This window comes from Peromyscus maniculatus, chromosome 9, assembly GCF_049852395.1.
Source record: "Peromyscus maniculatus bairdii isolate BWxNUB_F1_BW_parent chromosome 9, HU_Pman_BW_mat_3.1, whole genome shotgun sequence".
Lineage (NCBI taxonomy): Eukaryota > Metazoa > Chordata > Mammalia > Rodentia > Cricetidae > Peromyscus > Peromyscus maniculatus.
The window spans coordinates 49718199-49779146 of record NC_134860.1 but is presented as its reverse complement, the minus strand read 5'-3'; the positions used below and the strand labels follow the sequence as shown (position 1 = coordinate 49779146).

The window sequence follows — 60948 nt, the reverse complement described above, 5'->3', positions numbered from 1 at the left end:
GAGAAAAACCCAGTGCTAGGGAAGTTGCCAGGAATCCCCAAGCATGACCCCAGCCTAGACTACTAACAATAGTGGAGAGGGTACCTGAACTGAACTGACTTGCCCCAGAGATCAGACCAGTGAATACCCTAAGTGTCATCACAGAGCTTTTCTTCAATGACTGATGATGGAAGCAGATGCAGAGTTCAGGGCCAGCCTAATCTACAAAGTGAGTTCTGTGAAAGCCAGGGCTATTACACAAAGAAATCCTGTTTCAAAAACACAAAAAGAAAAAGTTTAAAAAAAAATTGTAATGATTTTATTTCCAAATCCGTTAACAAGCTCTATTTGGAGATGAAAATGATGAGGGAAAGGAGGAAGATAAGATTAAAATCCTATTATAATTTGTTTCACTGACCATGGTTATGACAGAAAAGCCTTCACAAATGTTATTAAAAAAATACTGGTGTGAATTAAAAGACATACTGTTTATTATATAGTATTACATTCAAGTGTACATATAATTTTCAGAGGGCACATTCCCTCTGGTAACATTTGTGATCTCCAATGATCAGGAAATTAGTGGACTAAGACCAGGATCAGTACATTAAGAACAAATGCCATTGAATCACTGTTAAATTCACAATTTTATTTTACTTTTATAAATTTTCCACTTTAAGTACATTTCTTCATCCAAGGCTATCTCTCTAAATAGAGTAACCATACATGACCAACAAAGTCAGTCAGAGTAAACAACTGTGGACTCCAACAACCCCATGAGTGCATCCACGGGTTAGGCTCTCACTCTGTCTCATTCTGGAGGAAGGCAAACTCCTTCACAGGAAAGCAACTGGAGACAATTCCACACAGCCAAAAATCCCAATGAATAGATTGGAAAATGATATCTTCCCAGTCCTTCACTGTTATAACTCAGAGACCAGAATGTCAGGGCAGCAGGTTCCAGAAAAGAGCTGACACAAGTTTTCCCCATTAGGAGATAGTCTTGTGACCATAGTGGGAAGGGGACATGATCAGACCTTGAAGTGGGAGTGCATTCAAAGGACCTCACACCAGAGGAAGCATGGTGGGGCTGTGAAGGTAGAGAGCTTGATGTGGGAGAGGAGGAAAGTTACCTGCCTTGTACAGCATGATGTGAGTTCTAAAAGGGAAAGATAGGCCCCTCAGTGGCCCTCAGAAACATCCTACAGAACAAATGTTTATTACTTGTATAGTTTGTCTGGGGGTAGGAAGTCCCTCACCATTTCATTGGTCAGACACAGTGTCCATGTGTCCTAGTGCTTTCTACTGCTGTGATAAATGCCATGACCAAAAGCAACTTGGGTAGGAAACAGTTTATTTGATGTATACATCCCAATCACAGTCCACCATTGAGGGAAGCTGGTGTCAGAACTCAAACAGAAGTGGAGGCCATAGAGGAAAGCTACTTACTGGCTTTTTTCTAAGCTCTTTTTCAAGTACCTTTCTTATACCTCCAAGAACCACCTGCCCAAGGGTAGTGGTGCCTGAAGTGGGCTGTGCCCTCCCACATCAATCATCACTCAAGAAAATGTCACACAGACAAGATTATAGACAATTCTAATGGGAGCTTTTCCTCAATGGATATTCCTTCTTCAAACTGATTCTATTTGGGAAAAACTAACCAGCATGCCAAGGGAAATGGAAGATTCAGGTACTGAGTAGGATCATGAATTTATCTTGCTATTGTTAGAGAGGGAACTGGATTGCTCTCGCCTCATCCACCTACCCACCCACCCCAGCCTGAGTACTCAAAGCAGGGTTGTCTTTATAGAGGACAGACTACAGGAGAGGGTAGCTTGATTTCTGGGAGATAGAGGGGCATGTAGATGGTCTCATATCTAACATCCACCATTGATCATTGTCTCAAGCTATCCTCAGGATCAATGGGAGAGAAAATCCAAGTGAAACCTTCAGGTCTAGGATGTCTAAGGATGAGGCATACGGAGCTTTCCCCTTCCACATAATCATGTCTATTCATTTCTTCCTTATTCATGGCCTGTTCAAGTCAGCCTGCTTGACAAGACTGGTTATCTGTCATTTCTAAAACACAATCTCAGCAGTCTAGCCACTTTAAATTGGCTTATGAGCAACATTTAGGTGTTGCACTCATTCATACTGTAAGATGTTGTTCAATAATGTGCACCATTCATCTCTAGAAAAGTTTCATCTCTCCAGCTTCAATTATTGTGCATTTCTAAAACTACCCATCCACCATAATACAACCTCAATGACCACCACTTTATCATGCAATATTGTGAAGTATCATTTAGTAATAATGCATGAGTCAATAACTGGGATTTACATGTACAGTTTGTGCATGTATGTGCCTGTGTGTGTGTGTGTGTGTGTGTGTGTGTGTGTGTGTGTGTGTGTAAATTTATAAAGAATGTCAGTGATTATAATGCTCTGCTAAGAATCTTCCTTAAGGCAGTTTTAATGTCCTTGTTCCCCAGGCTGTAGATGAAGGGATTCAACATAGGTGTGACCACAGTGTACATCACTGAGGCCACTGCATTGCTTCTTGGATTATGTGACCAAGAGGAGCTCAAGTACACTCCTAGTCCTGTTCCATAAAACAGGCAAACAATGGACAAATGAGACCCACAGGTGGAGAAGGTTTTGTGCTTCCCACTTGATGATGGTGATCTTATGATGGAGGAAACTATTTTAAAGTAAGAGAAAACAATTCCTGAAATAGGAATTAATGCAAAGAGAGTGCCTATACTGAATTTCACTATGGTATTGGTGACAGTATCAAAATGGGCAAGTTTAAGGACTTCAGAAGGGTCACAGAAGAAGTTGTAAATTTCAATAAAATCCTCACATTTGGAAAAATTGAAGATTGCTACATAGTGCCATTGCAAATCTGCAAAGCTAAGGAGAAAAGACCCTAGAAGTAACACCCCACAGCGAGTTGGATTCATAATGACCTGGTAGTACAGAGGATGGCAGATGGCCACAAACCGGTCATATGCCATCACAGCCAGAAGCATGTCATCCATACATCCAAATATTATAAACAGTGACATCTGTGTCAGGCAGCCCACATAGGAGATGACTTGGCAGTGATTTTGGAAGTCCACAATCACCCTTGGAACAGTGGTGGAGATGAAACAAATATCAACTATGGACAGGTTGGAGAGGAAGAAGTACATGGGTGTGTGGAGATGGGAGTCAGAGCTTACTGTCAGGATGATGAGCAGGTTTCCAAACAGGGCCAAGATATACATAGACAACAAAAGGCCTAAGAGGACAGTCTGGACGTCTGGATCCTCCGCGAGTTGAATGAAATGGAATTCTGGTACACATGTTGAGTTTCTCATGTTTTTATTTCTTGAACATCTTCTGGAGGAAACCAAAAATGTTGTTAACAATGGTACCAGCATGCATATAGACATTTTTCATAATTTGAGTAGAGTAAGTTCAAATAGTATTTTCTCAAGCCTATTGTGACTTCATTCATAATTCCTCAGTTGTGGTAAATGCGATTTAGCAAATAGTGTTGTGTTCTTGGCTCATGTGTTGTTACCTATTATGAGAACCTTATTGAATACAGTAATCTTGATGTGAAGCTAGAATCACTGTAAACAGCTGGCCTATAGCACAGTAAAATGAAGCAAATACCTTTAAGACAAAATGGATATTTTGCAGAAGCTTCACTTTAAGAAAACTGTCAATTAAATCAAATAAAAACTTGAAGCACTTAAACATACTGCTTTTTATTGCAATAACATGGAGCAGGTTTATTTTTCTTAGTATATATCTGACAGTGTAAAGTCCTAGTCTATAAGTAAAAATTAACAATTCCTACCCAGAAAATTATTTTCAGGTTCCAGTGTCTTCTATAGGTTTCTTTTTTGTTTTTTTTTTTTGTTTTGTTTTGTTTTTTTTGCTTTACTTAAAAAGAATATTCTTCATTTTTTTGTTTTGAGATTTAAGTCTTCCTTTCAAAATTAGATCTTTAAAACCTATTAGTACTTGAGTCCCTTATTTCTCTTAGTATATTTCAAATTTTTGTAAATATATCTTAGTTAAATCCACATTATCACAGAACATCTCTGTCCACAACTGCTAAGATATCCAGTGATATGAAAAAATGTCAGTAAATATAGTTAAAATTTTATCATGCAAAACTAATTTGTGGGGAACATCCACAATCTCAGTAAAATGTCTGGTAGAAAAACATGGTTTTCCTGTGTTTAAGCAATGCCATTGATTTTCTGAAGTGCAATCAGAGTGAAGTGATTTACACTTTACTTTAGAGTAAAGTGATTTGCATGTGAGTCAGGCCTGGTGAATAGGTGTCAATGTTCTTACATCAGCTACAGAGGAAATTTCAGGTTCACTCTTTGGTCAGAGCACATGCTTAAAACATAAAAGGTTTTAAATACAGAAAGTATTAGTGATGTAAACACATGTGCAATGCCCTAATGGCTAAAGTAGATACCACTTGCTTCTCTACTAGGTCTGTTAGAGGAGATAATGTTATTAAAGATCATTTCAGTTGTGTAGACTAGTGGGTCTCTGAAACAGTTAACAGTGTATTTTTTCCATGGCTACTTAAAGTTTCACAAGATCTTGGACTTCACAGGCTAATTTTATCAGAATATGTACATGGGAAATACTAGATCATACGTACTTAAACCTGGATAAGAGACCTGTGCCTTAGATTATTTCCTGGCATTTACAAAGTATTCAATTAATACTTTATAAGCAACAATACTTTTAACAAGAAACCCGCCATTACTAAATTATAAGCATTTTTTATATTATGTATGTTAGATGTGATATTTTACAGAAATTGGAATTATGATAAAAGAACTTTGAGTTCAGTGGCTTTGCATGATTTCATTGTCTAGTTCATCTATGTCAATGGCTGATAGAAACTCAGGGGAAGATTTTTTACAGCACTATTACTATATAAATATCTATTCAAGTATATATAAAAGACATTTTAAACTAACCTAATACATATGTGATACTCATTCAGTAGTATGCAACACAGCACATGCTGTTCCTAAAACGTATTTGCTAACATTGAAATGCGGTTCTAAGTCTGTCTGTGAGTTTCCCGTATCTATTGCACTGGTATTAGCTGAATCATTCTCTCACGGACAGACATGCATTAGTGTTTAAGTGCCTTATTATTATAGGAAAAACGGGAAACTCAGAATAATAAATTGACATTTAATAGGACCTATGGATGGCTTAGGAAATATTAAACCACAGAAAGTAGCTGAAGGAGTGCTCCCAGTTGTCTTTTCAGGAGAGCACATTCTGCCAGGCAGACAGGAGAACTTTGATCAACAGCCGCCCAGTCAAGCAGTCCTGGTCTGTCCCCAGAGAACTATGACAACAGTATACATGAAAATCTCCCCATTTGTCCAAACAATCACATTAGAATTTCTGTCTCTATAAAACATAGTTAAATACTCAAATCGTAACTTGGGGATATGAAACTAGACAAGCAAACAGGGATTTCTGACCCTGACTTGCTCCCTTTTGTCCATTCACCCAGGCATGCACACTGACTAAAAGAATTTTCCCTTGTTAATCTCTAAGTAGTCAAGTGGTTTCTGACTGACCAGGCTTGTGAATTATGTCACAAAATTACTTCAATCATCCAAAACGCATCTATCTTCCTCTGTTCATGCCAGTAGCTATTTAGTTACCTTTTATAAAATAAGGTAACTGAAAAAAATGTGGTAACTGTCAGACTTGCAACAAGAGATGTCTGTGTCTATTAATATTCACCAGTTAATTTTTCCTATCAAAACAGTCAATAGCACCTGAATCCTATTACCCCTTTTTGTATCACTGTTTAAACTATTGACTTTTTGATACTATAACATATAAATATCACCTGCTTTGCATGTTTATTTTTGCCTTTTTCCCATGAATGACATCCTCCTAATATGTGCCATCAAAAATGACAAAATATACTTAATTATACTTCTTCTAAGATAATGCAATAGGAGATGCACTCACATGTAGAATATACTTCTATTTGTTTCCAATAAGGAAAACAGTGACCTGTGATTTGGAAACACTGAAATGAGAGAAAATTTATGATTTGTTCCATAGCCACATGCTCATATAAACCACAGGATAACAACCCATCTCCATTCAGAAACTAATAAAATTGGCATTGGATTTATTTGTCCAAATTTAAAATCCTATGAATATAGAAAATATGAATTTACTGGTGAATATTTCCAAAGGCCATTGGAGCATAGAATTATGTGAAACTCTAAAATGTGTCTTCACACAATACACAAAATTGACCTTCCATTTCTTTTTATGCCTGTACATTCTTTTATGTTCTGGTGAGAATATGCACCATTTTTGGATAACCCAGTAGTGGGGCTATCAAAAACCATGAGATGACCCAACATGATACAGAACCAAACACCAGAAAAATTTATCTTGGCTCAATTTCTAGGTTACATCCTTGAATTGAATAAAATGTAAAGGAAACCAAATATGTGGAAGTCAGTGTTTTGAGAGGAGAAAGGGTCTACTTTATGGTTAAAATGTGTATTGTTTATTTCACATCTGTGCCAATGACTCTTTAGGCCCTATAAAACCAAAAAATGAAAGTTAAAAATGTTAAGTTATATTAATGTATAAAACATACTTATATAAGAAGGATAGCACATAGAAAAAATACTAAAATTTGGTCACATGATACTTAAGGTATCTCAGAATTATTAATGACATGTCCTAACTCACATAAATATATAGCAGAGACAAAATGATTCAAAACAAATGTCTCATTCTTTTAATCAGGAGTGTTTTGGTCTGGTGTTACTTTTTTATTTGATTATTTTTATATTTCAAATTATAGTAAAATGATAATATAACATATATATACTTCCTCCCATTTCACTCTCAAAACCCTCTATATAACTCACCCCACTCTATTTCACATTCATAGCTGTTGTGCACATTCATTGTTATTCCATTAACGTATATATTTTTTTCATTTTACTAATCATATGGTTTTAACAAGAATTTCAGAGGTCTTAATAGCACATATCTTTTTTAAGCATTCATGTTTTCAAACTACAAATGATACAGGTATCTGACCGCATTTCCTCATGAAAAATTACTTCAGAGCTTCAGAATGATGGAGGATGCTGACAGCAATAAAAATATCCAGGAAAATAGAACACAGTCTTTGTAGGCCTTTAAACCCAGCACTTCAGAGTGTGAAGCCAAATATGGACCAAGGGAACTAGAAAAGCCAGAGTTAAATTATTGTTTCAATGTTTTCAGACTGTTCCAAATGCACCTCAAATATATTGCCCGCAATTCACACAGCAGAACTAAACATTCCATTATAAAACATCTAGAAACCACAAGGTAAAGAAGACATGTGTCTTTTTTTTTTCTGGAATAAGGCATCATGAAATGACTGTTCACAGAAAAGATCATTTTGTGTTTTACTCAGGCAAAGTAAAAGACAGACTTCACCGATTTCTACCTGACCACCTACTACATGTTACACAAAAACAATGTATTTGTCTTTCACTTTCTATAAAATAATAATTAGGCAAAAGCTTATAATTTTGGAACTTTGAAAAACTATTCAGTTGAAGTAAGATACATAAAATATAGAGCTAAGATCTCTACCACGGAAGACCTTAATAGTCACACACTCATAGTAGCTTTCTTCTAATCTATAGTTACAAAATCACCCTCAACATCATGTCACAGTACTTTAGATTGCTTATGAAACAACTTAGTTGGACATATTTGCTGCTCTCTTTGGTCAGAGGAATATGCAGAAGAGACACTGGGTATAGTCTGATGAGAATTTGAGGACTACCATCTCAATTAAGAACACGAGGTCCCAGTACAGAGACTAAATATTTATTACAGTTATTATACCATCAGGCTACCCAAATTATCACAGTTCATATGATTAGAAAGAAATAATAATTCTTGTCATCTCTTCTTCATCCTCAATTCCCTCAGAACTTACATGACTAAACTGTGGGTCTGTGTGGCCATGATGAAAGGCGCTAGATATGGCAAACCTTCCTTGCTTGTTGGCTGGTGAAGGCTCACTCTTGAATCCTGAAGTGAATATAATAGCAAGAGCTTCCTGATGCAGAAAGAACACTGTAGGAAGAGCAAACAGGGATATATAGTCCCAATTACACAGACCAAGCTCATGACCTGGAGGGACAGGCTAACTAATTATTCTTTCATAACCTTAGAAACTCAATGCACAGAGCTGGTGATTATTCATAGTGGTTCAAAATATTGCAGTCTCTAAGGAATTCCTGCTGTTAATGGAGGAAGCAGAAAAGATGTTATCAATACATTAAATATGAGGTCCTAAATTTTTCATTTTCCATTTTATTTCAGTTTGAGCTCTCTTTAGTAGTTCCTTTGTTGATGATAATGTTGTTGTTGTTTTGTGTTGATAAATTCTACTGAATGTGCCATTCTGTGTCTGCAGAAATCTATTTCTTTCTTGTGTAGCAATCTGAAGACCAAGATTCAATCTCAAGATATATGCCAGAGAGATCTTTACTCTCAGGAAATCCCACTGTTGAGATTGACCTCTCTTCCTCAAAAGGTCTCTTATTGGCTTCTCTGCCCAGCAGTGCCTCCACTAACACCTAAAAGGCCCTAACAGAGGCAGGAGATCTCTATGAGTGCAAGGCCAGCCTCATCTACAAAGTGAGTTTTGTGACAGCCAGGTCTGTTACACAGACAAATCCTATTTCAAAAACACAAAAAGAAAAAGTTAAAAAAAAATGTAATGATTTTATTTCTAAATCAGTTAACAAGCTCTATTTAGAGATGAAAATGATGAGGGAAAGGAGGAAGAGAAGATTAAAATCCTATTTTAATTTGTTTCACTGACCATGGTTATGACAGAAAAGCCTTCACAAATGTTATTCAAAATACTGGTGTGAATTAAAAGACATAGTGTTTATTATATAGTATTCAAGTGTACATATAATTTTCAGAGGGGACATTTCCTCTGGTAATATTTGTGATCTCCCATGATCAGGAAATTAGTGGACTAAGACCAGGATCCATACATTAAGAACAAATGCCATTGAATCATCTGTTGAATTTACCATTTTATTTTACTTTTATAAATTTTCCATTTTAAGTACATTTCTTCATCCAAGGTTGTCTCTCTAAATAGAGTAACCATACATTAACAACAAAGTCAGTCAGAGTAAACAGCTGTGGACCCCAAAAAACACCATCAGTGCTTCCCCAGGTTAGGCTCTCACTCTGTCTCATTTTAGAGGGAGGCAAACTCCTTCATAGAAAATCAGCTTGAGACAATTCCACACAGCCAAAAATCCCAATGCATAGATTAGAAAATGTTATCCTCCCATTCCTTCACTGTTATAAATCAGAGACCAGAAGGTCAGGGCAGCAGATTCAAGAAAGGAGCTGAAACAAGTTTGCCCCATTAGGAGATAGGCTTGTGACCATAGTGGGAAGGGGACATGATCAGACCTTGAAGTGGGAGTGCATTCAAAGGACCTCACAACAGAGGAAGCATGGTGGGGCTGTGAAGGGTGAGATGCTTGATGTGAGAGAGGAGGAAAGTTACCTGCCTTGTACAGCATGATGTGGCTTCTAAAAGGGAAAGATAGGCCCCTCAGTGGCCCTCAGAAACATCCTACAGAACAAATGTTTATTACTTGTATAGTGTGTCTGGGGGTAGGAAGTCCCTCACCATTTCATTGGTCAGACACAGTGTCCATGTGTCCTAGCGCTTTCTACTGCTGTGATAAATGCCATGACCAAAAGCAACTTGGGTAGGAAACAGTTTATTTGATGTATACATCCCAATCACAGTCCATCATTGAGGGAAGCTGGTGTCAGAACTCAAACAGAACTGGAAATCATGGAAGAAAGCTACTTACTGCCTTGTTTCTAAGCTCTTTTTCAAGTGCCTTTCTTATACCTCCAAGAACCACCTGCCCAAGGGTAGTGGTGCCTGAAGTGGGCTGTGCCCTCCCACATCAATCATCACTCAAGAAAATGTCACATAGACATGCTTACAGACAATTCTAATGGGAGCTTGTCCTCAATGGATGCTCCTTCTTCATGTTGACTCTATTTGGAAAAAGTAACCAGCATGCCAAGGGAAATGGAAGAGTCGGGTACTGAGTAGGGTCATGAATTTATCTTACCATTGTAAAGAGTTGGAATTAGATTGTTTTCCCCCTATCCATTCACTCACTCCAGCCTAAGTGCTCAAACCAGGGTTGTCTTTAGAGAGGACAGAAGACAGGAGAGTATGGCTTGATTTCTGGAAGATAGAGGGGCAGGTAGAGGGTCTCATATCTAACATCCACCATTGATCATTGTCTCAAGCTATCCTCAGGATCAATGGGAGAGAAAATCCAAGTGAAACCTTCAGGTCTAGGATGTCTAGGATGAAGCACACTGAGCTTTCCCCTTCCACATTAGCATGTCTATTCATAAATTCCTTGTTCATGGCCGGTTCAAGGCAGCCTGGTTAACAAGACTGGTTATCTGTCATTTCTAAAACACAATCTCAGCAGACTAGCCACTTTAAATTGGTTTAGGTGCAGCTTTTAGGTGTTGCTTACACTCCTACTGTAAGGGATTGTTCATTGTGCACCTTTTATCCCTAGAAAAGTTTCATCTCTCCTACTTCAATTTTGTGCATTTCTAAAACTACCCATTCACCATATGTGCAACCTCAATGACCATCATTTTATCATGCAATATTGTGCAGCATCAGTTAGTAATAATGGGTGAGTCATTAACTAGGATTTACATGTACAATTTGTGTGTGGTGTGTATGTGTGTGTGTTTGTGTGTGTAAATTTATAAAGAATGTCAGTGATTAAAATGCTCTGCTAAGTATCTTCCTTAAAGCAGTTTTAATGTCCTTGTTCCGCAGGCTGTAGATGAAGGGATTCAACATAGGTGTGACCACAGTGTACATCACTGAGGCCACCGCATTGCTTCCTGGAGTATGTGATGGAGAGGAACTGAAGTACACTCCTAGTCCTGTTCCATAAAACAGGCAAACAATGGACAAATGAGACCCACAGGTGGAGAAGGTTTTGTGCTTCCCACTTGATGATGGTGATCTTATGATGGAGGAAACTATTTTAAAGTAAGAAAAAATTATTCCTGAAATAGGAATTAACCCAAAGAGAGTGCCTATACTGAATCTCACTATGGTATTGGTGACAGTATCAAAATGGGCAAGTTTAAGGACTTCAGAAGGACCACAGAAAAAGTTGGAAATTTCAGTAAAATCCTCACATTTGGAAAAATTTAATATTGCTACATAGTGCAACTGTAATTCCACAAGGCTAAAGAGAAAAGACCCTAGAAGTAAGACTCCACAGCGACTGGGATTCATAATGACCTGGTAATATAGGGGGTGGCAGATGGCCACAAACCGGTCATACGCCATCACAGCCAGAAGCATGCTATCCATACATGCAAATATTATGAACAGTGACATCTGAGTCAGGCAACCCACATAGGAGATGACTTGGCAGTGACTATGGATGTCCACAATCACCCTTGGAACAGTGGTGGAGATAAAACAAATATCAACTATGGACAGGTTGGAGAGGAAGAAGTACATGGGTGTGTGGAGATGGGAGTCAGAGCTTACTGTCAGGATGATGAGCAGGTTTCCAAACAGGGCCAAGATATACATGAACAAAAATAGTCCAAAGAGGACAGTCTGTAGGTCTGGATCCTCAGAGAGTTGAATGAAGTGGAATTCTGGTACACATGTTGAGTTTTGCATGTTTTTATTTCTTGAACATCTTCTGGAGGAAACCAAAAATGTTTTTAACAATGCTACCAGCATGCATATAGGCATTTTTTACAATTTGAGTAAAGTAATTTCAAATATTGATTGTTTTCTCAAGCTAATTTTGACTTTATTAATAATTCCTCAGTTGTGGCAAATACCATACTCTAAAATACTGTTTTCTTCTTAGTTCAATGGTTACTTCTTATGAAAGCCATATTGAATTCAGTAATCTAGATGTTTTGAGGCCAGAATTACTGTATACAGCTGGCCTGTAGACACAGTAAAATAAAGGAAATACCTTTAAGACAAAATGGATATTTTGCAGAAGCTTCACTTTAGGAAAATTGTCAATGAAATTAAATGAAACCTCGAAGCACTGAAGCATACTTCTTTTTATTGCAATAGCATGGAGCAGGTTTATCTTACTTGGAATATATTTAACAGTGTGAAGTCATAGTCTCTAAATAAAAATTAATGATTCCTACCCAGTAAAATATTTTCAGGTTCCAGTGTCTTCTATAGGTTTCTTTATTCATTGACTTTTAAAAAAATTCTCCATTTTTTTTGTTTTGGTATTTTAGTCTTTGTTGAACACTTCTTAGGTTTTTAAAATCTATTAGTATATATATCCCTTATTTATATTACCATTTTTCAAATTTTTGTAAATATATCTTAGTTAAATCCACATTATCACAGAACATCTCCGTTCACAACTGGTAAGATGTCCAGTGATGGAAAAAAGAAAATGAAATGTCAATAAATACAGTTGAAAATTTATGCTGCAAAGCTAATTTGGGGGGAACATCTCCATAAAATCTCAGTAAAATATGTGGTTAAAAACATGATTTTCCTATGTTTAAGCAATGCCATTTATTTTCTGAAGTGCAGCCAGGCTGACCCAGAGCCCTAATTTAAGTCCCTCCTCCTCAGACAGTAAAGTGATTTGCATGTGAGTCAGGCCTGGTGCATAGATGTCAATGTTCTTACTTCAGCTACAGAGGAAATTTCAAGTTCACTCTTTGGTCAGAGCACACAGAATTCCTTAAAACATAAAAGGTTTAAAACACAGATAATATTAGTGATGTAAACACATGGGCATGCCCTAATAGCTAAAGTAGATACCACTTGCTTCTCTACTAGGTCTGTTAGAGGAGATCATGTTATTAAAGATCATTTCAGTTGTGTAGACAAGTGGGTCTCTGAAACAGTTAACAGTATATTTACCCATGGCTACTTAAAGTACCACAAGATGTTGGACTTCACAGGCCAATTTAATGAGAATATGTACATGGAAAATACTAGATTATACTTACTTAAATCTCGGTTAGAAACTACTGCCTTAGAATATTTTTGGTGTTTACAAAATATTCACTTAATATTGTCTAATAATACTTTTCACCAGAAAGTCATCTTACTAAATTATAAGCATTTTTATATTATGTATGTCAGGAGTGATATTTTACAGAAATTTGAATTATGATAAAAGAACTTTGAGTTCAGTGACTCTGCATGATTTCATTGTCTAGTTCATCTATCTCAATGGCTGAGAGGAACTCAGGGTACAGATTTTTCCAGTGATATTTCTATATAAATATCTATTGAAATATGTATAAAGAGACATTTTAAACTAACCTAATACATACTTGATTCTCATTCAGTAGTATGTAACACACCACATGCTGTCCCCAAAATATATTTGTTTACACTGAAATGTGGTTCTAAGTCTGTCTGTGAATTTCCAATATTTGTTGCACAGGTATTAGCTGAATCATTCGCTCATGGACAGACATGCATTAGTGTTTAAGTGCCATATTTATATAGCCAAATCCGAAAACTCAGAATAATAAATTGACATTTAAAAGGACCTATGGATGGCTTAGGAAATATTAAACCACAGAAAGTAGCTGAAGGAGTGCTCCCAGTTGTCTTTTCAGGAGAGCACAGTTCTGCAAGGCAGACAGGAGAACCTTGATCAACAGCCGCCCCGTCAAAGCAGTCCTGGTCTGTCCCCAGAGAACTATGACAACAGTATACATGAAAATCTCCCCATTTGTCCAAACAATCACATTTGGAATTTCTGTCTCTGTAAAACATGGTTAATTACTCAAATCGTAACTTGGGGATATGAAAGTATAAAAGCTAACAGATATTTCCGACCCTGACTGTCTCACTTTTGTCCATTCATCCAGGCATGCACACTGACTAAAAGAACTTTCCCTTGTTAACCTCTAAGTAGTCAAGTGGTTTCTAACTGACCAGGCTTGTTAATTCTGTCACAAAATTACTTCAATCATCCAAAAGTGCGCCTATCTTCCTCTGTTCATGCCAGTAGCTATTTAGATACCTTTTAAAAATATGGTTAACTGGACAAAAAATGTGGTAAGTGTAGACTTGCAACAAGAGATGTCTGTGTCTATTAATATTCATCATTTAATTGCTCCTATAAAGACAGTCAATATCACCTGGATCCTATTACCCCATTTGCTGTCCCTGTATAAACTGTTGACTTTATGATATTATAACATATAAATATCACCTTCTTTGCATGATGATATCTGCACTTTTCCCATGAATGACTTCCTCCTAATATGTGCCATCAAAAATGGCAAAAATCTACATAATTATAGCTCTTCTAAAATAATACAATATAAAATGCACTCACATGTAGAATACAATTCCATTTGTTTCCAATAAGGAAGACAGTGGCTTTGGTTGGGAATCAGTGAATTGTGAGAACTTTTATGATTTATTTCATAGCCCATGCTCATACAAACCACAGCATAACAACCCATCTCCATTCAGAAAATGATAAAATTGGCATTGTGTTCATTTGTCCAAATTTAAAGTCCTATGAATATAGAAAATATGAATTTACTAGGGAGTATTTGCACAAGGTATTGGACCAGAGAATTATGTGAAACTCTAATATGGGTCTTTACACAAAAAATAAAATTGACCTTCTATTTCTTTTTATGCCTGTACATCCTTTTATCTTCTGGTGAGAATATGTGTATTTTTTTTAATAACCCAGTAGTGCAGCTATCAAATACCATTAGATGACCCAACAAGTCCATGACACAGAACCAAACACCAGAAAAATTTTCTTGAATCTAATTCTAGGTCGCATTCTTTAATTGAATGAAAATGTAAATGAAACCAAATGTGTGGAAATCAGTGTTTTGAGTGGAGAAAGGGTCTACTTTATGTTTAAAATATGTATTGTTCATTTAACATCTGTGCCAATTACTCTTTAGGCCCTATGAAACCAAAAAATGAAAGTTAAAAGTGTTAACTTATATCAATGTACAAAATATAAGTAGGAGGACACATAGAAAAAATACTTACTAAAACTTGGTCATATGATAGTTAAGGTGTCTCAGAATTACTAATAACATGTCCTAACTCACATAAATATATAGCAGAGACAAAATAATTCAGAACAAATGTTTCATTTTTTGAATCCAGAGTGTTTTGGATTGGTGTTACTTTTTTATTTGATTATTCTTATATTTCAAATTATAGTAAAATTTCTTCCTTCCATTTCACTCTTCAAACTCCCTATATAACTCACCCCACTCTACTCCATATTCATAGCTTCTGTGCCCGTTCATTGTTATTTCGTGCACGTATATATAATTTTTCATTTTACTAATCATATGGTTTTACCAGAAATTCAGAGGTCTTAACAGCACATATCTTTTTAGGCTCTCATGTTTTCAAACCACAAATGATGTAGGGATCTGACCGCATTTCCTAATTGAAAACTTACTGGTGAGCCTCAGAATGATGAAGGATGCTGACAGCCTCAAAAGTATCCTGAAAAATAGAGTGCAGTCTTTGTAGACCTGTAAACCCAGCACTTCAGAAAGTGAAGCCAAATATGGACCAAGGGAACTACAAAAGCCTGAGTTGAATTGTTTCAATGTTTGAGACTGTTCCAAATGCACCTCAAATATACTACCCTCAATTCAGACAGCAGAACTAAACATTCCATTATAAAACATCTAGAAACCACAAGGGAAAGAAGACATGGGCCTTTTTTTTTTTTTTCTGGAATACAGCATCGTGAAATAACTGTTCACAGAAAAGATCATTTTGTGTTTTACTCAGGCAAAGTAACTCACACAAGACTTCACCCATTTCTACCTCACCACCTAGTACATGTTACACAGAAACACTGTCTTTGTCTTTCACTTTCTATAAAATAATAATTAGGCAGAAGCTTATAATTTTGGAACTTTGAAAAACTATTCAGATGAAGTAAGATACATAAAATATAGAGCTCAGATCTCCACCAGGGAAGACCTTAAATGTCACACACTCATAATAGCTTTCTTCAAATCTATAGTTACTGAATCACCCTCACCATCATGTCACAGTACTTTAGATTGCATATAAAACAATTTAGTTGGACATATTTGCTGCTCTCTTTGGTCATAGGAGTATGCAGAAGAGACACTGGGGATAGTCCGATGAGAATTTGAGGACTACCATCTCAACTAAGAACACGAGGTTCCAGTAGAGTGGCTCAAATTTTATTACCGTTATTATACCATCAGGCTACCCAAATTATCGCAGTTCATATGATTAGAAAGAAATAATAATTCTTGTCATCTCTTCTTCATCCTCAATTCCCTCAGAACTTACATGACTAAACTGTGGGTCTGTGTGGCCATGATAAAAGGCTGTGGATATGACAATCATCCCTTTCTTGTTGGCTGGTGAAGGTTCACTCTTGAATCCTGAAGTAAATACAATAGCAAGAGCTTCCTGATGCAGAAAGAACACTGTAGGAAGAGCAAACAGGGATATATAGTTTCAGATTACACAGATCAAGCTGATGACCTGGAGGAACAGGCTAACTAATTATTCTTACATAACCTTAGAAACTCAATGCACAGAGCTGGTAATTACTCATACTGGTCCATAATATTGCAATCTCTAAGGAATTCCTGTTGTTAAAGGAGGAAGCAGAAGACATGTTGACTGTTCTCAAGAGGTTAGGTATGAGGCTTTTTGTCTGACGTCCTAAAATTTTTCAATTCCATTTTTATTTCAGTTTGGGCTCTCTAGTAATTCCTTTTCGTTATTATTAAACTCTACTGAATGCTCTCTTCCATGTCTGCAGAAACTTGTGTCTTTTCTGTGTGGCAATCCAAAGGTTAGAAATTCACCTGTCTATTTTTAAGATTCATGCCAGAGATCTTTGACTCTCTGGGAATCCCACTGTTGAGGTTAATCTGTGCACCTCAAAAGGTCTCTTCCAAGCTTCTGTGCCCAACAGTGCCTCCACTGACATCTGTAAGGCCCTAGAACTCCATGACAATTATAAGAAGTGCTACTGGGTAAGGGAGTCTCAAAGGCTGCTGAGCACATCAATTAAACTATTGCATCTGCTCTGGGTAGCAAGAAACTGAATGCTGTAGAACAAGAGAAGATAGACAAACTGATGGTCAAAATGGATGGTACTGAAAAGAAATCTAAATTTGGTACAAATGTCTGAAAAGCTGCTGCCATGGAAAAGGGGGTGTCCCATTGCTGACTTGGATGGCAATCCTAAAGTCATCCTGATGGTCCCAGCTTTCAATGTGATCAACTGTGGTTCTCATGCCAGCAACAAGCTGGCCATGCAAGAGTTCATGATCCTGCCTTGGGGGCATCCAGTTTCCAGGAAGCCAGGCACCTTGGAGCAGAGGTTTATCACAACCTGAAGAATGTCATCAAGAAGAAATGCAGGAGGCAGAGGCGGGCGGATCTCTGTGAGTTCGAGGCCAGCCTGGACTACCAAGTTAGTCCCAGGAAAGGCGCAAAGCTACACAGAGAAACCCTGTCTCAAAAAACCAAAAAAAAAAAAAAAAAAAAAAAAAAAAAAAAAAAAAAAAAAAGAAGAAATGCAGGATGGATGCCACCAATGTGAGTAATGAGGACAGGTTTGTGCCTAACATCCTGGAGTACAAGAACCCTTGGAGCTGCTGATGGCTGCAATTGAGGAGGCCACAATTAAGAAGTCCGGCTACACTGACCAGGGTGTCATCGGCTTGGACCTGGCTGCCTCTGAGTTCTTCAGAAGTGGCAAACGGCTGACCTGTATGAGTCTTTCATCCGGGAGTATCCAATGGTGTCCATTGAAGATCCCTTTGACTAGAACTACTGGGAAGCTCGGCAGAGGCTCAGCAGAAGCTCGACTAATGCAGGCATTCCGGTGGTTGGGAATGATCTCATGGTAACCTACCCTAAATGGATTGCCAAGTCTGAGGCAGAGGAGTCCTGCAACTGCCTCCTGCTCAAAGTGAACCAGCTCGGTCTCTGGGACCAAGTCTCTGCAAGAGTGTTAGCTGGAATGTCATGGAGTCCCAGCGCTCTGGGGACACTGAGGATACTGTCATCACTGACCAGGGGTGGTGTTCTGCATGAAACAGATCAAGACTAGTGCCCCTTACCGATCTGAGCACACAGACAAGTACAATCAGTTCCTTAAAATCAAGGAAGAGATCGGCAGTGAATCTGAGTTTGCTGGCAGGTCCTTCAGGAGTCCCGTGGCCAAGTTAAGCGTGGACTGGAGATCCCTGGAGCCACCAGTTGCTTAGATCCTGTCCCTGGTATCATGGAGACGGCTCAAGGCCGGCCAGTGCTTGGCCCTCCCCACATAACTTCCTTAGATGTTCCAAACAAGATCAGACCACCTGGAGCCCTGCTGGAAAACCCAGCTCTGTTAATAAAGTGATTGCTCCAAATCATTGTTTCTGTCACCTCACTTCCCAGCTAGTGTCTGGAGCCATCATAACTCTAGGGTGACCACAATCAAGACACCCCAGTGGTTCTACATGCAAAATAAAACAGTGACCCCAAAACTACATTAATAAATTAATGGATAAAATTTACTTTCATACCTTGATTTTTTTATTATTTCGTTCTACTGTTAATGTTTTCACAGACTTCAATATTCATTCTTTTTTTAAAGGTGTATTTATTTATTATGTATACAGTGCTCTGTCTGCACATATGCCTATACTCCAGAAGAGGACACCAGATCTCATTATAGATGGTTGTGAGCCACCTTGTGGTTGCTGGGAATTGAACTCAGGACCTCTGGAAGTGCAGCCAGTGCTCTTAACCGCTGAACCACCTCTCCAGCCCCCAATATTCATTCTTTATTCATATCCTCTGTAAGATCCTTGAACATATTCACATTTGCTACGTTTGAAGAACTTGTATTGTGCTTCAGCTATATTGTATTCCTCAAAGTGGTGGAAGCTTGTCTGGGATGTTCACATTTGTGTCTTTGCACTGGGGTCTAAGCATCTGGAGCTATGATGTGGGAAGTGTTTCTTGGTGTTGGTATCTGCTTGTCTTTGGTAGATGGGTGTTCCTTTCTTTTGGTTGCTGTTCCCCTCTCTGGATCCTAGGCAAGTGTGGTGTCTCTGAGGTCTCTGGTAAAGAATACTTATGTGGGTAGGTCACTGGCAGAAATGAATGGAGATGGACTAAGAGGAAAGGCTCAGAAGACTGTGGGAAAGAGCTAGGGGGATGTGTCTGCACCAGGAGGGAGAGTCCCCAGGGAATGTAGATGTGGCAGTGGGAGGGGTTCCTGCAAAGAGGCTGTGGTAGGGTAGATAATAAGTCTGGAGAGACAGAGGGGGGAGAAAGGGCAAGGCAAACCCTGGTTCTGCACCAAACTGTGAAGTCACCAGTGAATGGAGTTTGATTTGGAGGAGGGGCTTCTGCCAAGAGCCTGCTGCAGGACTAGGAGTCAAGTGTGGAGAAGGAATAATGAAGGCCGGGAAGAACAGGGAGGACTGCCTAGCTGAGTCCCAGACCAGTTTGGCCACAGGAGTCCCTGGTAGAAAGTGTTTGTGGGACTTGATGGCCCTCCAGAAGGAATGAAGGTGGGGTGGGAGAGAACGCCTGAGAGGGTCAGCAGGGAAGACCTAGCTGACTCTGCAGCAAGTAGCAGAGTCCCCAGGAGGTAGGGTGAGAGGAAGAGCTCCTGTAAGCAGGCTGCAACAGGACTGTGAGACTGGGAACATGGAAATGGTGGACAGGAAGGACAGGGAAAATTGCCCACCTGAGTCCCAGCCCTGTGTAATCACTGGAGACCACTGGCAGAAAGTGTTTGTGGGGATCAGAGCTGGCACAAAAAAATGGAGATGGGCTAGAAGGAAGGCTGGGGAAGTTGGTAGGAAAGAGCTAAGCTGGTTGGTTCCACACCAAGAGCCAGGGTCCCCGGGACTGTGCATCTTCATAGAAACACTTATTTGGTCTTTTGTTCTTAAGAATGTTGAGGAGGTGGCACCAGAGGATTAATCCTAGGGTCTTACAGATGCTAAGCAAGCACTAACACAAAACTACATCCCCAGTCTTTTCTACTTTTACCACTTATTTTGAGACAGTCTCACTAAGTTGCCCTGCCTGAAGGACACAGTAAATAAGACAAAATGACAGCCTACAGAATGGGAAAAGATTTTCACCAAACCCACATCTGATAGAGGGCTGATCTCCAAAATGTATAAAGAACCCAAGAAACTAGACCTCAAAATAACAAACAATTCAATTTAAAAATGGGCTATAGAGCTAAACAGAGAATTCTCAAAAAATTTCAAATGACCAATAGACATTTAAGGAATTGCTCGGCATCCTTAATTATCAGAGAGACGTAGATCAAAACAACTCTGAGATACCATCATACATCTATCAGAATGGCTAAGATCAAAAACACTAATAACAGCTTATGTTGGAGAGGATGTGGAGCAAAGGGAACACTCTTCCACTGCTGGTGTGAGTGCAAACTTGTACAGCCACTTTGGAAATCAGTATGGTGATTTCTCAGAAAATTGGGAATCAATCTACCTCAAGACCCAGCTATAACACTCTTGGGTACATACCCAAGAAAATCTCAGTCGTACCACAAGGACACATGTTCAACTATGTTCATAGCAGCATTATTTGTAATAGCCAGGAACTGAAAACAACCTAGATGCCCCTCAAATGAAGAATGGATGAAGAAAATGTGGTACATATACACAATGGAGTACTACTCAGAAGAGAAAAATGATGACATCATGAAATTTGCAGTCAAATGGATGGAACTAGAAAATATCCTGAGTGAGGTAATGCAGACTCAGAGGACAAACATGGTATGTACCCACTCATAAGTGGATAATAGATTTAAAGCCAAGGGTAATCTGCTGTGGGATGGTCTGTATGTCAAATTACTCTGATTGGTCAATAAATAAAACGCTGATTGGCCAGTGGCTACGCAGGAAGGATAGGCGGGACTAACAGAAAAGAAAGAACAGGAAGGCAGAAGGTCATTGCCAGCCACCTCCATGACAAGCAGCATGTGAAGACCCCAGTAAGCCACGAGCTACGTGGCAAGGTATAGATTTATGGAAACGGATTAATTTAAGATATAAGAACAGTTAGCAAGAAGCCTGCCACGGCCATACAGTTTCTAAGCAATAAAAGTCTCTGTGTTTACATGGTTGGGTCTGAGTGTCTGTGGGACTGGCAGGGATTTGTCCTGACTGTGGGCAAGGCAGGAAAACTCTAGCTACAGTAATCAGGCAATAACCCACAACTCCAGAGAAGCTAACTAACAGGGAAGAACCAAAGAGGGATGCATGGACTGCTCTGAGAAGGGGAAATAGATGAGATCTCCATGAGTAAACTGGCAATGGAGGGTGAGGGATAGGGGATGAGAACATAAGGGAATGGGGTGGTCAAGCTGGAACAGGGATGGAGTGGGAAATCAATGAAAGAGATACCATGATAGAGAGATATCATGGGGATAGAGAAAAACCCAGTGCTAGGGAAGTTGCCAGGAATCCCCAAGGATGACCCCAGCCTAGACTACTAGCAATAGTGGAGAGGGTACCTGAACTGAACTAACTTGCCCCAGATTTCAGAGCAGTGACTAATACCCTGTCATCACAGAGCTTTTCTTCAATGACTGATGATGGAAGCAGATGCAGAGTTCAGGGCCAGCCTCATCTACAAAGTGAGTTCTGTGACAGCCAGGGCTGTTACACAAAGAAATCCTATTTCAAAAACACAAAAAGAAAAAGTTTAAAAAAATTGTAATGATTTTATTTCTAAATCAGTTAACAAGCTCTACTTGAAGATGAAAATGATGAGAGAAAGGAGGAAGAGAAGATTAAAATCCTATTTTAATTTGTTTCACTGACCATGGTTATGACAGAAAAGCCTTCACAAATGTTATTCAAAATACTGGTGTGAATTAAAAGACATACTGTTTATTATATAGTATTACATTCAAGTGTACATATAATTTTCAGAGGGCACATTCCCTCTGGTAACATTTGTGATATCCAATGATCAGGAAATTAGTTGACTAAGACCAGGATCAATACATTAAGAACAAATGCCATTGAATCATCTGTTAAATTCACAATTTTATTTTACTTTTATAAATTTTCCATTTTAAGTACATTTATTCATCCAAGGCTATCTCTCTAAATAGAGTAACCATACATTAACAACAAATTCAGTCAGAGTTAACATCTGTGGACTCCAAACAACCCCATCAGTGCATCCCCAGGTTAGGCTCTCACTTGTCTCATTGTGGAGGAAGGCAAACTCCTTCACAGGAAATCAGCTGGAGACAATTCCACACAGCCACAAATCCCAGTTCATAAATTGGAAAATGGTATCTTCCCAGTCCTTCACTGTTATAAATCAGAGACCAGGATGTCAGGGCAGCAGGTTCAACAAAGGAGCTGAAACAAGTTTGCCCCATTAGGAGATAGTCATGTGACCATAGTGTGAAGGAGACATGATCAGACCTTGAAGTGGGAGTGCATTCAAAGGACCTCACACCAGAGGAAGCATGGTGGGGCTGTGAAGGTAGAGAGCTTGATGTGGGAGAGCAGGAAAGTTACCTGCCTTGTACAGCATGATGTGAGTTCTAAAAGGGAAAGATAGGCCCCTCAGTGGCCCTCAGAAACATCCTACAGAACAAATGTTTATTACTTGAATAGTTTGTCTGGGGGTAGGAAGTCCCTCACCATTTCATTGGTCAGACACACTGTACATGTGTCCTAGTGCTTTCTACAGCTGTGATAAATGCCATGACCAAAAGCAACTTGGGTAGGAAACAGTTTATTTGATGTATACATCCCAATCACAGTCCACCATTGAGGGAAGCTGGTGTCAGAACTCAAACAGAAGTGGAGGCCATGGAAGAAAGCTACTTACTGCCTTGTTTCTAAGCTCTTTTTCAAGTACCTTTCTTATACCTCCAAGAACCACCTGCCCAAGGGTAGCAGTGCCCGAAGTGGGCTGTGTCCTCCAACATCAATCATCACTCAAGAAAATGTCACATAGACATGCTTACAGACAATTCTAATGGAAGTTCTTCCTCAATGGATGCTCCTTCTTCATGTTGACTCTATTTGGGAAAAACTAACCAGCATGCAAAGGGAAATGGAAGATTCAGGTACTGAGTAGGATCATGAATTTATCTTGCTATTGTTAGAGGGGGAAGTGGATTGCTCTCACCTCATCCACCTACCCACCCATCCCAGTCTGAGTACTCAAAGCTGGGTTGTCTTTATAGAGGACAGACTACAGGAGAGTGTATCTTGATTTCTGGGAGATAGAGGGCCAGGGAGAGGGGCTCATATCTAACATCCACCATTGATCATTGTCTGAAGCAATCCTCAGGATCAATGGGAGAGGAAATCCACGAGAAACCTGCAAGTCTAGGATATCTAATGATGAGGCATACTGAGCTTTCCCTTTGCACATTAGCAAGTCTATTTATATCTTCCTCGTGCATGGCCTGTTCAAGGCAGCTTGGTTGACAAGACTGGTTATCTGTCATTTCTAAAACACAATCTCAGTAGACTAGCCACTTTAAATTGACTTATGAGCAGCATTTAGGTGTTGCTCTCATTCATACTGTAAGGTGTTGTTCAATAATGTGCACCATTCGTCGATAGAAAAGTTTCATCTCTCCAACTTCAATTTTGTGCATTTCTAAAACTACCCATCCACCATAATACAACCTCAATGACCACCATTTTATCATGCAATATTGTGAAGTATCATTTAGTAATAATGCGTGAGTCAATAACTGGGATTTACATGTACTGTTTGTGCATGTATGTGTGTGCGCGTGTGTGTGTGTGTGTGTGTGTGTGTGTGTGTGTGTGTGTGTGTAAATTTATAAAGAATGTCAGTGATTATAATGCTCTGCTAAGAATCTTCCTTAAGGCAGTTTTAATATCCTTGTTCCGCAGGCTGTAGATGGAGGGATTCAACATAGGTGTGACCACAGTGTACATCACTGAGGCCACTGCATTGCTTCTTGGATTATGTGACCATGAGGAGCTGAAGTACACTCCTAGTCCTGTTCCATAAAACAGGCAAACAACAGACAAATGAGACCCACAGGTGGAGAAGGTTTTGTGCTTCCCACTTGATGATGGTGATCTTATGATGGAGGAAACTATTTTAAAGTAAGAGAAAACAATTCCTGAAATAGGAATTAATCCAAAGAGAGTGCCTATACTGAATCTGACTATGGTATTGGTGACAGTATCAAAATGGGCAAGTTTAAGGACTTCAGAAGGGTCACAGAAGAAGTTGTAAATTTCAATAAAATCCTCACAGTTGGAAGAATTGAATATTGCCACATAGTGACACTGCAAATCTGCAAAGCTAAGGAGAAAAGAACCTAGAAGCAACACCCAACAGCGAGTGGGATTCATAATGACCTGGTAGTACAGGGGATGGCAGATGGCCACAAACCGGTCATATGCCATCACAGACAGAAGCATGCTATCCATACATGCAAATATTATGAACATTGACATCTGAGTCAGGCAGCCCACATAGGAGATGACTTGGCAGTGACTTTGGATGTCCACAATCACCCTTGGAACTGTGGTGGAGATGAAACAAATATCAACTATGGACAGGTTGGAGAGGAAGAAGTACATGGGTGTGTGGAGATGGGAGTCAGAGCTTACTGTCAGGATGATGAGCAGGTTTCCAAACAGGGCCAAGATATACATAGACAACAAAAGGCCTAAGAGGACAGTCTGGATGTCTGGATCCTCAGAGAGTTGAATGAAATGGAATTCTGGTACACATGTTGAGTTTCTCATGTTTTTATTTCTTGAACATCTTCTGGAGGAAACCAAAAATATTTTTAACAATGGTACTAGCATGCATATAGACATTTTTCATAATTTGAGTAAAGTAAGTTCAAATGGTATTTTCTCAACCCTATTGTGACTTCGTTCATAATTCCTCAGTTGTGGTAAATGCCATTTACTAAATAGTGTTGTGTTCTTGGCTGATGTGTTGTTACCTCTTATGAGAACCTTATTGAATACAGTAATCTATGTAATGTGAAGCTAGAATTACTGTAAATAACTGGCCTGTAGCACAGTAAAATGAAGCAAATACCTTTAAGACAAAATGGATATTTTGCAGAAGCTTCACTTTAAGAAAACTGTCAATTAAATCAAATAAAAACTTGAAGCACTTAAACATACTGCTTTTTATTGCAATAACATGGAGCAGGTTTATTTTTCTTAGTACATATCTGACAGTGTAAAGTCCTAGTCTATAACTAAAAATTAACAATTCCTACCAAGATAATTATTTTCAGGTTCCAGTGTCTTCTATAGAATTTTTTTTTGTTTTACTTGAAAAGAATATTCTTCATTTTTTTGTTTTGAGATTTAAGTCTTCCTTTCAAAATTAGATCTTTAAAACCTATTAGTACATGTATCACTTATTTCTCTTAGTATATTTCAAATTTTTGTAAATAGATCTTAGTTAAATCCATATTATCACAGAACATCTCTGTTCACAACTACTAAGATATCCAGTGATGTGAAAAAATGTCAGTAAATATAGTTGAAATTTTATCCTGCATAACTAGTTTGCGGGGAACATCCACATAATCACAGTAAAATATCTGGTAGAAAAACATGGTTTTCCTATGTTTAAGCAATGCCATTGATTTTCTGAAGTGCAATCAGAGTAAAGTGATTTACACTTTACTTTAGAGTAAAGTGATTTGCGTGTGAGTCAGGCCTGGTACATGGATGTCAATGTTCTTACTTCAGCTACAGAGAAAATTTCAGGTTCACTCTTTGGTCAGAGCACATGCTTAAAACATAAAAGGTTTTAAATACAGAAAGTATTAGTGATGTAAACACATGCGCAATGCCCCAATGGCTAAAGTAGATACCACTTGCTTCTCTACTAGGTCTGTTAGAGGAGATAATGTTATTAAAGATCATTTCAGTTGTGTAGACTAGTGGGTCTCTGAAACAGTTAACAGTCTATTTTTTCCATGGCTACTTAAAGTATCACAAGATCTTGGACTTCACAGGCTAATTTAATCAGAATATGTACATGGGTAATACTAGATCATACTTACTTAAACCTGGATAAGAGACTGCCTTAGATTATTTCCTGGCATTTATGAAGTATTCAATTAATACTTTCTAAGCAATAATACTTTTAACAAGAAACCCGCCATTACTAAATTATAAGCATTTTTTATATTATGTATGTTAGATGTGATATTTTACAGAAATTTGATTTACGATCAATGAACTTTGAGTTTAGTACCCTGCATGATTTCATTGTCTAGTTCATCTATGTCAATGGCTGATAGAAACTCAGGGGACAGATTTTTTTTACAGCGATATTACTATATAAATGTCTATTGAAGTATATATAAAAAGATATTTTAAACTAACCTAATACATATGTGATACTCATTCAGTAGTATTCAACACAGCACATGCTGTTCCTAAAATGTATTTTCTAAAATTGCAATGTGGTTCTAAGTCTGTCTGTGAGTTTCCAGTATCTATTGCACAGGTATTAGCTGAATCATTCTCTCATGGACAGACATGCATTAGTGTTTAAGTGCCATATTATTGTAGGAAAAACTGGAAACTAAGGATAATAAACTGACATTTAATAGGACCTATAGATTGCTTAGGAAATATTAAACCACAGAAAGTAGCTGAAGAAGTGCTCCCAGGTGTCTTTTCAGGAGAGCACAGTTCTGCCAGGCAGACAGAAGAACTTTGATCAACAGCCGCCCCGTCAAAGCAGTCCTGGTCTGTCTCCAGAGAACTAAGACAACAGTATACATTGAAAATCTGCCCATTTGTCCAAACAATCACATTGGAATTTCTGTCTCTGTAAAACATAGTTAATTACTCAAATCGTAACTTGGGGATATGAAAGTATAAAAGCTAACAGAGATTTCTGACCCTGACTTGCTCCCTTTTGTCCATTCACCCAGGCATGCAAACTGACTACAAGAATTTTCCCTTGTTAATCTCTAAGTAGTCAAGTGGTTTCTAACTGACCAGGCTTGTTAATTCAGTCACAAAATTACTTCAATCATCCAAAAGCACATCTATCTTCCTCTGTTCATGCCAGTAGCTATTTAGTGACCTTTTAAAAAATATGGTAACTGAAAAAAATGTGGTAACTGTCAGACTTGCAACAAGACATGTCTGTGTCTATTAATATTCACCAGTTAATTCTTCCTATCAAAACAGTCAATAGCACCTGAATCCAATTACCCCTTTTTGTATCACTGTTTAAACTATTGAATTTTTGATACTATAACATATAAATATCATCTGCTTTGCATGATTATTTTCACCTTTTTCCCATGAATGACATCCTCCTAATATGTGCCATCAAAAAATGGCAAAATATACTTAATTATAATTCTTCTAAGATAATGCAATAGGAGATGCACTCACATGTAGAATATACTTCTATTTGCTTCCAATAAGGAAAACAGTAACCCCTGATTTGGAAACACTGAATTGAGAGAAAATTTATGATTTGTTCCATAGCCACATGCTCATATAAACCACAGGATAAAAACCCATCACCACTAAGAAACTGATAAAATTGGCATTGGATTTATTTGTCCAAATTTAAAATCCTATGAATATAGAAAATATGAATTCCTGGGGAGTATTTCCAAAGGCCATTGGACCATAGAATAATGTGAAACTCTAAAGTGTGTCTTCCCACAATACACAAAATTGACCCTCCGTTTCTTTTTATGCCTGTACATCCTTCTATCTTCTGGTGAGTTATGCACCATTTTTGGATAACCCAGTAGTGCAGCTATCAAATACCATGAGATGACCCAACATGATACAGAACCAAACACCAGACAAATTTATCTTGGATCAATTTCTAGGTTACATCCTTGAATTGAATAAATTGTAAAGGAAACCAAATATGTGGAAGTCAGTGTTTTGAGAGGAGAAACGGTCTACTTTATGTTTAAAATATGTATTTTTCTTTTCACATCTGTGCCAAAGACTCTTTAGGCCCTATAAAACCAAAAAATGAAAGTTAAAAGTGTTAAGTTATATCAATGTATAAAATATACTTATATAAGAAAGATAGCACATAGAAAAAATACTAAAATTTGGTCACATGATAATTAAGGTATCTCAGAATTATTAATGACATGTCTAACTCACATAAATATATAGCAGAGACAAAATAATTCAAAACAAATGTGTCATTCTTTTAATCAGGAGTGTTCTGCTCTGGTTTTACTTTTTTATTTGATTATTTTTATATTTCAAATTATAGTAAAATGATAATATATCATATATATACTTCCTCCCATTTCACTCTCAAAACCCTCTATATAACTCACCCCACTCTACTTCACATTCATAGCTGTTGTGCACATTCATTGTTATTTCATTAATGTATATTTTTTTTCATTTTACTAATCATATGGTTTTAACAAGAAATTCAGAGGTCTTAATAGCACGTATCTTTTTTAAGCTTTCCTGTTTTCAAACTACAAATGATACAGATATCTGACCGCATTTCCTCATGAAAAATTACTGGCTGAGATTCAGAATGATGGAGGATGCTGACCGGAATAAAAATATACAGGAATATAGAACACAGTCTTTGTAGGCCTTTAAACCCAGCACTTCAGAGGGTGAAGGCAAATATGGACCAAGGGAACTAGAAAAGCCTGAGTTAAATTATTGTTTCAATGTTTTCAGACTGTTCCAAATGCATCTCAAATATACTACCCTCAGTTCACAGAGCAGAACGGAACATTCCATTATCAAGCATCTGGAAACCACACGGGAAAGAAGACCTGGGCCATTTTTTCTGGAATAAAGCATCATGAAATGACTGTTCACAGAAAAGATCATTTTGTGTTTTACTCAGGCAAAGTAACTCACACAAACTTCACCCATTTCGACCTGACCACCTACGACATGTTACACAGAAACACTGTCTTTGTCTTTCACTTTCTATAAAATAATAATTAGGGAGAAGCTTATAATTTTGGAACTTTGAAAAACTATTCAGATGAAGTAAGATACATAAAATATAGAGCTCAGATCTCCACCAGGGAAGACCTTAAGTGTCACACACTCATAGTAGCTTTCTTCAAATCTATAGTTATTGAATCACCCCCACCATCATATCACAGTACTTTAGATGGCTTATGAAACAACTTAGTTGGACATATTTGCTGCTCTCTTTGGTCATAGGAGTATGCAGAAGAGACACTTGGGACAGTCCGATGAGAATTTGAGGACTACCATCTCAACTAAGAACACGAAGTCCCAGTACAGAGACTCAAATTTTTATTACAGTTATTATACCATCAGGCTACCCAAATTATCACAGTTCATATGATTAGAAAGAATTAATAATTCTTGTCATCTCTTCTTCATCCTCAATTCCCTCAGAACTTACATGACTAAACTGTGGGTCTGTGTGATCATGATGAATTGCTGTAGATATGGCAAACCTTCCTTGATTATTGGCTGGTGAAGGCTCACTCTTGAATCCTGAAGTGAATATAATAGCAAAAACTTCCTGATGCAGAAACAACACTGTAGGAAGAGCAAAGAGGGATATATAGTCCCAATTACACAGACCAAGCTGAAGACCTGGAGGGACAGGCAAACTAATTATTCTTAAACAAAAAACCTTAGAAACTCAATGCACAGAGCTGGTGATTACTCATAGTGGTTCAAAATATTGCAGTCTCTAAGGAATTCCTGCTGTTAATGGAGGAAGCAGAAGAGATGTTATCAATCCATTAAGTATGAGGTCCCAAATTTTTCATTTTCCATTTTATCTCAGTTTGGGCTCACTTTAGTAGTTCCTTTGTTGATGATAATGTTGTTTTTGTTTTGTGTTGTTAAATTCTACTGAATGTGCCATTCTGTGTCTGCAAAAATCTATTTCTTTCATGTGTAGCAATCTGGAGACCAAGATTCAATCTCAAGATATATGCCAGAGATATCTTTACTCTCAGGAAATCCCACTGTTGAGATTGACCTCTCTTCCTCAAAAGGTCTCTTATTGGCTTCTCTGCCCAGCAGTGCCTCCACTAACACCTAAAAGGCCCTCACAGAGGCAGGAAATCTCTATGAGTGCAAGGCCAGCCTCATCTACAAAGTGAGTTCTGTGACAGCCAGGGCTGTTACACGGATAAATTCTATTTCAAAAACACAAAAAGAAAAAGTTAAAAAAATTGTAATGATTTTCTTTCTAAATCAGTTAACAAGCTCTATTTAGAGATGGAAATGATGAGGGAAAGGAGGAAGAAAAGATTAAAATCCTATTTTAATTTGTTTCACTGACCATGGTTACGACAGAAAAGCCTTCACAAATGTTATTCAAAATACTGGTGTGAATTAAAAGACATACTGTTTATTATATAGTATTACATTCAAGTGTACATATAATTTTCAGAGGGGACATTTCCTCTGGTAATATTTGTGATCTCCAATGATCAGGAAATTAGTGGACTAAGACCAGGATCAATACATTAAGAACAAATGCCATTGAATCATCTGTTAAATTCACCATTTTATTTTACTTTTATAAATTTTCCATTTTAAGTACATTTCTTCATCCAAGGTTATTTCTCTAAAAAGAGTAACCATACATTAACAACAAAGTCAGTCAGAGTAAACAGCTGTGGACCCCAAAAAACACCATCAGTGCTTCCCCAGGTTAGGCTCTCATTCTGTCTCATTTTAGAGGGAGGCAAACTCCTTCACAGGAAATCAGCTGGAGACAATTCCACACAGCCACAAATCCCAATGCATAGATTGGAAAATGATATCTTCCCAGTCCTTCACTGTTATAAATCAGAGACCAGAATGTCAGGACAGCAGGTTCAAGAAAGGAGATGACACAAGATTCATCAATTAGGAGATAGTCTTGTGACCATAGTGTGAAGGGGACATGATCAGACCTTGGAGGAAGCATCGTGGGGCTGTGAAGGGTGAGATGCTTGACGTGGGAGAGGAGGAAAGTTACCTGCCTTGTACAGCATGATGTGAGTTCTAAAAAGGAAAGATAGGCCCCTCAGTGGCCCTCAGAAACATCCTACAGAACAAATGTTTATTACTTGTACAGTGTGTCTGGGGGTAGGAAGTCCCTCACTATTTCATTGGTCAGACACAGTGTCCATGTGTCCTAGTGCTTTCTACTGCTGTGATAAATGCCATGATCAAAAGCAACTTGGGTAGGAAACAGTTTATTTGATGTATACATCCCAATCACAGTCCATCATTGAGGGAAGCTGGTGTCAGAACTCAAACAGAAGTGGAAATCATGGAAGAAAGCTACTTACTGGTTTATTTCTAAGCTCTTTTTCAAGTACCTATCTTATACCTCCAAGAACCACCTGCCCAAGGGTAGCAGTGCCTGAAGTGGGCTGTGCCCTCCCACATCAATCATCACTCAAGAAAATGTCACAGAGACATTTGTAATGGAAGTTCTTCCTCAATGGATGTTCCTTCTTCATGTTGACTCTATTTTGGAAAAACTAACCAGCTGCCAAGGGAAGTGGAAGATTCATGTACTGAGTAGGATCATGAATTTATCTTGCTATTTTAAGAGGGGGAACTGGATTGCTCTCGCCTCATCCACTTACCCACCCACCTCAGCCTGAGTACTCAAAGCAGGGTTGTCTTTAGAGAGGACAGACTACAGGAGAGTGTAGCTTGATTTCTGGGAGATAGAGAGGCAGGTAGAGGGGCTCATATCTAACATCCACCATTGATCATTGTCTCAAGCTATCCTCAGGATCAATGGGAGAGAAAATCCAAGTGAAACCTTCAGGTCTAGGATGTCTAAGGATGAGGCATACTGAGGTTTCCCCTTCCACATAATCATGTCTATTCATTTCTTCCTTATTCATGGCCTGTTCAAGGCAGCCTGGTTAACAAGACTGGTTATCTGTCATTTCTAAAACACAATCTCAGCAGACTAGCCACTTTAAATTGGCTTAGGTGCAGCTTTTAGGTGTTGCTTACACTCCTACTGTCAGGGGTTGTTTACTGTGCACCTTTTATCCCTAGAAAAGTTTCATCTCTCCAACTTCAATTTTGTGCATTTCTAAAACTATCCATTCACCATATGTGCAACCTCAATGACCATCATTTTATCATGCAATATTGTGCAGCATCAGTTAGTAATAATGGGTGAGTCATTAACTAGGATTTACATGTACGATTTGTGTGTGGTGTGTATGTGTGTGTGTTTGTGTGTGTGTGTGTGTGTGTGTGTGTGTGTGTGTGTGTGTGTAAATTTATAAAGAATATCAGTGATTAAAATGCTCTGCTAAGTATCTTCCTTAAAGCAGTTTTAATGTCCTTGTTCCGCAGGCTGTAGATGAAGGGATTCAACATAGGTGTGACCACACTGTACATCACTGAGGCCACCACATTGCTTCCTGGAGTATGTGATGGAGAGGAGCTGAAGTACACTCCTAGTCCTGTTCCATAAAACAGGCAAACAACGGACAAATGAGACCCACAGGTGGAGAAGGTTTTGTGCTTCCCACTTGATGATGGTGATGGAATGATGGAGGAAACTATTTTAAAGTAAGAAAAAATTATTCCTGAAATAGGAATTAACCCAAAGAGAGTGCCTATACTGAATCTGACTATGACATTGGTGACAGTATCAAAATGGGCAAGTTTAAGGACTTCAGAAGGGTCACAGAAAAAGTTGGAAATTTCAGTAAAATCCTCACATTTGGAAAAATTTAATATTTCCACATAGTGCAACTGTAATTCCACAAGGCTAAAGAGAAAAGACGCTAGAAGTAAGACTCCACAGCGACTGGGATTCATAATGACCTGGTAATATAGGGGGTGGCAGATGGCCACAAACCGGTCATATGCCATCACAGACAGAAGCATGCTATCCATACATGCAAATATTATGAACATTGACATCTGAGTCAGGCAGCCCACATAGGAGATGACTTGGCAGTGACTTTGGATGTCCACAATCACCCTTGGAACTGTGACAGAGATAAAACAAATATCAACTATGGACAGGTTGGAGAGGAAGAAGTACATGGGTGTGTGGAGATGGGAGTCAGAGCTTACTGTCAGGATGATGAGCAGGTTTCCAAACAGGGCCAAGATATACATGAACAAAAATAGTCCAAAGAGGACAGTCTGGACGTCTGGATCCTCCGAGATTTGAATGAAGTGGAATTCTGGTACACATGTTGAGTTTTGCATGTTTTTATTTCTTGAACATCTTCTGGAAGAAGTCAAAAATGTTGTTAACAATGGTACCAGCATACATGTAGACATTTTTTACAATTTGAGTAAAGAAATTTCAAATATTGATTATTTTCTCAAGCTAATTGTGACTTTATTAATAATTCCTCAGTTGTGGCAAGTACCATACTCTAAATACTGTTTTCTTCTTAGTTCAATTGTTACTTCTTATGAAAGCCATATTGAATTCAGTAATCTAGATGTTGTGAGGCCAGAATTACTGTATACAGCTGGCCTGTAGACACAGTAAAATAAAGCAAATACCTTTAAGACAAAATGGATATTTTGCAGAAGCTTCACTTTAGGAAAGTTGTCAATGAAATCAAATGAAACCTTGAAGCACTTAAGCATACTTATTTTTATTGCAATAGCATGGAGCAGGTTTATCTTACTTGGAATATATCTAACAGTGTGAAGTCATAGTCTCTAAATAAAAATTAATGATTCCTACCCAGTAAAATATTTTCAGGTTCCAGTGTCTTCTATAGGTTTCTTTTTTCTTTGACTTTAAAAAAAATCTCCATTTTTTTTTGTTTTGATATTTTAGTCTTTGTTGAACACTTCCTAGGTTTTTAAAATCTATTAGTATATGTATCCCTTATTTATCTTAGAATATTTCAAATTTTTGTAAATATATCTTAGTTAAATCCACATTATCACAGAACATCTCCGTTCACAACTGTTAAGATGTCCAGTGATGGAAAAAAGAAAATGATATGTCAATAAATACAGTTGAAAATTTATGCTGCAAAGCTAATTTGGGGGAACTTCTCCATAAAATCTCAGTAAAATGTGTGATATAAAAACATGATTTTCCTACGTTTAAGCAATGCCATTTATTTTCTGAAGTGCAGCCAGGCTGACCCAGAGCCCTAATTTAAGACCCTCCTCCTCAGACACTAAAGTGATTTGCATGTGAGTCAGGCCTGGTGCATAGATGTCAATGTTCTTACTTCAGCTACAGAGGAAATTTCAGGGTCACTCTTTGGTCAGAGCACACAGAATTCCTTAAAACATAAAAGGTTTTAAATACAGAAAGTATTAGTGATGTAAACACATGGGCAATGCCCTAATAGCTAAAGTAGATACCACTTGCTTCTCTGCTAGGTCTGTTAGAGGAGATAATGTTATTAAAGATCATTTCAGTTGTGTAGACTAGTGGGTCTCTGAAACAGTTAGTATATTTTCCCATGGCTACTTAAAGTCCCACAAGATGTTGGACTTCACAGGCCAATTTAATGAGAATATGTACATGGAAAATACTAGATTATACTTACTTAAACCTGGGTTAGAAACTACTGCCTTAGAATATTTTTGGTTTTTACAAAATATTCACCTAATATTGCCTAATAATACTTTTCACAAGAAAGTCATCTTACTAAATTATAAGCATTTTTATATTATGTATGTCAGAAGTGATATTTTACAGAAATTTGAATTATGATAAAAGAACTTTGAATTCAGTGGCTCTGCATGATTTCATTGTCTAGTTCATCTATCTCAATGGCTGAGAGGAACTCAGGGTACAGATTTTTCCAGTGATATTTCTATATAAATATGTATTGAAATATGTATAAAGAGACATTTTAAACTAACCTAATACATACTTGATACTCATTCAGTAGTATGTAACACAGCACATGGTATCCCTAAAACATATTTGCTAACACTGAAATGTGGTTTTAAGTCTGTGAGTTTCCCATATCTATTGTACAGGTATTAGCTGAATCATTCTCTCATGGACAGACATGCATTAGTGTTTAAGTGCCATATTTATATAGGAAAAACTGAAAACTGAGAATAATAAATTGGCATTTAAAAGGACCTATGGATGGCTTAGGAAATATTAAACCACAGAAGTAGCTCAAGGAGTGCTCCCAGTTGTCTTTTCAAGAGAGCACATTCTGCCAGGCAGACAGAAGAACCTTGATTAACAGCCGCCTGGTCAAAGCAGTCTTGGTCTGTCCCCAGAGAACTATGACAACAGTATACACTGAAAATCTCCCCATTTGTCCAAACAATCACATTTGGAATTTCTGTCTCTGTAAAACATGGTTAATAACTCCAATCATAACTTGGGGCTATGAAACTAGACAAGCAAACAGGGATTTCCAACCCGGACTGTCTCACTTTTGTCCATTCATCCAGGCATGCACACTGACTAAAAGAATTTTCCCTTGTTAATCTCTAAGTAGTCAAGTGGTTTCTAACTGACCAGGCTTGTTAATTCTGTCACAAAATTACTTCAATCATCCAAAAGTGCATCTAACTTCCTCTGTTCATGTTAGTACCTATTTAGATACCTTTTAAAATTATGGTTAACTGAAAAAAAATGTGGTAACTGTCAGACTTGCAACAAGAGATATCTGTGTCTATTAATATTCATCATTTAATTGCTCCTATAAAGACAGTCAATATCACCTGGATCCTATTACCCCATTTGGTATCCCTGTATAAACTATTGACTTTATGATATTATAACATATAAATATCATCTTCTTTGCATAATGATATCTGCACTTTTCCCATGAATGACTTCCTCCTAATATGTGCCATCAAAAATGGCAAAAATCTACATAATTATAGCTCTTCTAATATAATACAATATAAAGTGCACTCACATGTAGAATACATTTCCGTTTGTTTCCAATAAGGAAGACAGTGGCCTTGGTTGGGAATCAGTGAATTGTGAGAACTCTTATGATTTATTTCATAGCCCATGCTCATACAAACCACAGCATAACAACCCATCTCCATTCAGAAAATGATAAAATTGGCATTGTTTTCATTTGTCCAAATTTAAAGTCCTATGAATATAGAAAATATGAATTTACTAGGGAGTATTTCTACAAGGTATTGGACCATAGAATTATGTGAAACTCTAAAATGGGTCTTCACACAAAACATAAAATTGACCTTCTGTTTCTTTTTATGCCTGTACATCCTTTTATCTTCTGGTGAGAATATGTGTATTTTTTTTTTGGATAACCCAGTAGTGCAGCTATCAAATACCATGAGATGACCCAACAAGTCCATGACACAGAACCAAACACCAGAAAAATTTTCTTGAATCTATTTCTAGGTCGCATTCTTTAATTGAATGAAAATGTAAATTAAACCAAATGTGTGGAAGTCAGTGTTTTGAGTGGAGAAAGGGTCTACTTTATGTTTAAAATATGTATTGTTCATTTAACATCTGTGCCAATTACTCTTTAGGCCCTATGAAACCAAAAAATGAAAGTTAAAAGTGTTAACTTATATCAATGTACAAAATATAAGTAGGAGGACACATAGAAAAAATACTTACTAAAACTGGGTCATATGATAGTTAAGGTGTCTCAGAATTACAAATAACATGTCCTAACTCACATAAATATATAGCAGAGACAAAATAATTCAGAACAAATGCTTCATTCTTTGAATCCAGAGTGTTTTGGTCTGGTGTTACTTTTTTATTTGATTATTTTTATATTTCAAATTATAGTAAAATTTCTTCCTTCCATTTCACTCTTCAAACTCCCTATATAACTCACCCCACTCTACTCCATATTCATAGCTTCTGTGCCCATTCATTGTTATTTCGTGCACATATATATTTTTTTTCATTTTACTAATCATATGGTTTTACCAGAAATTCAGAGGTCTTAACAGCACATATCTTTTTAGGCTCTCATGTTTTCAAGCCACAAATGATGTAGGGATCTGACCTCATTTCCTCATTGAAAACTTACTGGTGAGCCTCAGAATGATGAAGGATGCTGACAGCCTCAAAAGTATCCAGAAAAATAGAGTGCAGTCTTTGTAGACCTGTAAACCCAGCACTTCAGAAAGTGAAGCCAAATATGGACCAAGGGAACTAAAAAAGCCTGAGTTGAATTGTTTCAATGTTTGAGACTGTTCAAAATGCACCTCAAATATACTACCCTCAATTCACACAGCAGAACTAAACATTTCATATAAATCTAGATCTAGAAACTACAAGGGAAAGAAGACATGGGCCTTTTTTTTTCTGGAATACAGCATCATGAAATGACTGTTCACAGAAAAGATCATTTTGTGTTTTACTCACGCAAAGTAACTCACACAAACTTCACCCATTTCGACCTGACCACCTACTACATGTTACACAGAAACACTGTCTTTGTCTTTCACTTTCTATAAAATAATAATTAGGCAGAAGCTTATAATTTTGGAACTTTGAAAAACTATTCAGATGAAGTAAGATACATAAAATGTAGAGCTCAGATCTCCACCAGGGAAGACCTTAAGTGTCACACACTCATAGTAGCTTTCTTCAAATCTATAGTTACTGAATCACCCTCACCATCATATCACAGTACTTTGTATTGCTTATGAAACAACTTAGTTGGACATGTTTGCTGCTCTCTTTGGTCATAGGAGTATGCAGAAAAGACACTGGGAATAGTCTGATGAGAATTTGAGGACTACCATCTCAACTAAGAACATAAGATCCCAGTACAGAGACTTAAATATTTTATTACCGTTATTATACCATCAGGATACCGAAATTATCACAGTTCATATGATTCGAAAGAAATAATAATTCTTGTCATCTTTTCTTCATCCTCAATTCCCTCAGAACTTACATGACTAAACTGTGGGTCTGTGTGGCCATGATGAAAGGCTGTATATATGGCAAACATTCCTTGCTTGTTGGCTGGTGAAGGCTCACTTGAATCCTGAAGTGAATATAATAGCAAGAACTTCCTGATGCAGAAACATCACTGTAGGAAGAGCAAACAGGGATATATAGTCCCGGATGACACAGATCAAGCTGATGATCAGGAGGGACAGGCAAACTAATTATTCTTACAAAACCTTAGAAACTCAATGCACAGAGCTGGTGATTACTCATAGTGGTTCAAAATATTGCAGTCTCTAAGGAATTCCTGCTGTTAATGGAGGAAGCAGAAGAGATGTTATCAATGCATTAAGTATGAGGTCCTAAATTTTTCATTTTCCATTTTATCTCAGTTTGCCCTCTCTTTAGCAGTTCTGTTGTTGTTGATGATGTTGTTGTTGTTTTGTGTTGTTAAATTCTACTGAATGTGCTCTTCTGTGTCTGCAGAAATCTTTTTCTTTCTGGTGTGGCAATCTGAAGACCAAGATTCAGTCTCGAGATATATGCCAGAGAGATCGTTCACTCTCAGGGAATCCCACTGTTGAGTTGACCTCTCTTCCTCAAAACGTCTCTTATTGGCTTCTCTGCCCAGCAGTGCCTCCACTAACACCTAAAAGGCCCTCACAGAGGCAGGAGATCTCTATGAGTTCAGGGCCAGCCTCATCTACAAAGTGAGTTCTGTGACAGGCAGGGCTGTTACACAAAGAAATCCTATTTCAAAAACACAAAAAGAAAAAGCTAAAAAAAAATTGTAATGATATTATTTCCAAATCAGTTAACAAGCTCTATTTGGAGATGAAAATGATGAGGGAAAGGAGGAAGAGAAGATTAAAATCCTATTTTAATTTGTTTCACTGACCATGTTTATGACAGAAAAGCCTTCACAAATGTTATTCAAAATACTGGTGTGAATTAAAAGACATACTGTTTATTATATAGTATTAAATTCAAGTGTACATATAATTTTCAGAGGGCACATTCCCTCTGGTAACATTTGTGATCTCCAATGATCAGGAAATTAGTGGACTAAGACCAGGATCAATACATTAAGAACAAATGCCATTGAATCATCTGTTAAATTCACCATTTTATTTTACTTTTATAAATTTTCCATTTTAAGTACATTTCTTCATCCAAGGCTATCTCTCTAAATAGAGTAACCATACATTAACAACAAAGTCAGTCAGAGTAAACAACTGTGGACTCCAAACAACCCCATCAGTGCATCCCCAGGTTAGGCTCTCACTTGTCTCATTCTGGAGGAAGGCAAACTCCTTCACAGGAAATCAGCTGGAGACAATTCCACACAGCCAAAAATCCCAATGCATTGATTGGAAAATGAAATCTTCCCAGTCCTTCACTGTTATAAATCAGAGACCAGAATGTCAGGGCAGCAGGTTTAAGAAAGGAGCTGAAACAAGTTTGCCCCATTAGCAGATAGTCTTGTGACCATAGTGTGAAGGGGACATGATCAGACCTTGAAGTGGGAGTGCATTCAAAGGACCTCACACCAGAGGAAGCATGGTGGTGCTGTGAAGGTAGAGAGCTTGATGTGGGAGAGGAGGAAAGTTACCTGCCTTGTACAGCATGATGTGAGTTCTAAAAGGGAAAGAGAGGCCCCTCAGTGGCCCTCAGAAACATCCTACAGAACAAATGTTTATTACTTGAATAGTTTGTCTGGGGGTAGGAAGTCCCTCACCATTTCATTGGTCAGACACAGTGTCCATGTGTCCTAGTGCTTTCTACAGCTGTGATAAATGCCATGATCAAAAGCAACTTGGGTAGGAAACAGTTTATTTGATGTATACATCCCAATCACAGTCCATCATTGAGGGAAGCTGGTGTCAGAACTCAAGCAGAAGTGGAAAATGTGGAAGAAAGCTACTTACTGCCTTATTTCTAAGCTCCTTTTCAAGTGCCTTTCTTATAATTCCAAGAACCACCTGCCCAGGGGTAGCACGGCCTGAGGTGGGCTGTGCCCTCCCACATCAATCATCACTCAAGAAAATGACACACAGACACTTGTAATGGAAGTTCTTCCTCAATGGATGCTCCTTCTTCACGTTGACTCGATTTTGGAAAAATTAACCAGCATGCCAATGGAAATGGAAGAGTCAGGTACTGAGTAGGATCATGAATTTATCTTACCATTGTAAGGAGTTGGAATTAGATGGTTTTCCCCCTCTCCATTCACTCACTCCAGCCTAACTACTCCAAGCAGGGTTGTCTTTAGAGAGGACAGACTAAAGGAGACTATGGCTTGATTTCTGGGAGATAAAGGGGCATGTAGAGGGTCTCATATCTAACATCTACCATTGATCATTGTCTCGAGCTATCCTCAGGATCAATGGGAGAGAAAATCCAAGTGAAACCTTCAGGTCTAGGATGTCTAAGGATGAAGCACACTGAGCTTTCCCCATCCACATTAGCATGTCTATTCATAACTTCCTTGTTCATGGCCGATTCAAGGCAGCCTGGTTAACAAGACTGGTTATCTGTCATTTCTAAAACACAATCTCAGCAGACTAGCCACTTTAAATTGGCTTAGGTGCAGCTTTTAGGTGTTGCTTACACTCCTACTGTAAGGGGTTGTTTATTGTGCACCTTTTATCCCTAGAAAAGTTTCATCTCTCCAACTTCAATTTTGTTCATTTCTAAAACTACCCATTCACCATATGTGCAACCTCAATGACCATCATTTTATCATGCAGTATTGTGAAGCATCAGGTAGTAATAATGGGTGAGTCATTAACTAGGATTTACATGTACGATTTGTGTGTGGTGTGTATGTGTGTGTGTGTGTGTGTGTAAATTTATAAAGAATGTCAGTGATTAAAATTCTCTGCTAAGTATCTTCCTTAAAGCAGTTTTAATGTCCTTGTTCTGCAGGCTGTAGATGAAGGGATTCAACATAGGTGTGACCACAGTGTACATCACTGAGGCCACCACATTGCTTCCTGGAGTATGTGATGGAGAGGAGCTGAAGTACACTCCTAGTCCTGTTCCATAAAACAGGCAAACAATGGACAAGTGAGACCCACGGGTGGAGAAGGTTTTGTGCTTCCCACTTGATGATGGTGATCTTATGATGGAGGAAACTATTTTAAAGTAAGAAAAAATTATTCCTGAAATAGGAATTAACCCGAAGAGAGTGCCTATACTGAATCTGACTATGACATTGGTGACAGTATCAAAATGGGCAAGTTTAAGGACTTCAGAAGGGTCACAGAAAAAGTTGGAAATTTCAGTAAAATCCTCACATTTGGAAAAATTGAATATTGCTACATAGTGCAACTGTAATTCCACAAGGCTAAAGAGAAAAGACACTAGAAGTAAGACTCCACAGCGACTGGGATTCATAATGACCTGGTAATATAGGGGGTGGCAGATGGCCACAAACCGGTCATATGCCATCACAGACAGAAGCATGCTATCCATACATGCAAATATTATGAAAAGTGACATCTGAGTCAGGCAGTCCACATAGGAGATGGCTTGGCAGTGACTTTGGATGTCCACAATCACCCTTGGAACTGTGACAGAGATAAAACAAATATCAACTATGGACAGGTTGGAGAGGAAGAAGTACATGGGTGTGTGGAGATGGGAGTCAGAGCTTACTGTCAGGATGATGAGCAGGTTTCCAAACAGGGCCAAGATATACATGAACAAAAATAGTCCAAAGAGGACAGTCTGTCGGTCTGGATCCTCAGAGAGTTGAATGAAGTGGAATTCTGGTACACATGTTGAGTTTTGCATGTTTTTATTTCTTGAACATCTTCTGGAGGAAACCAAAAATGTTTTTAACAATGGTACCAGCATGCATATAGGCATTTTTTTACAATTTGAGTAAAGTAATTTCAAATATTGATTATTTTCTCAAGCTAATTGTGACTTTATTAATAATTCCTCAGTTGTGGCAAATACCATACTCTAAATACTGTTTTCTTCTTAGTTCAATTGTTACTTCTTATGAAAACCATATTGAATTCAGTAATCTAGATGTTGTGAGGCCAGAATTACTGTATACAGCTGGCCTGTAGACACAGTAAAATAAAGCAAATACCTTTAAGACAAAATGGATATTTTGCAGAAGCTTCACTTTAGGAAAATTGTCAATGAAATCAAATGAAACCTTGAAGCACTTAAGCATACTTCTTTTTATTGCAATAGCATGGAGCAGGTTTATCTTACTTGGAATATATCTAACAATGTGAAGTCATAGTCTCTAAATAAAAATTAATGATTCCTACCCAGTAAAATATTTTCAGGTTCCAGTGTCTTCTATAGGTTTCTTTTTTCTTTGACTTTAAAAAAAAAAATTCTTCATTTTTTTTTTGTTTTGGTATTTTAGTCTTTGTTGAACACTTCTTAGGTTTTTAAAATTTATTAGTATATGTATCCCTTATTTATCTTAGAATATTTCCAATTTTTGTAAATATATCTTAGCTAAATCCACATTATCACAGAACAACTCCATTCACAACTGTTAAGATGTCCAGTGATGGAAAAAAGAAAATGATATGTCAATAAATACAGTTGAAAATTTATGCTGCCAAGTTAATTTGGGGGGAACATCTCCATAAAATCTCAGTAAAATATGTGGTATAAAAACATGATTTTTCTACGTTTAAGCAATGCCATTTATTTTCTGAAGTGCAGCCAGGCTGACCCAGAGCCCTAATTTAAGTCCCTCCTCCTCAGACACTAAAGTGATTTGCATGTGAGTCAGGCCTGGTGCATAGATGTCAATGTTCTTACCTCAGCTACAGAGGAAATTTCAGGTTCACTCTTTGGTCAGAGCACACAGAATTTCTTAAAACATAAAAGGTTTGAGCCGGGCGGTGGTGGCGCACGCCTTTAATCCCAGCACTCGGGAGGCAGAGGCAGGCGGAGCTCTGTGAGTTCAAGGCCAGCCTGGGCTACCAAGTGAGTTCCAGGAAAAGGCGCAAGGCTACACAGTGAAACCCTGTCTCAAAAAACCAAAAAAAAAATAAGGTTTAAAATACAGATAATATTAGTGATGTAAACACATGGGCAATGCCCTAATAGCTAAAGTAGATACCACTTGCTTCTCTGCTAGGTCTGTTAGAGGAGATAATGTTATTAAAGATCATTTCAGTTGTGTAGACTAATGGGTCTGCGAACAGTTAGTGTATTTTCCCATGGCCACTAAAGTACCACAAGATGTTGGATTTCACAGGCCAGTTTAATGAGAATATGTACATGGAAAATACTAGATTATACTTACTTAAACCTGGGTTAGAAATTACTGCCTTAGAATATTTTTGGTGTTTACAAAATATTCACCTAATATTGTCTAATAATACTTTTCACAAGAAAGTCATCTTACTAAATTATAAGCATTTTTATATTATGTATGTCAGAAGTGATATTTTACAGAAATTTGAATTATGATAAAAAGAACTTTGAGTTCAGTGGCTCTGCATGATTTCATTGTCTAGTTCATCTATCTCAATGACTGAGAAGAACTCAGGGTACAGATTTTTCCAGTGATATTTCTATATAAATATCTATTGAAATATGTATAAAGAAACATTTTAAACTAACCTAATACATACTTGATGCTCATTCAGTAGTATGTAACACAGCACATGCTATCCCTAAAACATATTTGCTAACAATGAAATGTGGTTCTAAGTCTGTAAGTTTCCTATATCTATTGTACAGGTATTAGCTGAATCATTCTCTCATGGACAGACATGCATTAGTGTTTAAGTGCCATATTTATATAGGAAAAACTGAAAACTGAGAATAATAAATTGGCATTTAAAAGGACCTATGGATGGCTTAGGAAATATTAAACCACAGAAAGTAGCTCAAGGAGTGCTCCCAGGTGTCTTTTCAAGAGAGCACATTCTGCCAGGCAGACAGAAGAACCTTGATTAACAGCTGCCGGATCAAAGCAGTCTTGGTCTGTCCGCAGAGAACTATGACAACAGTATACATTGAAAATCTCCCCATTTGTCCAAACAATCACATTTGGAATTTCTGTCTCTGTAAAACATGGTTAATTACTCAAATCGTAACTTGGGGCTGTGAAACTAGACAAGCAAACAGGGATTTCCGACCCTGACTGTCTCACTTTTGTCCATTCATCCAGGCATGCACACTGACTAAAAGAATTTTCCCTTGTTAATCTCTAAGTAGTCAAGTGGTTTCTAACTGACCAGGCTTGTTAATTCTGTCACAAAATTACTTCAATCATCCAAAAGTGCATCTATCTTCCTCTGTTCATGTCAGTAGCTATTTAGATACCTTTTAAAAATATGGTTAACTGGGGAAAAAATGTGGTAACTGTCAGACTTACAACAAGAGTTTTTACTAATATTCATCATTTAATTGCTCCTATAAAGACAGTCAATATCACCTGGATCCTATTACCCCATTTGGTATCCCAGTATAAACTATTGACTTTATGATATTATAACATATAAATATCATCTTCTTTGCATGATGATATCTGCACTTTTCCCATGAATGACTTCCTCCTAATATGTGCTATCAAAAATGGCAAAAATCTACATAATTATAGCTCTTCTAAAATAATACAATATAAAATACACTCACATGTAGAATACATTTCCATTTGTTTCCAATAAGGAAGACAGTGGCCTTGGTTGGGAATCAGTGAATTGTGAGAACTCTTATGATTTATTTCATAGCCCATGCTCATACAAACCACAGCATAACAACCCATCTCCATTCAGAAAATGATAAAATTGTCATTGTGTTCATTTGTCCAAATTTAAAGTCCTATGAATATAGAAAATATGAATTTACTAGGGAGTATTTCCACAAGGTATTGGACCATAGAATTATGTGAAACTCTAAAATGGGTCTTCACACAAAACATAAAATTGACCTTCTGTTTCTTTTTATGCCTGTACATCCTTTTATCTTCTGGTGAGAATATGTGTATATTTTTTGATAACCCAGTAGTGCAGCTATCAAATACCATGAGATGACCCAACAAGTCCATGACACAGAACCAAACACCAGAAAAATTGTCTTGAATCTATTTCTAGGTCACATTCTTTAATTGAATGAAAATGTAAATTAAACCAAATGTGTGGAAGTCAGTGTTTTGAGTGGAGAAAGGGTCTACTTTATGTTTAAAATATGTATTGTTCATTTAACATCTGTGCCAATTACTCTTTAGGCCCTATGAAACCAAAAAATGAAAGTTAAAAGTATTAACTTATATCAATGTACAAAATATAAGTAGGAGGACACATAGAAAAAATAGTTACTAAAACTTGGTCATATGACAGTTAAGGTGTCTCAGAATTACTAATAACATGTCCTAGCTCACATAAATATATAGCAGAGACAAAATAATTCAGAACAAATGTTTCATTCTTTGAATCCAGAGTGTTTTGGTCTGGTGTTACTTTTTTATTTGATTATTTTTATATTTCAAATTATAGTAAAATTTCTTCCTTCCATTTCACTCTTCAAACTCCCTATATAAATCACCCCACTCTACTCCATATTCATAGCTTCTGTGCCCATTCATTTTTATTTCGTGCATGTATATATATTTTTTCATTTTACTAATCATATGGTTTTACCAGAAATTCAGAGGTCTTAAAAGCACATATGTTTTTAGGCTCTCATGTTTTCAAAACACAAATGATATAGGGATCTGACCGCATTTCCTCATTGAAAACTTACTGGTGAGCCTCAGAATGATGAAGGATGCTGACAGCCTCAAAAGTATCCAGAAAAATAGAGTGCAGTCTTTGTAGATCTGTAAACCCAGCACTTCTGAAGGTGAAGCCAAATATGGACCAAGGGAACTAAAAAAGATGAGTTGAATTGATTCAATGTTTGAGACTGTTCCAAATGCACCTCAAATATACTACCCTCAATTAACACAGCAGAACTAAACATTTCATTATAAAAGATCTAGAAACCACAAGGGAAAGAAGACATGGGCCTTTTTTTTCTGGAATAAAGCATCATGAAATGACTGTTCACAGAAAAGATCATTTTGTGTTTTACTCAGGCAAAGTAAATCACACAAACTTCACCCATTTAACCTGACCACCTACTACATGTTACACAGAAACACTGTCTTTGTCTTTCACTTTCTATAAAATAATAATTAGGCAGAAGCTTATAATTTTGGAACTTTGAAAAACTATTCAGTTGAAGTAAGGTACATAAAATATAGAGCTCAGATCTCCACCAGGGAAGACCTTAAGTGTCACACACTCATAGTAGCTTTCTTCAAATCTATAGTTACTGAATCACCCTTACCATCATGTCACAGTACTTTAGATTGCTTATGAAACAACTTAGTTGGACATGTTTGCTGCTCTCTTTGGTCATAGGAGTATGCAGAAGAGACACTGGGGACAGTCTGATGAGAATTTGAGGACTACCATCTCAACTAAGAACATAAGATCCCAATACAGAGACTTAAATATTTTATTACTGTTATTATACCATCAGGCTACCCAAATTATCACAGTTCATATGATTAGAAAGAAATAATAATTCTTGTCATCTCTTCTTCATCCTCAATTCCCTCAGAACTTACATGACTAAACTGTGGGTCTGTGTGGCCATGATGAAAGGCTGTGGATATGACAAACATCCCTTTCTTGTTGGCTGGTAAAGACTCACTCTTGAATCCTGAAGTAAATACAATAGCAAGAGCTTCCTGATGCAGAAAGAACACTGTAGGAAGAGCAAACAGGGATATATAGTCCCAGATTACACAGATCAAGCTGATGACCTGGAGGAACAGGCTAACTAATTATTCTTACATAACTTTAGAAACTCAATGCACAGAGCTGGTGATTACTCATACTGGTCCATAATATTGCCATCTCTAAGGAATTCCTGTTGTTAAAGAAGGAAGCAGAAGAGATGTTGACTGTTCTCAAGAGGTTAGGTATGAGGCTTTTTGTCTGATGTCCTAAATTTTTCAATTCCATTTTTATTTCAGTTTGGGCTCTCTAGTAATTCCTTTTCGTTATTATTAAACTCTACTGAATGCTCTCTTCCATGTCTGCAGAAACCTGTTTCTTTTCTGTGTGGAAATCCAAAGGTTAGAAATTGACCTGTGTATTTTTAAGATTCATGCCAGAGATCTTTGACTCTCTGGGAATCCCACTGTTGAGGTTAACCTGTGCAACTCAAAAGGTCTCTTCCAAGCTTCTGTGCCCAACAGTGCCTCCACTGACATCTGTCAGGCCCTAGAACTCCGTGACAATTATAAGAAGTGCTACTGGGTAAGAGGGTCTCAAAGGCTGTTGAGCACATCAATTAAACTATTGCATCTGATCTGGGTAGCAAGAAACTCAATGCTGTAGAACAAGAGAAGATAGACAAACTGATGGTCAAAATGGATGGTACTGAAAAGGAATCTAAATTTGGTACAAATGTCTGAAAAGCTGCTGCCATGGAAAAGGGGGTGTCCCTGTACCTTCACATCGCTGACTTGGATGGCAATCCTAAAGTCATCCTGCTGGTCCCAGTTTTCAATGTGATCAGCTGTGGTTCTCATGCCAGCAACAAGCTAGCCATGCAAGAGTTCATGATCCTGCCTTGGGGGCATCCAGTTTCCAGGAAGCCAGGCGCCTTGGAGCAGAGGTTTATCACAACCTGAAGAATGTCATCAAGAAGAAATGCAGGATGGATGCCACCAATGTGAGTAATGAGGACAGGTTTGTGCCTAACATCCTGGAGTACAAAAAACCGTTGGAGCTGCTGACGGCTGCAATTGAGGAAGCCACAATTAAGAAGTCCGGCTACACTGACCAGGGTGTCATCGGCTTGGACCTGGCTGCCTCTGAGTTCTTCAGATCTGGCAAACGGTTGACCTGTATGAGTCTTTCATCCGGGAGTATCCAATGGTGTCCATTGAAAACCCCTTTGACTAGAACTACTGGGAAGCTCAGCAGAGGCTCAGCAGAAGCTCGACTAATGCAGGCATCCAGGTGGTTGGGAATGATCTCATGGTAACCTACCCTAAATGGATTGTCAAGTCTGAGGCAGAGGAGTCCTGCAACTGCCTCCTGCTCAAAGTGAACCAGCTCGGTCTCTGGGACCAAGTCTCTGCAAGAGTGTTAGCTGGAATGTCATGGAGTCCCAGCGCTCTGGAGACACTGAGGATACTGTCATCACTGACCAGGGGGTGGTGTTCTGCATGAAACAGATCAAGACTAGTGCCCCTTACCGATCTGAGCACACAGACAAGTACAATCAGTTCCTTAGAATCAAGAAAGAGATCGGCAGTGAATCTGAGTTTGCTGGCAGGTCCTTCAGGAGTCCCGTGGCCAAGTTAAGCGTGGACTGGAGATCCCTGGAGCCACCAGTTGCTTAGATCCTGTCCCTCGTATCATGGAGACAGCTCAAGGACGGCCAGTGCTTGGCCCTCCCCACATAACTTCCTTAGATGTTCCAAAGCAGATCAGACCACCTGTATCCCTGCTGGAAAACCCAGCTCTGTAATAAAGTGATTGCTCCAAATCATTGTTTCTGTCACCTCACTTCCCAGCTAGTGTCTGGAGCCATCATAACTCTAGGGTGACCACAATCAAGACACCCCAGTGGTTCTACATGCAAAATAAAAAGGTGACCCCAAAACTACATTAATAAATTAATGGATAAAATTTACTTTCATACCTTGATTTTTTTATTATTACATTCTACTGTTAATGTTTTCACAGACTTCAATATTCATTCTTTTTTTAAAGGTGTATTTATTATGTATACAGTGTTCTGTCTGCACATATGCCTATACGCCAGAAGAGGACACCAGATCTCATGGTGGTTGTGAGCCACCATGTGGTTGCTGGGAATTGAACTCAGGACCTCTGGAAGTGCAGCCAGTGCTCTTAACCTCCGAGCCATCTCTCCAGCCCCCAATATTCATTCTTTATTCCTATTCTCTGTAAGATCCTTGAACATATTCACATTTGCTACGTTTGAAGAACTTGCATTGTGCTTCAGCTATATTGTATTCCTCAAAGCTGGTGGAAGCTTGTCTGGGATGTTCACATTTGTGTCTTTGCACTGGGGTCTAAGCATCTGGAGCTATGATGTGGGAAGGGTTTCTTGGTTTTGGTATCTGCTTGTCTTTGGTAGATGGGTGTTCCTTTCTTTTGGTTGCTGTTCCCCTCTCTGGATCCTAGGCAAGTGTGGTGTCTCTGAGGTCTCTGGTAAAGAATACTTACGTGGGTAGGTCACTGGCAAAAATGAATGGAGATGGACTAAGAGGAAAGGCTCAGAAGACTGTGGGGAAAAGCTAGGGGGATGTGTCTGCACCAGGAGGGAGAGTCTCCAGGGAATGTAGGTGTGGCAGTGGGAGGGGTTCCTGCAAAGAGGCTGTGGGAGGATAGATAATAAGTCTGGAGAGACAGAGGGGGGAGAAAGGGCAAGGCAAACCCTGGTTCTGCACCAAACTGTGAAGTCACCAGTGAATGGAGTTTGATTTGGAGGAGGGGCTTCTGCCAAGAGGCTGCTGCAGGTCTAGGAGTCAAGTGTGGAGAAGGAATAATGAAGGCCAGGAAGAACAGTGAGGACTGCCTAGCTGAGTCCCAGACCAGTTTGGCCACAGGAGTCCCTGGTAGAAAGTGTTTGTGGGACTTGATGGCCCTCCAGAAGGAATGAAGGTGGGGTGGGAGAGAACGCCTGAGAGGGTCAGCAGGGAAGACCTAGCTGTGTCTGCAGCAAGGAGCAGAGTCCCTGGGAGGTAGGGTGAGAGGAAGAGCTCCTGTAAGCAGGCTGCAACAGGACTGTGAGACTGGGAACATGGAAATGGTGGACAGGAAGGACAGGGAAAATTGCCCACCTGAGTCCCAGCCCTGTGTAATCACTGGAGACCACTGGCAGAAAGTGTTTGTGGGGATCAGAGCTGGCACAAAGGAATGGAGATGGGCTAGAAGGAAGGCTGGGGGAGTTGGCAGGAAAGAGCTAAGCTGGTTGGTTCCACACCAAGAGCCAGGGTCCCCGGGGCTGTGCATCTTCATAGAAATACTTATTTGGTCTTTCGTTCTTAAGAATGTTGAGGAGGTGGCGCCAGAGGATTAATCCTAGGGTCTTACAGATGCTAAGCAAGCACTAACACAAAACTACATCCCCAGTCTTTTCTACTTTTACCACTTATTTTGAGACAGTCTCACTAAGTTGCCCTGCCTGAAGGACACAGTAAATAAGACAAAATGACAGCCTACAGATTGGGAAAAGATTTTCACCAAACCCACATCTGATAGAGAACTGATCTCCAACATACATAAAGAACTCATGAAACTAGACATCAAAATAACAAACAATCCAATTTAAAAATGGGCTATAGAGCTAAACAGAGAATTCTCAAAGAATTTCAAATGACCAAAAGACATTTAAGGAATTGCTCGGCATCCTTAATTATCAGAGAGACGCAAATCAAAACAACTCTGAGATACCATCTTACATCTATCAGAATGACTAAGATCAAAAACACTAATAACAGCTTATGTTGGAGAGGATGTGGAGCAAAGGGAACACTCCTCCACTGCTGGTGTGAGTGCAAACTTGTACAGCCACTTTGGAAATCAGTATGGTGATTTCTCAGAAAATTGGGAATCAATCTACCTCAAGACCCAGCTATACCACTCTTGGGTATATACCCAAGGAATTCTTAGTCGTACCACAAGGACACATGTTCAACTATGTTCATAGCAGCATTATTTGTAATAGCCAGAACCTGGAAACAACCTAGATGCCCCTCAATGATGAATGGATGAAGAAACTGTGGTACATATATACAATGGAGTACTACTTAGCAGAGAAAAACAATGACATCATGAAATTTGCAGTCAAATGGATGGAACTAGAAAATATCATGAGTGAGGTAATGCAGACTCAGAAGGACAAACATGGTATGTACCCACTCATAAGTGGATATTAGATATAAAGCAAAGGGTAATCTGCTGTGGGATGGTCTGTATATCAAATTACTCTGATTGGTCAATAAATAAAACACTGATTGGCCAGTGGCTATGCAGGAGGTATAGGCAGGACTAACAGAAAAGAAAGAACAGGAAGGCAGAAGGTCACTGCCAGCCCCCTCCATGACAAGCAGCATGTGAAGACCCCAGTAAGCCACGAGCCTCGTGGCAAGGTATAGATTTATGGAAATGGATTAATTTAAGATATAAGAACAGTTATCAAGAAGCCTGCCACGGCCATACAGTTTCTAAGCAATAAAAGTCTTTGTGTTTACTTGGTTGGGTCTGAGTGGCTGTGGGACTGGCAGGGATTTGTCCTGACTGTGGACAAGGCAGGAAAACTCTAGCTACAGTAATCAGGCAATAACCCACAACTCCAGAGAAGCTAACTAACAGGGAAGAACCAAAGAGGGATGCATGGACTGCTCTGAGAAGGGGAAATAGATGAGATCTCCATGAGTAAACTGACAATGGAGGGTAAGGGATAGGGGATGAGAACATAAGGGAATGGGGTGGTCAAGCTGGAACAGGGATGGAGTGGGAAATCAATAAAAGAGATACGATGATAGAGAGATATCATGGGGATAGAGAAAAACCCAGTGCTAGGGAAGTTGCAGGAATCCCCAAGGATGACACCAGCCTAGACTACTAGCAATAGTGGAGAGGGTACCTGAACTGAACTGACTTGCCCCAGATTTCAGAGCAGTGAATAATACCCTGTCATCACAGAGCTTTTCTTCAATGACTGATGATGGAAGCAGATGCAGAGTTCAGGGCCAGCCTCATCTACAAAGTGAGTTCTGTGATAGCCAGGGCTGTTACACAAAGAAATCCTATTTCAAAAACACAAAAAGAAAAAGTTAAAAAAATTGTAATGATTTTATTTCTAAATCAGTTAACAAGCACTATTTGGAGATGAAAATGATGAGGGGAAGAAGAAAGAGAAGATTAAAATCCTATTTTAATTTGTTTCACTGACCATGGTTATGACAGAAAAGCCTTCACAAATGTTATTCAAAATACTGGTGTGAATTAAAAGACATACTGTTTATTATATAGTATTACATTCAAGTGTACATATAATTTTCAGAGGGCACATTCCCTCTGGTAACATTTGTGATCTCCAATGATCAGGAAATTAGTGCACTAAGACCAGGATCAATACATTAAAAACAAATGCCATTGAATCATCTGTTAAATTCACAATTTTATTTTACTTTTATAAATTTTCCATTTTAAGTACACTTCTTCATCCAAGGCTATCTCTCTAAATAGAGTAACCATACATTAACAACAAAGTCAGTCAGAGTAAACAACTGTGGACTCCAAACCACCCCATGAGTGCATCCACGTGTTAGGCTCTCACTCTGTCTCATTCTGGAGGAAGGCAAACTCCTTCACAGGAAAGCAACTGGAGACAATTCCACACTCCACAAATCCCAATGCATTGATTGGAAAATGATATCGTCCCAGTCCTTCACTGTTATAAATCAGAGACCAGGATGTCAGGGCAGCAGGTTCAAGAAAGGAGCTGAAACAAGTTTGCCCCATTAGGAGATAGTCTTGTGACCATAGTGTGAAGGGGACATGATCAGACCTTAAAGTGAGAGTGCATTCAAAGGACCTCACACCAGAGGAAGCATGGTGGGACTGTGAAGGTAGAGAGCTTGATGTGGGAGAGGAGGAAAGTTACCTGCCTTGTACAGCATGATGTGAGTTCTAAAAGGGAAAGATAGGCCCCTCAGTGGCCCTCCAAAACATCCTACAGAACAAATGTTTATTACTTGAATAGTTTGTCTGGGGGTAGGAAGTCCCTCACCATTTCCTTGGTCAGACACAGTGTCCATGTGTCCTAGTGCTTTCTACTGCTGTGATAAATGCCATGACCAAAAGCAACTTGGGTAGGAAACAGTTTATTTGATGTGTACATCCCAATCACTGTCCACCATTGAGGGAAGCTGGTGTCAGAACTCAAACAGAAGTGGAGACCATAGAGGAAAGCTACTTACTGCCTTGTTTCTAAGCTCTTTTTCAAGTACCTTTCTTATACCTCCAAGAGCCACCTGCCCAAGGGTAGTGGTGCCTGAAGTGGGCTGTTCCCTCCCACATAAATCATCACTCAAGAAAATGTCACACAGACAAGATTATAGACAATTCTAATGGGAGCTTTAACTCAATGGATATTCCTTCTTCAAACTGATTCTATTTGGGAAAAACTAACCAGCATGCCAAGGGAAATGGAAGATTCAGGTACTGAGTAGGATCATGAATTTATCTTGCTATTGTTAGAGAGGGAACTGGATTGCTCTCGCCTCATCCACCTACCCACCCATCCCAGCCTGAGTACTCAAAGCAGGGTTGTCTTTATAGAGGACAGACTACAGGAGAGGGTAGCTTGATTTCTGGGAGATAGAGGGGCATGTAGATGGTCTCATATCTAACATCCACCATTGATCATTGTCTGAAGCTATCCTCAGGATCAATGGGAGAGAAAATCCAAGTGAAACCTTCAGGTCTAGGATGTCTAAGGATGAGGCATACGGAGCTTTCCACTTCCACATAATCATGTCTATTCATTTCTTCCTTATTCATGGCCTGTTCAAGTCAGCCTGCTTGACAAGACTGGTTATCTGTCATTTCTAAAACACAATCTCAGCAGACTAGCCACTTTAAATTGGCTTATGAGCAACATTTAGGTGTTGCACTCATTCATACGGTAAGATGTTGTTCAATAATGTGCACCATTCATCTCTAGAAAAGTTTCATCTCTCCAGCTTCAATTTTTGTGCATTTCTAAAATACCCATCCACCATAATACAACCTCAATGACCACCACTTTATCATGCAATATTGTGAAGTATCATTTAGTAATAATGCATGAGTCAATAACTTGGATTTACATGTACAGTTTGTGCATGTATGTGCCTGTGTGTGTGTGTGTATGTGTGTGTGTGTGTGTGTGTGTGTGTGTGTGTGTGTGTGTAAATTTATAAAGAATGTCAGTGATTATAATGCTCTGCTAAGAATCTTCCTTAAGGCAGTTTTAATGTCCTTGTTCCGCAGGCTGTAGATGAAGGGATTCAACATAGGTGTGACCACAGTGTACATCACTGAGGCCACTGCATTGCTTCTTGGATTATGTGACCAAGAGGAGCTCAAGTACACTCCTAGTCCTGTTCCATAAAACAGGCAAACAATGGACAAATGAGACCCACAGGTGGAGAAGGTTTTGCGCTTCCCACTTGATGATGGTGATCTTATGATGGAGGAAACTATTTTAAAGTAAGAGAAAACAATTCCTGAAATAGGAATTAATGCAAAGAGAGTGCCTATACTGAATTTCACTATGGTATTGGTGACAGTATCAAAATGGGCAAGTTTAAGGACTTCAGAAGGGTCACAGAAGAAGTTGTAAATTTCAATAAAATCCTCACATTTGGAAAAATTGAAGATTGCTACATAGTGCCACTGCAAATCTGCAAAGCTAAGGAGAAAAGACCCTAGAAGCAACACCCCACAGCGAGTTGGATTCATAATGACCTGGTAGTACAGAGGATGGCAGATGGCCACAAACCGGTCATATGCCATCACAGCCAGAAGCATGTCATCCATACATCCAAATATTATAAACAGTGACATCTGTGTCAGGCAGCCCACATAGGAGATGACTTGGCAGTGATTTTGGAAGTCCACAATCACCCTTGGAACAGTGGTGGAGATGAAACAAATATCAACTATGGACAGGTTGGAGAGGAAGAAGTACATGGGTGTGTGGAGATGGGAGTCAGAGCTTACTGTCAGGATGATGAGCAGGTTTCCAAACAGGGCCAAGATATACATAGACAACAAAAGGCCTAAGAGGACAGTCTGGTCGTCTGGATCCTCTGAGAGTTGAATGAAATGGAATTCTGGTACACATGTTGAGTTTCTCATGTTTTTATTTCTTGAACATCTTCTGGAAGAAGCCAAAAATGTTGTTAACAATGGTACCAGCATGCATATAGACATTTTTCATAATTTGAGTAAAGTAAGTTCAAATAGTATTTTCTCAAGCCTATTGTGACTTCATTCATAATTCCTCAGTTGTGGTAAATGCGATTTAGCAAATAGTTTTGTGTTCTTGGCTCATGTGTTGTTACCTATTATGAGAACCTTATTGAATACAGTAATCTTGATGTGAAGCTAGAATCACTGTAAACAGCTGGCCTGTAGCACAGTAAAATGAAGCAAATACCTTTAAGACAAAATGGATATTTTGCAGAAGCTTCACTTTAAGAAAACTGTCAATTAAATCAACTAAAAACTTGAAGCACTTAAACATACTGCTTTTTATTGCAATAACATGGAGCAGGTTTATTTTTCTTAGTATATATCTGACAGTGTAAAGTCCTAGTATATAAGTAAAAATTAACAATTCCTACCCAGAAAATTATTTTCAGGTTCCAGTGTCTTCTATAGGTTTCTTTTTTTGTTTTTGTTTTTTGTTTTTTTGCTTTACTTAAAAAGAATATTCTTCATTTTTTTGTTTTGAGATGGAAGTCTTCCTTTCAAAATTAGATCTTTAAAACCTATTAGTACTTGAGTCCCTTATTTTTCTTAGTATATTTCAAATTTTTGTAAATATATCTTAGTTAAATCCATATTATCAAAGAACATCTCTGTCCACAACTGCTAAGATATCCAGTGATATGAAAAAAATGTCAGTAAATATAGTTGAAATTTTATCCTGCAAAACTAATTTGCCGGGAACATCCACATAATCTCAGTAAAATGTCTGGTAGAAAAACATGGTTTTCCTGTGTTTAAGCAAAGCCATTGATTTTCTGAAGTGCAATCAGAGTGAAGTGATTTACACTTTACTTTAGAGTAAAGTGATTTGCATGTGAGTCAGGCCTGGTGCATAGGTGTCAATGTTCTTACTTCAGCTACAGAGGAAATTTCAGGTTCACTCTTTGGTCAGAGCACATGCTTAAAACATAAAAGGTTTTAAATACAGAAAGTATTAGTGATGTAAACACATGCGCAATGCCCTAATGGCTAAAGTAGATACCACTTGCTTCTCTACTAGGTCTGTTAGAGGAGATAATGGTATTAAAGATCATTTAAGTTGTGTAGACTAGTGGGTCTCTGAAACAGTTAACAGTGTATTTTTTCCATGGCTACTTAAAGTATCACAAGATCTTGGACTTCACAGGCTAATTTAATCAGAATATGTACATGGGAAATACTAGATCATACTTATTTAAACCTGGATAAGAGACCACTGCCTTAGATTATTTCCTGGCATTTATGAAATATTCAATTAATACTTTATAAGCAACAATACTTTTAACAAGAAACCCGCCATTACTAAATTATAAGCATTTTTTATATTATGTATGTTAGATGTGATATTTTACAGAAATTTGAATTATGATAAAAGAACTTTGAGTTCAGTGGCTTTGCATGATTTCATTGTCTAGTTCATCTATGTCAATGGCTGATAGAAACTCAGGGGAAGATTTTTTACAGCGCTATTACTATATAAATATCTATTCAAGTATATATAAAAGACATTTTAAACTAACATAATACATATGTGATACTCATTCAGGAGTATGCAACACAGCACATGCTGTTCCTAAAACGTATTTGCTAACATTGAAATGTGGTTCTAAGTCTGTCTGTGAGTTTCCCGTATCTATTGCACAGGTATTAGCTGAATCATTCTCTCACGGACAGATATGCATTAGTGTTTAAGTGCCTTATTATTATAGGAAAAACGGGAAACTCAGAATAATAAATTGACATTTAATAGGACCTATGGATGGCTTAGGAAATATTAAACCACAGAAAGTAGCTGAAGGATTGCTCCCAGTTGTCTTTTCAGGAGAGCACAGTTCTGCCAGGCAGACAGGAGAACTTTGATCAACAGCCGCCCAGTCAAGCAATCCTGGTCTGTCCCCAGAGAACTATGACAACAATATACATGAAAATCTCCCCATTTGTCCAAACAATCACATTAGAGTTTCTGTCTCTGTAAAACATAGTTAATTACTCAAATCGTAACTTGGGGATATGAAACTACACAAGCAAACAGGGATTTCTGACCCTGACTGGCTCCCTTTTGTCCATTCACCTAGGGATGCACACTGACTAAAAGAATTTTCCCTTGTTAATCTCTAAGTAGTCAAGTGGTTTCTGACTGACCAGGCTTGTTAATTCTGTCACAAAATTACTTCAGTCATCCAAAAGCGCATCTATCTTCCTCTGTTCATGCCAGTAGCTATTTAGTTACCTTTTATAAAATATGGTAACTGAAAAAAATGTGGTAACTGTCAGACTTGCAACAAGAGATGTCTGTGTCTATTAATATTCACCAGTTAATTTTTCCTATCAAAACAGTCAATAGCACCTGAATTCTATTACCCCTTTTTGTATCACTGTTTCAACTATTGACTTTTTGATACTATAACATATAAATATCATCTGCTTTGCATGATTATTTTTGCCTTTTTCCCATGAATGACATCCTCCTAATATGTGCCATCAAAAATGACAAAATATACTTAATTATAATTCTTCTAAGATAATGCAATAGGAGATGCACTCACATGTAGAATATACTTCTATTTGTTTCCAATAAGGAAAACAGTGACCTGTGATTTGGAAACACTGAATTGAGAGAAAATTTATGATTTGTTCCATAGCCACATGCTCATATAAACCACAGGATAACAACCCATCTCCATTCAGAAACTAATAAAATTGGCATTGGATTTATTTGTCCAAATTTAAAATCCTATGAATATAGAAAATATGAATTTACTGGTGAATATTTCCGAAGGCCATTGGAGCATAGAATTATGTGAAACTCTAAAGTGTGTCTTCACACAATACACAAAATTGACATTCCATTTCTTTTTATGCTGTACATTCTTTTATGTTCTGGTGAGAATATGCACCATTTTTGGATAACCCAGTAGTGGGGCTATCAAAAACCATGAGATGACCCAACATGATACAGAACCAAACACTAGAAAAATTTATCTTGGATCAATTTCTAGGTTACATCCTTGAATTGAATAAAATGTAAAGGAAACCAAATATGTGGAAGTCAGTGTTTTGAGAGGAGAAAGGGTCTACTTTATGGTTAAAATGTATTATTCTTTTCACATCTGTGCCAATGACTCTTTAGGCCCTATAAAACCAAAAAATGAAAGTTAAAAGTGTTAAGTTATATTAATGTATAAAACATCCTTATATAAGAAGGAGAGCACATAGAAAAAATACTAAAATTTGGTCACATGATACTTAAGGTATCTCAGAATTATTAATGACATGTCCTAACTCACATAAATATATAGAAGAGACAAAATAATTCAAAACAAATGTGTCATTCTTTTAATCAGGAGTGTTTTGGTCTGGTGTTACTTTTTTATTTGATTATTTTTATATTTCAAATTATAGTAAAATGATAATATAACATATATATATTCCTCCCATTTCACTCTCAAAACCCTCTATATAACTCACCCCACTCTACTTCACATTCATAGCTGTTGTGCACATTCATTGTTATTCCATTAACGTATATATTTTTTTCATTTTACTAATCATATGGTTTTAACAAGAATTTAAGCGGTCTTAATAGCACATATCTTTTTTAAGCATTCATGTTTTCAAACTACAAATGATACAGGTATCTGACCGCATTTCCTCATGAAAAATTACTTCAGAGCTTCAGAATGATGGATGATGCTGACAGCAATAAAAATATCCAGGAAAATAGAACACAGTCTTTGTAGGCCTTTAAAGCCAGCACTTCAGAGTGTGAAGCCAAATATGGACCAAGGGAACTAGAAAAGCCAGAGTTAAATTATTGTTTCAATGTTTTCAGACTGTTCCAAATGCACCTCAAATATATTACCCGCAATTCACACAGCAGAACTAAACATTCCATTATAAAACATCTAGAAACCACAAGGTAAAGAAGACATGTGTCTTTTTTTTCTGGAATAAGGCATCATGAAATGACTGTTCACAGAAAAGATCATTTTGTGTTTTACTCAGGCAAAGTAAAAGACAGACTTCACCGATTTCTACCTGACCACCTACTTCATGTTACACAAAAACAATGTATTTGTCTTTCACTTTCTATAAAATAATAATTAGGCAAAAGCTTATAATTTTGGAACTTTGAATAACTATTCAGTTGAAGTAAGATACATAAAATATAGAGCTAAGATCTCTACCACGGAAGACCTTAATAGTCACACACTCATAGTAGCTTTCTTCTAATCTATAGTTACAAAATCACCCTCAACATCATGTCACAGTACTTTAGATTGCTTATGAAACAACTTAGTTGGACATATTTGCTGCTCTCTTTGGTCAGAGGAATATGCAGAAGAGACACTGGGGATAGTCCGATGAGAATTTGAGGACTACCATCTCAACTAAGAACACGAGGTCCCAGTACAGAGACTAAATTTTTATTACAGTTATTATACCATCAGGCTACCCAAATTATCACAGTTCATATGATTAGAAAGAAATAATAATTCTTGTCATCTCTTCTTCATCCTCAATTCCCTCAGAACTTACATGACTAAACTGTGGGTCTGTGTGGCCATGATGAAAGGCTGTAGATATGGCAAACATTGCTTGCTTGTTGGCTGGTGAAGACTCACTCTTGAATCCTGAAGTGAATATAATAGCAAGAGCTTCCTGATGCAGAAACAACACTGTAGGAAGAGCAAACAGGGATATATAGTCCCAGATTACACAGATCAAGCTGATGACCTGGAGGGACAGGCTAACTAATTATTCTTTCATAACCTTAGAAACTCAATGCACAGAGCTGGTGATTATTCATAGTGGTTCAAAATATTGCAGTCTCTAAGGAATTCCTGCTGTTAATGGAGTAAGCAGAAGAGATGTTATCAATACATTAAGTATGAGGTCCCAAATTTTTCATTTTCCATTTTATTTCAGTTTGAGCTCTCTTTAGAAGTTCTGTTGTTGATGATAATGTTGTTGTTGTTTTGTGTTGATAAATTCTACTGAATGTGCCATTCTGTGTCTGCAGAAATCTATTTCTTTCTTGTGTAGCAATCTGAAGACCAAGATTCAATCTCAAGATATATGCCAGAGAGATCTTTACTTTCAGGAAATCCCACTGTTGAGATTGACCTCTGTTCCTCAAAAGGTCTCTTATTGGCTTCTCTGCCCAGCAGTGCCTCCACTAACACCTAAAAGGGCCTCACAGAGGCAGGAGATCTCTATGAGTGCAAGGCCAGCCTCATCTACAAAGTGAGTTCTGTGACAGCCAGGTCTGTTACACAGACAAATCGTATTTCAAAAACACAAAAAGAAAAAAGTTAAAAAAAATTGTAATGATTTTATTTCTAAAGCAGTTAACAAGCTCTATTTAGAGATGAAAATGATGAGGATAAGGAGGAAGAGAAGATTAAAATCCTATTTTATTTTGTTTCACTAACCATGGTTATGACAGAAAAGCCTTCACAAATGTTATTCAAAATACTGGTGTGAATTAAAAGACATACTGTTTATTATATAGTATTACATTCAAGTGTACATATAATTTTCAGAGGGGACATTTCCTCTGGTAATATTTGTGATCTCCCATGATCAGGAAATTAGTGGACTAAGACCAGGATCCATACATTAAAAACAAATGCCATTGAATCATCTGTTGAATTTACCATTTTATTTTACTTTTATAAATTTTCCATTTTAAGTACATTTCTTCATCCAAGGTTGTCTCTCTAAATAGAGTAACCATACATTAACAACAAAGTCAGTCACAGTAAACAGCTGTGGACCCCAAAAAACACCATCAGTGCTTCCCCAGGTTAGGATCTCACTCTGTCTCATTATAGAGGGAGGCAAACTCCTTCATAGAAA

General features: G+C 38.0%; 6 protein-coding genes and 2 pseudogenes across 6 annotated transcripts; 2 read left to right on the top strand and 6 right to left on the bottom strand.

Annotated features, from left to right (window-relative positions):
* Positions 1 to 2129: 2129 nt before the first annotated feature.
* On the bottom strand, positions 2130 to 3341 carry LOC102924636 (olfactory receptor 7E24-like). The gene has a single exon (XM_076544072.1). It carries the CDS (start codon positions 3339 to 3341, stop codon positions 2415 to 2417), a length of 927 nt encoding a protein of 308 aa, XP_076400187.1. The 3' UTR covers positions 2130 to 2414.
* Positions 3342 to 10879: 7538 nt separating this feature from the next.
* LOC102906103 (olfactory receptor 7E178-like) lies at positions 10880 to 11816 on the bottom strand. Its single transcript, XM_076544070.1, has one exon. It carries the CDS (start codon positions 11804 to 11806, stop codon positions 10880 to 10882), a length of 927 nt encoding a protein of 308 aa, XP_076400185.1. The 5' UTR covers positions 11807 to 11816.
* A 5433-nt stretch (positions 11817 to 17249) lies between these two features.
* LOC102907087 (alpha-enolase pseudogene) lies at positions 17250 to 18402 on the top strand (annotated as a pseudogene).
* Positions 18403 to 24018: 5616 nt separating this feature from the next.
* On the bottom strand, positions 24019 to 24945 carry LOC102905790 (olfactory receptor 7E24-like). The gene has a single exon (XM_042284240.2). It carries the CDS (start codon positions 24943 to 24945, stop codon positions 24019 to 24021), a length of 927 nt encoding a protein of 308 aa, XP_042140174.2.
* Positions 24946 to 32460: 7515 nt separating this feature from the next.
* Positions 32461 to 33387, bottom strand: LOC143267169 (olfactory receptor 7E24-like). Its single transcript, XM_076544069.1, has one exon. It carries the CDS (start codon positions 33385 to 33387, stop codon positions 32461 to 32463), a length of 927 nt encoding a protein of 308 aa, XP_076400184.1.
* Positions 33388 to 40903: 7516 nt separating this feature from the next.
* LOC143267168 (olfactory receptor 7E178-like) lies at positions 40904 to 41849 on the bottom strand. The gene has a single exon (XM_076544068.1). It carries the CDS (start codon positions 41828 to 41830, stop codon positions 40904 to 40906), a length of 927 nt encoding a protein of 308 aa, XP_076400183.1. The 5' UTR covers positions 41831 to 41849.
* A 5577-nt stretch (positions 41850 to 47426) lies between these two features.
* Positions 47427 to 48431, top strand: LOC102906716 (alpha-enolase pseudogene; annotated as a pseudogene).
* Positions 48432 to 54043: 5612 nt separating this feature from the next.
* On the bottom strand, positions 54044 to 54972 carry LOC143267167 (olfactory receptor 7E24-like). The gene has a single exon (XM_076544067.1). The coding sequence runs from the start codon at positions 54970 to 54972 to the stop codon at positions 54046 to 54048; it is 927 nt and encodes a 308-aa protein (XP_076400182.1). The 3' UTR covers positions 54044 to 54045.
* Positions 54973 to 60948: the final 5976 nt, after the last annotated feature.

Coding starts and splice junctions, on each gene's coding strand:
- LOC102924636 (XM_076544072.1), bottom strand. CDS start 3,341: ATGAGAAACTCAACATGTGTACCAGAATTCCATTTCATTCAACTCGCG.
- LOC102906103 (XM_076544070.1), bottom strand. CDS start 11,806: ATGCAAAACTCAACATGTGTACCAGAATTCCACTTCATTCAACTCTCT.
- LOC102905790 (XM_042284240.2), bottom strand. CDS start 24,945: ATGAGAAACTCAACATGTGTACCAGAATTCCATTTCATTCAACTCTCT.
- LOC143267169 (XM_076544069.1), bottom strand. CDS start 33,387: ATGCAAAACTCAACATGTGTACCAGAATTCCACTTCATTCAAATCTCG.
- LOC143267168 (XM_076544068.1), bottom strand. CDS start 41,830: ATGCAAAACTCAACATGTGTACCAGAATTCCACTTCATTCAACTCTCT.
- LOC143267167 (XM_076544067.1), bottom strand. CDS start 54,972: ATGAGAAACTCAACATGTGTACCAGAATTCCATTTCATTCAACTCTCA.